The 72,089-nt window shown below is 35.2% G+C and overlaps 3 protein-coding genes and 2 long non-coding RNA genes across 6 annotated transcripts; 1 reads left to right on the top strand and 4 right to left on the bottom strand.

Annotated features, from left to right (window-relative positions):
* Nucleotides 1-3,032: 3,032 nt before the first annotated feature.
* On the top strand, nt 3,033-11,075 carry LOC117317916. The gene is made up of 2 exons (XR_004530273.1): nt 3,033-3,114; nt 10,664-11,075. It is a non-coding gene; the product is annotated as an uncharacterized LOC117317916 (long non-coding RNA).
* A 5,220-nt stretch (nt 11,076-16,295) lies between these two features.
* On the bottom strand, nt 16,296-18,538 carry LOC117317908. The gene is made up of 2 exons (XR_004530272.1): nt 18,433-18,538; nt 16,296-16,656 (listed from the first exon to the last, which is right to left on the bottom strand). It is a non-coding gene; the product is annotated as an uncharacterized LOC117317908 (long non-coding RNA).
* A 6,955-nt stretch (nt 18,539-25,493) lies between these two features.
* On the bottom strand, nt 25,494-29,343 carry LOC117317897 (glycine-rich protein DOT1-like). Its single transcript, XM_033872870.1, has 3 exons — nt 29,214-29,343; nt 26,489-28,346; nt 25,494-25,919 (listed from the first exon to the last, which is right to left on the bottom strand). Exon 2 carries the CDS (start codon nt 28,342-28,344, stop codon nt 27,769-27,771), a length of 576 nt encoding a protein of 191 aa, XP_033728761.1. The 5' UTR covers nt 28,345-28,346; nt 29,214-29,343; the 3' UTR covers nt 25,494-25,919; nt 26,489-27,768.
* A 7,301-nt stretch (nt 29,344-36,644) lies between these two features.
* Nucleotides 36,645-46,462, bottom strand: LOC117317880 (phospholipase A and acyltransferase 2-like). 2 transcript variants are annotated; one of them, XM_033872859.1, is made up of 5 exons: nt 46,347-46,462; nt 43,529-43,657; nt 42,732-42,915; nt 40,249-40,378; nt 36,645-40,045 (listed from the first exon to the last, which is right to left on the bottom strand). In XM_033872859.1, the coding sequence occupies exons 2-5, from the start codon at nt 43,644-43,646 to the stop codon at nt 39,935-39,937; spliced, it is 543 nt and encodes a 180-aa protein (XP_033728750.1). In that variant the 5' UTR covers nt 43,647-43,657; nt 46,347-46,462; the 3' UTR covers nt 36,645-39,934. The 2 variants fall into 2 exon arrangements, with proteins under 2 accessions (XP_033728750.1, XP_033728743.1); XM_033872852.1 differs by lacking the exon at nt 46,347-46,462 and adding an exon at nt 45,049-45,287.
* Nucleotides 46,463-50,535: 4,073 nt separating this feature from the next.
* LOC117317874 (phospholipase A and acyltransferase 2-like) lies at nt 50,536-67,427 on the bottom strand. The gene is made up of 5 exons (XM_033872840.1): nt 67,347-67,427; nt 59,582-59,710; nt 58,809-58,992; nt 51,682-51,811; nt 50,536-51,455 (listed from the first exon to the last, which is right to left on the bottom strand). The coding sequence occupies exons 2-5, from the start codon at nt 59,697-59,699 to the stop codon at nt 51,345-51,347; spliced, it is 543 nt and encodes a 180-aa protein (XP_033728731.1). The 5' UTR covers nt 59,700-59,710; nt 67,347-67,427; the 3' UTR covers nt 50,536-51,344.
* Between the last annotated feature and the right edge of the window lie 4,662 nt (nt 67,428-72,089).

Here is a 72,089-nt window from a genome sequence, read left to right as displayed (position 1 = left end):
TGACAGAGCCTTGAGGATGATCCCCATCCTGGAAGCCCTGTCAATGTTGCAACCCCAGAAATGGTCGATAAAGTTTATGAGATTGTTATGACTAACAGACGAGTCACAAAAAGATATATAGCCAGTAGAGTTGGTTTTTCACAGGAAAGAGTACATTCCATTCTGACCGAGGATCTTGCAATGAGAAAGCTTTCGGCCCGAAGGGCACCAAGGCCTCTGACAGTTGATCAGAAGCACACGAGACTCACATTATCACGTGCTAATCTTAACCTTTTTGAGGAAGACCCTGCCAACTTTCTTCAGAGATTTGTCACTATGGATGAAACATGGGTCCATCATTTTACCACAAAGGCCAAACAACAATCGAAGCAATGGAAACACCCTGACTGTCCCATCAGCTGGGAAGGTTATGGCCTCGGTTTTCTGGAATGCAGATGGTATTCTGCTGATAGATTATCTCCTAAAGGGACAAACAATAAATGACACATACTATGCTTCACTTCTGAGTCAGTTAAGGGAAATTATCAAACTTCAGCGCCGCGGAAAGCTCACTAAAGGTGTGTTATTCCATCAGGACAATGTTACCGTTCACAAGTGTGTCATAGTCATGGCTGCCATTCACGATGATGGCTTTAAATTGATTGAGCATCCACCTGATTCACCTGATCTCACTCCGTCGGACTTTCATCTATTTTCAAAACTGAAAACAGCTATTTCAGGCACTCACTTTCAGTCCAATGATGACGTCATACATAAAGTGGATGATTTTCTGAACAGCCAAGAAAAGGAGTTCTATAAAAGTGGCATTGAGGTCCTTTAACACCGCTGATAAAAGAGTCTTGATACTGAAGGGGATTATGATGATAAAAAGTATAATATGTCCGGCAAAACTCCAATCCTTCAATGTGAGTCTCACAACATACCAATCAGTCCTCGTATATCATATAGTGTTTGACATTATACATCATACAGTGACTGACAATATCCATCATTCAGTGATTGACATAATATGTTATACAGTGTTTGACATCATACACCATGCAGCGTTTGATATTATACAATATACAATGTTTAACATTATACATCATACAGTGTTTGATATAATAAATCATCCTACATTATAGTGTTTCACACCCTACATTTAAATAGGGATTGAACGGTATTTTCATCGCGTTTACGGTGGTATTAAAGCAATTGGCTACATATATAGTACATGTACTGTATATATAATGCGTTAACGCTATATATTGAATATGTCTGTATTGGTATCTACGGCAGAGGTGGTTGCTAAGATCATATAGTATCAGTGATTTTATGTAAAGACACCAGTATTGTTAACAAAATTAAAAGAAATAACCAAATATTTTTGTTTAATACATTTAACATTTTCAATCTGTTGATATATTCGCAATCCACAGCTTCCGTCTCGGATTAACTATGGTTGTCAAGCAAAGCGTGTATTGACACAGAGTTAGTATTCACGTACTCGAATGTTCTATACGAACTAACGCTTCAGTCATCTGTTGTTAGCTTACCTCGTGGAGAAGTTAAATATTCACTCATTTCCGCAATCTTCAGTTTAGCTTTTGACAAAATACTCACTTTATATTAGCTACAGAAATCATCGGGTAACAGGAGAAAACGCTCAATTTGCGTTGATTAGTCCTTTGAAAATGGCGTCACAAAGAGACGACGGCATGATTATGTTACCGATTCCCGGACTTATTACTCCGCTGAGCCTTTTTTCACTGCGTTTACGCTAATTTTAACACAGTCAGAGTTTACTAAGCTGAAGAAGGAAGATATGTTAATATAGGTATTTCACATCCAACATCATTAAGAATAACTACATCATTAAAAACAGTTCAGTAAGCAAGTGCAACATTGAGAATATTTCAGTAAATTATACAACATATTGAATAATCTAGAAAATAAAAACAACATTGAGAATATTTCATTATTTAAGTACTACAATGGAGATTAGAAATAGTGAATAAGTACAACATTGAGTATATATCAGTAAGTAAGTACAACATTGAAAATATGTATATCACTAGAATGCAGCAAACACGTATAACACTGGTAATCTGTCATTGTTTTTGTGTTTGTTTTTTGTTGTTTTTTGTTGTTTTTGGGTTGTTGTTTTTTTGTTGTTTTTTTAATTTACTTTTTATTCAGTTTTTTCATCATGAATACAATGTACAATACATAACTTTCTCACACATACACACACACACACACACACCAAGGCTTGCATAAACTCAAACAATTACTGAATTTGTATAAATTAAAGATATTCCAAATCACCGTAAGAAGATTATATACATCAACTATATTGTAGTTGCATATCATGTACAGAGGCTTTTACAATAGTTCATTAATTACAATTGTACATCGACATCATCATCATCTAAACATCATCAGCATCATCGACATCATCATCAATTAATCTACAACGATAAGTACATTGAAAACCATACTTACATACACCCTCACTCACACACGCATATTCAGATTTCTGGTAGCCTGATCAATCCTGTATTTTTTGTTTTTAATATACGTCGAATCAAAACAAACTTCCTGTGGCGTACAAATGGTTCATTAATGTTACGGAAATAAACTCTACCACAGAACAGTTTAAGTACAAAACCATCAGTTAAATCCAACTAAACATTGTTAGGTTAGAACATCCGGGTTATACATCTTGTTTATAAAAAAAAATACACAAATGCCCAGATCACCTCAGTGGTTGTTATGAAGCCAATTTGTTTTTGTTTTTTGTTGTATTTGTTGTTTGTTTGTTTGTTTGTTTTTGTTTTGTTTTTTGTTTTTTTTTTTGTTTTTTTTTTTTTTTTTAATTGAAATACTTGCTTCTTTAACAATAGTTTTACAACGATTCTCTTAACTACGGTTTATACAAATGTAAGATAACAGGACTTATATCCGCTTTAATGACCTCAATGCCCACATACATCATAATTAAGACAAGTGTATCCATGCATGTTAAGCAGAGATTGGTCACTGAAAATTTTCACAAAGTACATATACAAGACGCGTTATATTGTAAGTGCATTCCCACTGAAAATCAGGCAGTTAAACAAAACAGGCTGATAGGTAAGTTTGAAATATGCTTACGAGAAACGTATTTACCATTTTTTAATATAAAATATCAATATATCACAAGAAAACATTGAAACTGTCGGTATCAAAAATCGTATAAACATCAACGAAATGTGTGATGAATTGATAAACATGTTGACCTCAGTATAAGTAATTAACAAAGTATTGTTATAGATACCGTTACATCTGTACGTAATGTGGGATACAAGCAAACTTAACCAACATTAATTTCATTTGTGTGCATTTTTACTGTCCACCGAATGTTCAGTATCTCTGATAGTCATTAACAGTATCTTAATTTTCCTAATTTAAGAAATGTATTGTGGCTATTTCTATCACGTCTCAATCCGGAATAAGCTTTAAAATAAATAGGGGTTACACAATGAGTGGTTGTTGTATATGGTATTATTTTCACTCTCGTTAGTTATTTTTTAGAAGTTCCCAAAAACACGAGCTTTAGCAAGTTTCTTAGTATAACTTTGGAAATATAACTAACGAAAGTCACATTACCAGAATACATACACACATTTACGTATAACTCCTGAAAGCATGTAATCACATGTTGTACACGTGTATGATCTAGTCAGCCTTTATCACCAAGTGTTTTGCAGAAAAACTTAATTCATTATAGACACTTTTAACTTTAACGAAAATGAAAACATAGGGAGTAAAATGTAGACTTTTCTGAAAATTGCAACTCTGAATAATACGATTTAAACATTTACTATTAACATTTTAAAAATTTTGTTCACGAGATTTCCATATACTCATTAGAAAGGTCTTATTTTAATGAATAACTCAGAAGGCTGCAATTGTAAACAAAAAAACATTTTATATCATTTTGTCCGGTTATTATTACACAGTGATCGCCTTAGCCAGCCTCGATACTACACGAATAACGTTCGCTTTCGCTTTCTGCACCCATGGAATTTGATGGTATTAGTCAAAAGGATTAAATAACAGGCCAAGCTTTTAGAAATTCTCTCCTATGGTGGCAAGTGGATTGTATCAATATAAAATTAATATATAAATTTACTATGAAATGAAAAAATTACATGTATAACTAACATTTAAGGGAGATAACTAAAACATAAACATTCACACATCATTCATACATTTTGCCTATATATACATGTATACATAATATTTGATAATATTTAATATGAACTTTATCTATAAGAATAATTCATTGACAGGCATTGACCAAAAGTCCATGTGCATGTATGCACAGGTCGTGCCTGTCAATAATTAAGCGAAAATAATATATATAAATGTAAAATATTATATCATAAATTGTCAGAAGAATTACTATCACTCAAAATGTTTAGCAGACGCTATACTTCACATATATACAAGACTTAGCATACTCAACTGATGACACATGTGACCAATGAACATGAAGGGATCTTTCAGGACATGTATACTTATACATTTTAACAAAAAATGAATGTATAAATGACTATATTATACTTATATATATCATACATACTCCATATTCATTTAAATATAAGGTATAAATAATATAACACAGTACAATACAATATAATATAATAATATATAATATCATGGCTTATATGTTTAAAGCATATAGAGATTAAAGCGTCTCGATTTTCCAATGAACAATTTAACATCATTTAATATTTGTATATTTACAAACTTATCACAGTCAGGGCAACCTTGTAAGAAAGTGCTAATGTTAGAATGATTATGATTTGCATAATTATCTACTGAGGTAAACAGAGAATGTCTAATAGCATTATACCTAGGACAATCAAAGAAATAATGTGAAGCAGTTTCATTTTCAATATCACAGGCACAGGTGGGAGAGTTTAATAAATGATCATTAAATAAATCAAAATTTAAATTGCTACATGAATTTCTAAGCTGACAAATAATGATATTAGCCTTTCTATTTCCTTCAAATTTGAAAATTTGGAGTGAGTCACATTCAGCATTAATATTATTAAGTTTGCATTTAAAAGCTGCTAGAGAAGAAGAGTTTAAGAGGTCAGGATTAGCATCGTTAGTTGTGCGGCACATTTGGGGGAAGAAACTGTCAAAGTAATTGTTAGTTCTGCATAGAGGAGGATTGAATAGTCGTGATTGTCTTAGGGAATACGGGTTATCATTTTGGTTGTTAATAAAAGGAATAAGGATATCTTGCAAGTATTGTGGTGATAGTCCATGAATTATTTTGTACATCATTATGTGTTTGTGTTTATTTCTTCTATCTGATAGAGATTCCCAGCCAATTTCTTCATATAATTTATTTTGTGATGTTCCTGATCTGAGTCCTGTAATGATTCTGGCTGCTTCTAACTGAACATATTCTAATGATTGTTTTGATTGGTGAGTGCAGTTATCCCAGATTATGTCTGCATATTCTAAAATTGGTCTTATAAATGCTGTATATATTTTGATTAAAGACTTACGATTCACTTTAAATGTTATGTATCGAAGAATATTTAATCTACTTTATGCTTTTCTATATATATTAAGGATATGTTCTTTCCATGTTGCGTCTTCTTGTAGTGTAAGTCCAAGATGTTTGTGAACTGCTGTGTCTATAATTTGTCTATTTTGGAAAGTTATTGGAGGGTGATTTTTGTTGTGTTTCCTTGAAAAGATAACTGATTTAGTTTTGTTAGGGTTAAATTTAATGTCCCAAATACCTGCCCATTCACCAATATTAGAGAGATCATCTGCTAGAGCTTGTGCTGCTTGTGCTGGATTATCATCTATTATTACATACAAAGAAGTATCATCAGTAAAAAGTTTGATATTAGTTGAAACATTATCAGTGATGTCATTTATATAGAGGAGAAAGAGAAGAGGTCCAAGAACTGATCCTTGAGGTACCCCTGCATTTACAACTTTGAATTGTGAGGTATAGCCTTCGGTAGAGACTCTTTGCATTCTGTCTGAGAGATAATTTTAAAACCATAAAAGTAAATTTCCATCAATTCCATACATTTTAAGCTTCTGTATAAGACCTTATTGCCAGGCTCTGTCAAATGCTTTACTTACATCACAGAAAATAAACCTGAGCTCTTTTCCCTTGTCCATATTACTAGATATCTCATTATAAATAAACAACAATTGATTAACTGTGGAATCACCTGGTATAAAACCAGACTGATGCTTTGTTAAGATTGAATTTTCAATTACATAATTAAAAAGATATTTAAATATAATTTTTTCCATTATTTTACTGAAACATGAAGTTATAGATATTGGCCTATAGTTTAAAACATCATTAGATGACCCACTTCCTTTATATATAGCATTTATGTTTGATTGTTAACAACTATATGGCAGTACTCCTGATTCTAGGGTTTTGTTGAAAAGAATACTAAGAGGTAAAATAAGAGAGTTACTAAGCTTTTTTACAATTTTAGGAGCAATACCATCAGGGCCAGGTGGTTTGTTTACATTGAGAATACTAAGTTGGTCCATTACATCTTGCTCAGTGACATGAATATTAGTTAAGGAGTGGGGAGCATATGGTTGTGCTGTCTGGGGCAACTCAAGATCAGGTGATGATGTTGAAATATTAGTAAAGTGATTGTTGAGGAGCTCTGCTTTATCAATAGGATGACAGATAAGTTGTTCATTGGATTCAAGAGGAGGAATCGATGTAGATTTATTTGAGAAGTTAGTGATAGACTTTGCTATCTTCCACCACTTGTCTGAAGGGATTGTGTTTTCATTTAAAGAGTTTTCAAGAGTTTTAATATAATTCCCCTTTGCTTCACGAATTAAGTCAATCGTTTCATTCCTTAAAAATCTAAATCTCTCCCAAAAGTGGGGGTTATTTGTTAGTTTTGCTTTTTTATGGATTCTATTACGTTGTCTCATTTTCAGTCTGATAATGTTATTCATCCAAGGCTTATCATTTGGACGTATGGTTATAACTTTTGAAGGAATGAAAGTATTGACTTGCTCAGTAATTGAATCAAGTATAAATGAGTTGAATGTGTTAGAGTCTTGATTTGATGCAATGTTCAACCAATCAATATTGAGGAGAGCATTATTTATGCTGTCAAAGTCAGCCTCATCATATTTTAATAAAGGTTTTTTTATAGCTTACTTGTTTGAATAAAGTAAAAGAAATTAGAGCATGGACTGGAGAGTGGTCACTGCAGAATGGTGGAGATACATGAGTGTTTTTAATTAAGTTCAGATTATTAGTAAAGATTACATCAATGGATGTGGCACTATCAGGCGTTATTCTTGTAGGTTCACTAATAAGGCTAGATAAGTTATGTTTAATAAGTAATCTTGACAAGTGATCGTTTAATGGAATATTCAACATGTCTATATTAATATCACCTGTTAGTATAACATCCAATGAAGTATCAGTAGCTCTAGTTAATGAGTCATCTAATTTGACCCAGTAATCAACATTATTATCAGGTCTATAAATACAACCAAGAAGAAATTTATGATTATCTACACGAACCTCGAGCCAGAGTAATTCAATATAATCTCTCTCTAATTCCAATCTTCTGTTTATAACGACATTATCTTTATGATAAACTATAATTCCACCACCAGGACCTGTACTTCTATCTTTTCTAAAAAGTTTATTACTAAAAGTTTGTAATCGAATGTCGACATTAGATATCTGTTGATTTAGATGAGATTCAGTTATACATACGATATCAATATTTTCAAATTCAGCTTCAATAATTGATATTTTATTTCTGAGAGAACGCACATTTAAGTGAACCAGGTTTAAGTTATGTGGAGGTCCAGGATTTCTTTCGATATCATTACAACAGGATACAAATATAAAAAGTGATACAAGGAAATATGATAAATTGTTAAAATATGATAATAGAAATGTAATTGGATAGCCATGACAAGAATCCCTACAAAAATAATTAGGTATAGCAAAGCGCCAATAATCGACCGTAATTATTGCTGGTAACATAAAAATATCTAAAATATTACCCATTGTCAAATGAGAAAAAAATTGTTGGCAAGTAGGGTCGGGTCGGTCGATCATCCAAGGCGGGTTTACGTTGTTAAATGAGTCTTCTGGTAGGTGACATGAGCAGCAGTTGAGTATATACATATGACAAATACAACTTGCACACACACACACAAAACATTCTTAACATCATAAACTTCGAAGCACAAGTACAAACTTTGGGAAACGGAAGTCATCATGACTCATCAAGGTGCAGTGGACGCTTGAAAGCATAGGTCCTCGAAATATTCCACCATGAATTTTAATACAAAATAATTATAAATACACACAAATAATTATAGATAAATAAAAAATAAATTGGTTGAGTAGGGCAATTATATAATTATATATGTTAAATTGCTTTGAGTATGCGCCTAAGAGAGGGAAAAGTAGTGGAATCTTTAATAAAAACGAGACTGTTTAAACTAACACAACAGGCCCCTGTGATATGTTCGCCTTCCTTTAGCTAAACGGAGCGAATAAGTTTATAACGTTGTAATACGGAACGTTTCCACGACTCAATATCAAACATTGATTCATTCGCATTTACACAGAAAATGCATTCAAACACTTGCATAATGTTCAACATACAGCGTAGCGAATAAATACGTGACATTGGAAGTAACATCAATATATAGACTATAGTATTATACAGAAGGATTGTCAAAAAGGATTAATTGTACACAATAGAGTGATTTGATTTAAAAATTCTTATCCACGGTAAGTCCGCATATAATATTTGGCAATTTCAACCTAGCAATATACTAGAATATAGCTATATTTTTGTTTGTTTGAATACCTATACAATTTTGTACAGTATAATACAGCAGAGCAAGCCAGCGCGTGCGCGTGCGCGTGCGCGTGCTAATACTTTACCAGATTTTGAACATTGAGTGCATTTTATATTGCACATGACAACAACAACAACGATACAGTGATAAAAAATAGTTAATAAAGATTCAATCTAAAACAGTGGCAAAGTTTCCTTATTTTTCACTACACCTAGTATAAGTACATTTTACACACGCATGCATGGCATATAATACCAATATTATCATTACTGTGTACATATCGGAGTAATGTGACAGAACAAGTGAATAATAAATAAGAAAGTTACTACTACCTGTTATATATATACATGTAACAAGCAGTTGATGTGTATGTGTACCAAAATGGGTGCTACCGTGTATTAATACATGTACAGCTATTGTACATACCGAAATAGGTGCTATAGACATACGTGTATATAAATATAGTTATTCACATTATCTTCATAGACGACATAAAACAGACTTGTATATGACAAATAGGTACATATTGCTAACATATACACTGATGCTTAGAACATAATACATATATTCATTATTTACATATTGGACAAAGAAACAATGTTATTTATCATTGGAAAGAGTGGCAAATCGGTTGGTTGAGGAGGATGGGGCTGAAGTACCAGGCCTAGATAGGTGTTTGGGTTTACGCTGGTTCTGTTGAGAGGCTAGAGTTCTGACACGGGATGGCGGAGCGCGACGCTGATCCTGCTGAGGGGGGTCAGGGTAGGAACCCAGTTCACTGAGGTGGGTAATTTGGGCCTTGGCCCCACTAGTATGCCTGATGACTATGGAATATGATTTGACAATATTGAAGGCCCAGGCACCGCTCTGCGGCGGATAAGAACAAAATAGTTTAATCATCCAACAGGGCCCAGATGCTCAAAAGGTGATTAGCTTAATCACTTTATTAGTGAAAATATGATTTCCCCTTTACTTCAAAACCTTAGTGTGTGGTTTCCTTATGATAGGCAGGTAGAAAGAGACTGATGAGTGTTAAAGTTCCTTAAAATTTTGTCACGTTCGTTTTGCCAGAAATTATTTTATCTCGATTTTAAAATCGTTATTAAACTGTGATTAGCCTAATCATCTTTTGAACAACTTGGCCAAGACGGTTTTTAATCAACTGGCATTGAATTTGCTTGCCCTCGTTTGTAATCTTCAAAAGAAATATCTCAGCTTCGCTGATCAAATATCTAGTTTTATTCCGTCGATTTCGTCATGTTATAATCAGAGTGCAATACCCAAAGACAATGTGCCTAAGGTTACGGTGAATATACTAAAGGGAGGTTAATTTCCTCTAATAATCTAAATTTTAATAATCAAAGGTATCAGTGCAAACACTTTGCATTTGATTCTGCAGTTATTCTAAATCTATAGTGCAGTTCCTCCTACCTTTACAGTAACGGCATGGCCAATTACAAGCTATCACTTTTTTATCATCATTTTATCACTAATAGTGATTGTTCCTGCATGTCAGGCCAATATCACAACATGAGGATCCGATAAGTGACAGTTTATGCCCGATTACTTCTGCAGATTGACCAGCTATAAAAATAGACTTGGTATTTGGATAACTTATATACCTGGTAAACTTAACATTAAACTTGTTTATCAGCATACTTAAATGTAGATCTTACAAATGGTTTTAAACGGTGCAAAATAAAAGATTACACACATATGTTTCGCTTGTTCTAAATACCTTTTGTCAGAAGCTAAACCTCTGCCTCTTTGTTTTTAGTCTCATCAACATGAAGACCGCCAGCGTGGTATTCATAGCAATAGTAACCACCATGTTTCTGATAGCTCTGGCTCCCATTGAAACAGAAGCTTGGATGTATCGACCTACCAGTTCAAGCTCTCGCTGCATTAGACGGTGTAGACAAAGTTTGAGGACTTGTCGCTTTTCAAGAAGTTGTTCCGTCCCGGTACCGATCTTGTCTTAATAGATGTAGACGAAGACGGGGCTGAGGATTCGTTTCGAAATAGGACTCGTAACCCGGAAAAAGACCTACTGAATAAAAACAATTAAAATTAAATGTTCTACAAAAGATAATCATATTTATCATACTACGAAAACGTTCAATAGTTACAGATCAATTCAACAAATGGCTAAATTGTGGCTTCATAATAAAATGTTTACAATCTGTTGACTATCAAATCCATTGCTTTATTATAAAATGAGTTTTAAATTGTTTGGGATGTTGTATTATATAATACTGCCATTTACATATGATACGAAGACCTACATTATAATTATGTATATATATTATTACTTCGTCATTTATGGTTCTATGTTATATATCTAATAATTAGCACAATGTATCATATACACTATGTGTTGTTGATCCGAAGATAAATATTTGAATTCCCTGTCGTAGTTTTACTGTGATGAATATTTATAATATGTGTACGATTCGCATCAATCAATGTAGGTATATACACTACGACCAGGTATTCATATCATCTAATAGAAAATTTGCTACAATGATCATGTCAGGGTATCGGACCGATCATCACTCCGCCATTGAAACGTTCTGTTTTTAAGAACGCCGATGTGGCGTAGCGGTATAAGTTTTGGGTATTCCTGGTAGGCGATTGGGTGTCGTAGATCGTGTGTTCGAGGCCCGGGCAAGGCACACGACATAACTTTTCTGCTTTCTTCATTTGTGTAACTATGTTATGCAAATATATACATGTATGCTAATAAAAAATCTGCATACCAATCGGACGTTTGCCGTCAGTCTCACTATCTGGAACTTATAACTTCGTACATTTAGGATGACATTGTGCATTGCTATCATACAGTTGTTACCTGGCGTATTTTCTGGATCATTATATGTAAATAAATAGAACCATTTAGGTTAGACGTTCATCCGACAAGTAGTATAATTAATCAAAGTATATACAATTCTGCTACGATTTAGCTCACATTTTGAAGAGAGGGAGAGCTTATGGCATCGGCGATGCTTTCGCAATGTTAAGTTTTCGGTGCTAGTGTTAAAAAGCATCAACGCACCCATTTGGAATTGTGAAGTAAGAATTTTTTTTGGGGGGGGGGGGGGAACCTGTATTTCTAAATATTTTGGACTTACACATTTTATGTAAAATGTAATGTTTAGGCTAAGTGCAAGTGTTTAAAGGCATAATTAAACCTCTTTTTTTTTTATTGTACTAGGGTATTAACATTTGTTTCATAGTTACTGTGCAGGTCAAATAATTTGAAAATAATTTAGGCAAATGTAATGTTAAGGTTTTGGTGCAATGGTTCATAAGTATCAACGCTCCCGTCATGAGATATATCTCACAAAGGATATGACACATTTTTGTAAGCTTCGATGCGATTGGTCGGTTCGATGAGCAGCATGTAGAAATGACGTCACATGGTATCTTTTATTACGATTACCATTGTTTTATGACTCGACTCCCAATGTAGATATAAATGTTCTACCAACCATGATAAGACTGGTGTAATCGTTTATTGAGGGTATAGCTGTTGTCTATCGTGCTGAGTTTCCTTTTGCCCTGACACCATTTTATTTTATCTGCACCAAAATCTCAGCGATAACAAACGGTGTGGTTTGCTCTGGCCTTAACCCAGCCTTAGTGTCAGGACCAGATGAAACGCGGGATACCGCCGCCGTTATGGGTAACGCAAAATCCATTTTTAAACATTTTCTCTTTCTGACCCTTTTTAAGGTTATTCTTTATGGTTAATTATTAGCTCTTATGAGGGTTTTTTTTCGGATTATACAAATGTAAATTATGTAATGATAAATTAAATGCTCTAGTGTACAGTCATTTTTATTGGTTTAGTTCCGAATAAATTCAAACACTCCTTTAAGAGTAAACAATAGCTTTAATGCTATACTTAAAAGATAAGTCAGTGTGTAATATTACTGTGCCAGAGTAAGACGTTCAGTGTGTAAGTCGTTCACTGTGAAGGCGTTCAGTGTGTAAGTCGCCCGGTGTGAAAGGCGTTCAGTGTGTAAGTCGTTCAGTGTGTAAGTCGCTCAGTGTGTAAGTCGCTCAGTGTGCAAGTCGTTCAGTGTGTAAGTCGTTTAGTGTGTAAGTCGTTCAGTGTGTAAGTCGCTCAGTGTGTAAGTCGCTCTGTGTGTAAGACGTTCAGTATGTAAGTCGCTCGGTGTGTAAGTTGGTCAATGTGTAAGTCGGTCAATGTGTAAGTCGTTCAGTGTGTAAGTCGTTCAGCGTGTAAGTCGTTCAATCTGTAAATCGTTCAGCGTGTAAGTCGTTCAGTGTGTAAGTCGCCCAGTGTGCAAGTCGTTTAGTGTGTAGGTCTTTTAGTGTGTAAGTCGTTCAGTGTGTAAGTCGTTCAGTGTGTAAATCGCTCTGTGTGTAAGTCGTTCAGTGTGTAAGTCGTTCAATGCGAAAGTCGGTCAGTGTGTAAGTCGTTCAATATGTAAGTCGGTCAGTGTGAAAGTCGGTCAGTGTGTAAGTCGGTCAGTGTGTAAGTCGGTCAGTGTGTAAGTCGTTCAATGTGTAAGTCGTTCAGTGTGCAAGTCGTTCAGTGTGTAAGTCGTTCAGTGTGTTAGTCGTTCAGTGTGTAAGTCGTTCAATGCGTAAGTCGGTCAGTGTGTAAGTCGTTCAATATGTAAGTCGGTCAGTGTGTAAGTCGGTCAGTGTGCAAGTATTTTAGTGTGTAAGTCGGTCAGTGTGTAAGTCGTTCAGTGTGCAAGTATTTTAGTGTGTAATTCGTTCAGTATGTAAGTCGGTCAGTGTGTAAGTCGTTCAGTGTGTAAGTCGGTCAGTGTGTAAGTCGGTCAGTGTGTAAGTCGGTCAGTGTGCAAGTATTTCAGTGTGTAAGTCGTTCTGTGTGTAAGTTGTTCAGTGTGTTAGTCGTTCAGTATGTAAGTCGATCAGTGTGTAAGTCGCTCAGTGTGTAAACTAAATAACAATAAACGACATTTCATGTTCAAACATGAGTGCCAATCCGTCAAGGTCACTGATCGTGTTACTATGGAAACGAAGTCCAATCTATCTTGGAAAGCTGTATATAAACACGCCGCTCATATCAATAAAACGTGTAAATATGTGTCGGTCAATGTGTAAGTCGTTCAGTGTGTAAGTCGTTCAGTGTGTAAGTTGTTCAATCTGTAAATCGATCAGTGTTTAAGTCGTTCAGTGTGTAAGTCGCTCAGTGTGTAAGTCGTTTAGTGTGTAAGTCATTCAATCTGTAAATCGATCAGTGTGTAATTCGTTCAGTGTGTAAGTCGCTCAGTGTGTAAATCGTTTAGTGTGTAAGTCATTCAATCTGTAAATCGTTCAGTGTGTAAGTCGTTCAGTGTGTCAGTCGTTCAATGTGTAAGTCGTTCAGTGTGTAAGTCGTTCAATGCGTACGTCGGTCAGTGTGTAAGTCGTTCAATATGTAAGTCGGCCAGTGTGTAAGTCTTTCAGTGTGTAAGTCGTTCTGTGTGTAAGTCGTTCAGTGTGTTAGTCGTTCAGTGTGTAAGTCGTTCAATGCGAAAGTCGGTCAGTGTGTAAGTCGTTCAATATGTAAGTCGGTCAGTGTGAAGTCGGTCAGTGTGTAAGTCGGTCAGTGTGTAAGTCGGTCAGTGTGTAAGTCGTTCAATGTGTAAGTCGTTCAGTGTGCAAGTCGTTCAGTGTGTAAGTCGTTCAGTGTGTTAGTCGTTCAGTGTGTAAGTCGTTCAATGCGTAAGTCGGTCAGTGTGTAAGTCGTTCAATATGTAAGTCGGTCAGTGTGTAAGTCGGTCAGTGTGCAAGTATTTTAGTGTGTAAGTCGGTCAGTGTGTAAGTCGTTCAGTGTGCAAGTATTTTAGTGTGTAAGTCGTTCAGTATGTAAGTCGGTCAGTGTGTAAGTCGTTCAGTGTGTAAGTCGGTCAGTGTGTAAGTCGTTCAGTGTGCAAGTATTTCAGTGTGTAAGTCGTTCTGTGTGTAAGTCGTTCAGTGTGTTAGTCGTTCAGTGTGTAAGTCGATCAGTGTGTAAGTCGCTCAGTGTGTAAACTAAATAACAATAAACGACATTTCATGTTCAAACATGAGTGCCAATCCGTCAAGGTCACTGATCGTATTACTATGGAAACGTAGTTCAATCTATCTTGGAAAGCTGTATATAAACACGCCGCTCATATCAATAAAACGTGTAAATATGTGTTTTATATACCACCAACTTAATCACTGTCTACCGTAAAGATTGTTAACCTTCAGTCAGACTGGACATCTCCTACTTCTGGGTTTATGGCGAGAACAGTAACAGGACGTATGGCTGTACATCAAAATATAAAGTGTAGATCTCACAAATGATCAATGGAATACATTTATTGTGTACCTGTTGAATACATACATGTATCATGTGTGTGGATTGTGAATGCATATCATGTCTGTGTATTTTGAATAATGTCATGTGTGTGGATTTTGAATACAGATCATGTGTGTGGATTGATGCGAATTCCTTAAACATGTTTAATTGGTTTAGAAATTTGCGGTTGAAGTTCTGCAGATCCCGAGGTTTGACTTGACGTTTATGTTACGTTTTAGTTGATTTTGAATAGTAGCATAGTTTAAAATATACAATTGTACTGGACATTAGTTTGAATGCATAACTGACGAGTCAAAGGAGGACGAAACAGCTGTATGATGTCCCTTACATCACTGACAAGTCATATGAGGATGAAACAGCTGTATGATGTCCCTTACATCACTGACAAGTCATATGAGGATGAAACAGCTGTATGGTGTCCCTTACATCACTGACAAGTCATATGAGGATGTAACAGCTGTATGATGTCCCTTACATCACTGACAAGTCATATGAGGATGAAACAGCTGTATGATGTCCCTTACATCACTGACAAGTCATATGAGGATGAAACAGCTGTATTATGTCCCTTACATCACTGATAAATCATACGAGGACGAATTAGCTGTACGATACAGTTCAATTCATTTTCGGTCCTAATTTATCTGACTGTCAATGTGCTAATGTATTGTGTATCTGTTTTGATATGACTTTCTTTGTTGAGCTCATTCCCGTCTCATTAATGGTCCTCAACTTTTCCTTTTGCACAACATTAACCGACTATCATAGCTACGTGCACATGCCAGGGATATTGTTCAGTTTGACAAATCTTGTGTCAACATTATCCTGAATGTCGTGTACGATGGGAGATGTACATAGCGAAATATCTCTAAAACAATATCCTGACTGTCGAGTCTATTAATTCGTCATTTCTATGATTTATATTATTAATGGTATATCAAAATCTGATACCAAAGTAGATATGCAATATACACCATGACGTCATCACACAAATATGAAACTGTAATTGAATCACGGTAAAGGATAACAAGAGAGACGAAAGACACCTGGCGTAAATACATCAAGCAAAATTATAGAAATGCAATTATATTTTTATTATTGCAAAAGCTGTCATATCTGATTTCGTCATTACAATAACGAACAGAGTAGGTCAGAACCTACGGCACCTCCGTATGCAGCGTCTGATTTGGGATCTACACCTAAAGCTAAACCATCTTCGACGTCTGCAAAATCTGTATCTCCATAAGCACCTTCGACGACATCCTCTTCCACCCCATCTCAAGCCACCGAATGTTCCATGTATCCCCAAACTCGGGCTAAAAATCTCAGTACCAAGATCTGAGCCACCAATTAACTGTCCATAGGTCTTCGTCGTTATAATGGAAATACACACCAAGGCGACCAGCAGGCATACATAGGGCTTCATCGTTTGATCTCTGTAGGGAAGAAATATGTACTGATTTTGAAATCATCAAATTATTGGCTAATAAATGGGATGTTAAATTTAACCGAAATAAAACAAAATCTGCTATTTTCACGCAAAAAAAACCCACTAATTATCCCTCAGTTGTATTTCTCAGACACTCTTCCCAATGGTTCCCAAACTCATAAACAACCGTTGTTGACGTCATTTATTAGTCTTCGACTATTCTTGACGCATCTACTGTAAAATTTCAACAGTTTTTTTTCCAAAAATGCTGCGTGAACTTAATTTCTTGGACTCAAAAATCAGCTTCTTGGGGATTATTATTATTAAAACCCGTATTTCTCCTTCTACTTAGAACAGGGTATTATTCAAATTACAATTACCGATGGAAATAATGAGCTATCCGATGATTTTGATATTAACATTCTGAAATTAGTTCAAGAATATATAAGATACAAAACGTGTTGAATAATAGTATTAGGATAAATGGTCGGGCCTTTTAATGTTCTAATGTTTTAAATACCACTTTTGTAATGTATAGACATTGTACCAACAACTTGATTCATAGATTAGTTCTTAGATTAATTTATAAATTAATTGATTTATGTATATCTACATCTAATTAATTCACTTTTGTGTTATTTATAAATGATCTTATTCACTTATTAATTTACATTTTGTTAATGAACAATATAAGATTCATTAAAGCTTTGGTGGGGTGTTGGGGAAACCGGACTGAATCTAACACACCTGGGTGGCAGGCTAGAGGAGGAGGAGTTAATGGACATTTAAGCCAGAAACCCTTGTATTGATAGATTCAAGACTTGATGCCATTCAAACACTTCAACAACGGCTACATGTAATATTTCTTTGAAATATTAATGATAAAAGTAATTATATCTACTTTTGGATAAACATACTGCAAATCTAAATGAAGTTATTACCTCCCTTTAACCAGTAACAGCAAATCAGTACAAATATTACATCTCTATATTGACCAAACTATATCATATGCACATGCATATTAGTCTGCTCAATTTGTTATATTTATTAAATTCTGAATTATCTCTTTATACCGGGAGAAATTTTATATAGACTTAGCATGTAATCTGATCATATTGTATATTTTTGAGTATTTTTTTAAATGAAAGAAATATATTTCATATGATAACTCAGATGAATATAGAAATGCATCCAATTAAAGTTTCACAGCAAAATAACCATGCAACTCAATCAAAACTATTAGGCGCACTGAAATTAATTGTCTTATTAACAACATTCCCTAGTGGCCTCATTGATGATTAATCATTGGGTGTATATGGTATGAATTCTATATGATCTCTACTCTATTTTATGCATAAAATTCGTGAAATTATCCGTTACTATTTTCTATTAAGATTCTGTTTTTCTTTTATCCATACCAGAATATTTTAACTGTTCTATAATCAAGAGTTCTGTGAACGAATCCCCGTAGCACAAATGGTTTATGTAACTTCAAACAAAAGGGACAATACAAGCGGAGGGGCAATTGACCGTTCGTAAGCGGCGTCTATATCGCTTAATAAAATAAACTTTAAAAAAAAAACGGTAATTTTCACAGAGGTCAGTTTTGTTAATCTACCAAACATAGTCACTGTACTTAACCACTCTAATAGGAAACTGAAATGTAAGAACGAGATTAACCTAAGTCAGCGTGTCAGGTCTATCTAGTAAAGTATACAGACAAATGTAATAATATCTAAACGGTACAGTCACTAATTAATCGTTAACAAAAGAAACTACTTACCTTTTTCTGAGTGTTTACCTGGGTAGATTATCGAATAAAGCAATACAATTTGCTTAAATACTACATTTTATCTATCAATACTGTTATCAATAACTCGTGATGATCCATCGTTAATTAGACATGTTCGTCAAGTGTTTATAAAGCTTTTTTTATAGAGCTGCCTCTTGTTCCGTCAGACTTAGTATAGATTACAAAGTCATCACCTAAGGCATATCAAAACATGTACCTGTATTTATCTTTGATGACATGTAAAAAGTACGTGTTGTACACAAATCGCCTCCAGTGATAAAAAAAATCGTCTATAAAACATATTTACAAATATTCAGGAATTCGTTGTCGTTCATCTCACGTATCAATTTCATGTGCTGTTAAAGTATGCGTAGAAGTTGAAAATACATGTACACCATGTGATTGTTTGGGGAAAATATAATCATTTAAACTTTTTACTTTTTGAGTAAAATTATCACATTCTTAAGGTATTCAGCAAAATTTGTAGTAGTCCGGACAGTTTGAATTAAAATGGAACGGACAGTTTGACAAAAACATTACCATACCGTTGTCATGTATATTCATAATGTAAACAAAAGGCCCAGAGGGCCTCTATCACTCACCTCGTTGGATTTTACCAAACGTCAAAATAATGTTCATGTTCAATTTGTTTACAGTTTTACTTGCTGGCATTCGAACAATGCTGTATATGGTTTTTGGGTGTGATATCACCTGCTTCAAGAAGTTAATCCAGAATCAAAGTCGAGACTCCCTTGGGATGTGAAAAGACCACATGGAACGTTTTTACAACCTAACTGTGGTTGGGAATGATCCCTGGGCCTATTTTCACATCAAGATTGTGTTTATCTTCTGTATAAGATATAACTAAGAAACTAAGTCCCTAGGGGTGGAAAAAGACCCAATGGCTTATTTGTACAACATAATTGTTTTGCCTATCAATGCTATATACGGTTATTAGATTGGGATCTCAACAGTTTCAACAATATAACCAAGAAACTAAGAGTCCATGCGGGTGGGGAAAGACCACAGGACTTATATTTACATCATGATCGTGTTTATCTGTTGATGCCCAGCAATGCTAAATTATTGTAATTGGGTCAGGACCTTAACTCATTTTTAGCAGTGTATAGCCAGATTGCTTCCTTTTAGCCCCGCCCCTCGGTCCCATAGGAGTCAGCACTACGACATTTTTGCAATATCCACCACCTGGGATGCGACCAGTTAAATATGAACGTAATCCATCGCTTCGATCTAGAGAGGAAATCGTTTATAGAATATAGCCAAATTAATTCCTATTGACACCTTTTATGACTTTTTGAATCTTCACAACTTAACGCTGCAACCAGTCAAATATGAGTAATGACATAATAGACAGAAGGACGGGCCGACTAAGAGTAAACCGGTATATCCCCAACCAAGTCATACGGAAGCATACAAATTCCCATCATGAAGAGGTTTTCAGGTTGCTGTAGGTTCGGCTTGAAGAGTTCTACATTACGATAGTAAAAATAATTGCCATACAAAATTTTGTTTTTTATTTAGGAGAACGGATTGTGGCCGGAAGCAATTTATTGACCACGTTTAACAGAACCATTCTTGCGGCTCGATAATTGATCGCACTAAGAAGCAACTTAGCATAAGAACACAAATCCAGTCTACAGAGGGCTTCTAGTTACATCCCTTAAAATGCTTAACTTGATACCTTATGACTTAAGAGAGTTTCCAGCAACCCATTTTGTTAGGGTCGCCTTGAGATAGGATTATATTTGCGATATGGATACCGTTATTCGTAAATATTAACCATAATTTCCGTAACGGTTCACCGAAGTGGCTTCAGTTACACTAAGATAACCTTACGGTAACCTGAAGAGGACTTTATATAAACGGTCTTGGTGAAAGTGTTCATAGGCATCAATGCATCACTCATAAAAGACATTAGGCAAATATTTGTATAAAAGATATCTTATGAAAGATTATTAAATGTTAAATAATTTATCAATTACTGGATCAACATTGTTCCTGAATGACAACTTAGTTTGTCATATGGGGTTTCCAGCAGACAGAAATGATATCCCGAGAGTGGAAAAATCCATTACACCCAAAATACGTCAAATACTGCAATGTGTGAACCTAGTTAAACAAATGGACTTGCATCAACCGCAACTTTCAGCATAAACTTACAGCAAATCACTTTGTTGTTAAATGACGCACAACACATTGCATGTATAATAACAATCTAATTAAAATATAGATGGTCATTATCACTACGTTACATGGACAACTAACAACATCCCATAAGGGGTCACGTTCTAATGACCTTTGAGATGTATTTCACTTTCAGGGCTAATTGTCAATTTGTCGATGTCCTCGAAGCTAACCATTTCGTCACAATATGCATCTGAAGCAAACCACACAACATGTACATATAGCTATATGCTTTGCAGGACGAAATGACTTGAAACAAATTGAGAGATTATGCAAGCTATGCACTCTAGTCATGCTTATTCGGACATAAAAACTTCACTTCCAAGATTTTGGAAGTAGTCATTTGATTGGCTAATCCAAAAGGTCATCCCGACGTGACCCCTTATGGGATGTTGTTAGATGTTCATGTAACGTAGTGAGAATGACCATTTAGATATAAAGGGTCGCAGTGGCCGAGTGGTTAGGTGTCCCGACACTTTATCACTAGCCCTCCACCTCTGGGTTGCGAGTTCGAAACCTATGTGGAGCAGTTGCCAGGTACTGACTGTACTCCGGCTTTCCTTCAACTCCAAAACCTGGTACGTCCTTAAATGACCCTGGCTGTTAATAGGACGAAAAACAAACCAAACCAAACCATTTAGATATCAATTAGATTGGTATAATATGGAGAAATCACTTCATTGTTTCATGACGTTTTCAACTATGATTTATCACGTAATTGTAGAAGTTATAGATAAGCCGTTTTATGAAACATCTCGACCCCCAATGTAGAATATATTACAAATGCCCTGCCAATCATAAAAGGAGAAAACAGTATGATCATTTATTGAGGGTATATTAGTTGTCTGACGCTCTGATATTCTACGTGGCCTTGGTATACATGTATATGAGTAACAGCTGTCGTATTGGGTAACACAAAAAGCATTTTTAAAACATATTCTGACTCATTTTAATTCGTTTTGCTTCTCACTACGCTACATGTTAGCTCTCGATTGGTATCGGATTATGCAAATATCAGTTGTGTAAGGATCAACTTACCATGTTTTAGACTGAAACATTTATGATGTATTTGATGAGATCTTCAGTGAAGACACAATTAAGTGTATAATGAGGTAGTGATAATTTAAAATGCTCTATTTTCAAAATCATTTTATTTGTTTTATTGCTATGGTATCGGACAGATTAAAATTCGTTAAATTTAAAAATAGTTTTAACGTTAACTTTATAGAAGACGACGAGTCAGTGTATAATACTGTTTACGGTGTCAGTGTGTGAACCATTCAGTATGTGAGTAGTTCAATCTGTAAGTCGTTCAATGTGTAAGTCGTTCAGTGTGTAAGTCGTTCAGTGTGTAGGTCGTTCAGTGTGTAAGTCGCTCAGTGTGTAAGTCGTTCAATGTGTAAGTCGTTCAATGTGTAAGTCGTTCAATGTGTAAGTCGTTCAATGTGTAAGTCGTTCAATGTGTAAGTCGCTCAGTGTGTAAGTCGTTCAGTGTGTAAGTCGCTCAGTGTGTAAGTCGTTCAGTGTGTAAGTCGTTCAATGTGTAAGTCGTTCAATGTGTAAGTCGTTCAATGTGTAAGTCGTTCAGTGTGTAAGTCGTTCAGTGTGTAGGTCGTTCAGTGTGTAAGTCGCTCAGTGTGTAAGTCGTTCAGTGTGTAAGTCGCTCAGTGTGTAAGTCGTTCAGTGTGTAAGTCGTTCAGTGTGTAAGTCGTTCAGAGTGTAAACTAAATAACAATAAACGAAAATTCATGTTCAAACATGAGTGCCAATCCGTCGAGGTCATTGATCGTGTTGCTATGGAAACGTAGTCCAATCTATCTTGGAAAGCTGTATATAAACACGCCGCTCATATCAATAAAACGTGTAAATATGTGTTTTATATACCACCAACTTAATCACTGTCTACCGTAAAGATTGTTAACCTTCAGTCACACCGGACATATTCTTCCTCTGGCTTAGCTTCGAGGACAGTAACAGGACGTATGGTTGTTCATCAAATATAAATGTACTGATCACAAATGATCAATGGAATACTTTTATTGTATACCTGTTAATACATATCATGTCTGTGGATTGATACGAAGTCCTTAAATTATTGGTATAGAAAATGTCTTCCGATTGATTGCAGTTCCTGTGTTTAGTCTAGTTGCAATTTATTGCAGTTTTGGCCTAATACACCTCCCTACCAGATTAAAACATTTTTCTTTTTAGCTCTAATGTATATAACTCTCAATTTGTATTGAAATGTGCTAATGTATTGTATATCGTTTGTAATATCAGGACATAGGATTTTTCCTTTCTTTTTTTATAATTTTAAGTTATGACTTTCTGAATGCATTTACAAAACACATTTCATATTCATATATATATAATATGGCAATACTGAAATAAGTTTAGAAACCATTACTATAGGATGTTTAAAAACAACTGTTTAAGAGAATTATCTGGAATTGTTATTAACACATTATCACTTTGTAACACCTTGTGGTTTCCATATATCTTTGTTTAGCTCATTCCGTCTCATTTGTGGCAGAGACCTATATTAATATTTAGTATTTAAGTCTCTGTATGTGGCCCCCGACTCTTCCTTTAGTGCCCGACTATCACAGCCACGTGCACGCGTCATTGACATTAATAAGTTTGACACGTCTTGAGGTATAGAATAGCTCTACAGTGATCAATGGACGTTTCATGTTCGTCTACATGTCCATCCCAATTCTTATTTGATTGAAGGGACTAAAAACGTTTACAGAATTTGTGTTGGCAGTGCTATTCCTTGGATCACCAAGTGCTGAATAGAAGGTGACCCTGTATCTCCAGGTAAGTCAATACCTTCTATACAGAACTTTTTACTATTGTGTTATGTTTCCATCGATACTTTATCGTCTATAGGATAATACTATCGGTTGTTCTATATGATGGGGCTCCTCGACATAATTGCATGGTAAAAGGTGTAAATAGGTAATATCTCTAAAACATTATCCTGACTGTCGTGTACGATGGGAGGTGTAAATAGGTAATATCTCTATCCTGACTGTCGTGTACAATAGGAGGTGTAAATAGGTAATATCTCTATCCTGACTGTCGTGTACAATGGGAGGTGTAAATAGGTAATACCTCTATCCTGACTGTCGTGTACAATGGGAGGTATAAATAGGTAATATCTCTATCCTGACTGTCGTGTACGATGGGAGGTATAAATAGGTAATATCTCTAAAACATTATCCTGACTGTCGTGTACGATGGGAGGTGTACATAGGTAATATTATTTAAATAACAACTTGATTGGCATGCACGATGGCAGGTGTAAATAGGTAATATATCTAAAACATTATCCTGACTGCGTGTACAATGGGAGGTATAAATAGGTAATATCTCTAAAACAGTACCCTGACTGTCGTGTACGATGGGAGGTATACATAGGTAATACCTCTGAAACAGTACCCTGACTGTCGTGTACAATGGGAGGTGTACATAGGTAATATCTCTAAAACATTACCCTGACTGTCGTGTACAATGGGAGGTATAAAAAGGTAATATCTCTATCCTGACTGTCGTGTACGATGGGGGGTATAAATAGGTAATATCTCTAAAACATTATCCTGACTGTCGTGTACGATGGGAGGTGTACATAGGTAATATTATTTAAATAACAACTTGATTGGCATGCACGATGGCAGGTGTAAATAGGTAATATATCTAAAACATTATCCTGACTGCGTGTACAATGGGAGGTATAAATAGGTAATATCTCTAAAACAGTACCCTGACTGTCGTGTACGATGGGAGGTATACATAGGTAATACCTCTGAAACAGTACCCTGACTGTCGTGTACAATGGGAGGTGTACATAGGTAATATCTCTAAAACATTACCCTGACTGTCGTGTACAATGGGAGGTATAAATAGGTAATATCTCTAAAACAGTACCCTGACTGTCGTGTACGCTGGGAGGTGTACATAGGTAATATCTCTAAAACATTACCCTGACTGTCGTGTACGATGGGAGGTATAAATAGGTAATACCTCTATCCTGACTGTCGTGTACAATGGGAGGTGTACATAGGTAATATCTCTAAAACATTATCCTGACTGTCGTGTACGATGGGAGGTGTAAATAGGTAATATCTCTATCCTGACTGTCGTGTACGATGGGAGGTATAAATAGGTAATATCTCTAAAACATTATCCTGACTGTCGTGTACAATGGGAGGTATAAATAGGTAATATCTCTATCCTGACTGTCGTGTACAATGGGAGGTATAAATAGGTAATATCTCTATCCTGACTGTCGTGTACAATGGGAGGTGTACATAGTTAATACCTCTATCCTGACTGTCGTGTACAATGGGAGGTATAAATAGGTTATATCTCTAAAACATTATCCTGACTGTCGTGTACAATGGGAGGTGTAAATAGGTAATATCTCTATCCTGACTGTCGTGTACAATGGGAGGTATAAATATGTAATATCTCTAAAACATTATCCTGACTGTCGTGTACGATGGGAGGTGTACATAGGTAATATCTCTAAAACATTATCCTGACTGTCGTGTACGATGGGAGGTGTACATAGGTAATATCTCTATCCTGACTGTCGTGTACGATGGGAGGTATAAATAGGTAATATCTCTATCCTGACTGTCGTGTACGATGGGAGGTATAAATAGGTAATATCTCTAAAACATTATCCTGTCTGTCAGTTATAGTCATTTCTTTGATCGTTGTTATAAATGATGTATATCAAATACAGGTCATACTATTCACCATGACGTATGTCATTGCTCAAATGCGAAATTGTCGTTGAAAACCTGTACTGGACAACAAGAGGAATGAAAAAGAAGATATCTGGCTTGGATGCACCCAACATGTAAAACTGCAAGGATACTTTATTATTGGAAAAGCTGACATATCCGATCTTGTCATAATGATATCCAACAGAGTAGGTCTAGAACCTGCGGCACCTCCGTATGCAGCGTCTTACTCGGGATCGACATCTAAAGCTTAATAGTCTTCGGCGTCTACAAAATCTGTTTGTCCGTAAGCACCTTCGACGACATCCTCTTCCACCCCATCTCAAGCCATCGAAGTCTCCATGTATCCCCAAATCTGGGTCAAACATCTCAGTGCCAAGCAGGTCTCTTCCTCTCCCTAAAAGTGACAACCCCGAAAGGCCATGCTCATGAATGTACTGTCCATATGTCTTCGTCGATAAAATGGAAATACACACCAAGGCGATCAGCAGGCATACACGGGGCTTCATAGTTTGATCTCTGTGGGTAAAAAATATATTTCATATAACTCAGATGAAAATTGAAATGCATCCATCTAAAAACTCACATCAAAATAAGGTGTAAAACTTAAGTTTTGGTGCAAATTACATTTGTAGGATCGATCAGATATTTATAACAATTCTGTCTAAAATGAGCAATCAATTCTGATAGACGCATTGAAATTTGTCTTATTGAAAACATTAACCCTAATTGTTTTATTGATAGTTGAATATTGAGGAATAGTTGATATGAGTTCTTTCTAAACTTACCGCTTGTAAGCGGCGTCTGTTTCGCTTAATACCAGAAACTTGCAAATAAATAATTTAAGTAATAAGTGATATTTTCATAGAGGTAAGTTTTTTCATCTATGAAACTTGGTCACTGTAATTGATCACAATAACAGAAAACTGGAGGAAACTGGAAAGACGCAAGAACGAGATTTTAAAAAAAAAAGAACGAGATTAACCAAAGTCAGCATGTCTGGTCTATGTAGTAAAGTATACAGACAAATGTAATTATGTATAAAGGATACAGTCACTGATGAATTGTTGACAAAAGAAAATGCTTACCTTTTTCTGAGTGTTTACCTGGGTAGATTATCGAATAAAGCAATAAAATTTGCTTAAATACTACTTTTTTTCTATCTTTCCAATGTAATCAATAACTCGTGGTGATCTATCGTTAATTACACATGTTCGTCAACTGTTTATAGAGCTGCCTCTTGTTCCGTCAGACTTAGTATCGATTACAAAGTCATCACCTAAGGCATAGCAAAACATGTACCTGTATTTATCTTTGATGACGTACAAAAAGTACATATGTACTTCGCAAATCACTTCACCTGATGCATTGTGTATAAATTCCCCGTGCTGTGAAAGTCTGTTTGGGATTTAAAAACACCGATTTGCGTGTTTTGATCAAATTAGCGCCATTTAAATTATTTGCTTTATTAGTTAAAACATAACAAAAGCATCATAACTGTATTCAGCAAAATGTGTAGTAGACTAGCTAAAACAGCAATAAAACCTACGATAACATGGAATAGCTTGACGAAATCATTACCGTGCCATTGTCATCTATATTTCTATGATGATAAAAATCGTAATTCATCATATCTATACAAAGTAATAGAGTCAAGCTCTCTCAAAATAGGCAACTTAATCAAAAGTTTGTGCAATACCTTTCTTGGTTTAAAATCAAAAGAATGAGATATAAAATAATGCATTTCTAGAGGTAAGCTTTTAGATCGGGTCGATTGTTGTAAACCTTAGAACATACATATACATTGACATGTTCTTTCAGATTTTATACGCCTGAATAGCAGTCCTATTTTCTTGATGTTATTGAGAAAAGATCACTTACAAATATTACCCTGAGTTCACCTAATATGCGGTACTATGTGAACTAGAGCATATTAACGCTGGCATTGCTTGAGTAAAGAATTAATACTAAGCTTCTTACAGTTTTGACACATTAACTTTTAAGTAGAATGTATCAGTTTTGCTGTGCAAAATTCTTTGTAAAGTTATACTACATAAAATAATGTACGATTCGTTAACCTTGTAGAGACGTATTACGGTGGGAATGAACAACAACAATTTTTGGATAGTTCAGATTTTATATAAAATATCTAAAACAAAAAAAATCACAAACAAATAAAAAATATCAACACACAACATTTGAACATAACTGGTAAAATGTTTATCTATATATAAAGTCTCATTGATGCTTCGCTCTGTGTTCCTTTTGTTATATGATATCACCTTAATTCTGGATTTAGAGACGGAACGTCTAATATAAGTCTACAATCAAACGCATCCCGTCATCACAACAATAGTTAGTGTTTATTCTAACAAAGGAACAGACACTGACGAGCTGTCCTCAGACACAGAAAGGACGCAGTACTAACACAAGATCTGTATCTATACACACAATTTTGTTGGCAAATTCTTCTCCTTAATCTTCTTCGCCGTCTTCGTTCTCGTCTGAGTCCTCTCATGTCTGTGCTTCCTAGACCCCCTAAACCTCCAATATGAACACCTCCGAATCCTCCCAAGCTTCCCATGCCCCCTATACCCCCAAAGCCTCCTAGACCTAGAACGCTTCCCGGGTCTCCTATACCTCCGAGGCCTCCTAGACCAGATCCTAATCCTCCGATGCCTCCTAGACCAGATCCTAATCCTCCGATGCCTCCTAGACCAGATCCTAATCCTCCGATGCCTCCTAGACCAGATCCTAATCCTCCGATGCCTCCCAATCCAGTTCCTAAGCCCCGCATACCTCCAATGCCCACTGTCTGAGCTAGAGACAGAATTGATTGTACATCATTGTCCAGTACTCCGGTCAGCCGCGCTCGTCTCTGGCCACTTACTGACACTGACAACAACGTGACACACAGCACGGTAACAAACAGGAACGTATCCATATCTGTAAGGAACAAAAAAAAACGTAAATAAATAGTCACATACAATAATCTTCTCCGATAGTATTGATTATTTAACAAGTTGGCTCACTAATCAAATTAGGAAGCTGGTTGATATTGAGGTATGTTGTTGTAATACACAGTGAATGACTTTTAAAAAGGATACAAACTCCAAACCTTTGTGTTGACGCAATTCTCCAGTCAAATTTACATTTAATCTTTATTAAAACAATACTTATACGATATCAATATTGTATTAATATGATCATATCTACGTTTAAGGTTCAGATACGAGTAACACTAAACTGTAGAGTTACAAGAATTAACAAGGACATAACAGTAAACTCGGGCCAATTGTAATCGGGTAGAAGAAATCCATGTAGTAATCCATATCCTTATTTATTGAATATTGAGTGATAATTACTTATTAGCAATATATAAAATAGAGAAAAACAAGAGACAGATTTTAAAAGGATAGATATATTTGCAAACTTTTATGTTACTCATAATTATCCCTTAACGTACATATGTACCTTCTAATCAAGTAGAGGCGATTTAGATGAATCTCTTACAAATAATCAGTACAAAGCATTAAGAGCTATAAGGTTTTGGAATGGATACAGACGTAAATGCTAAAAAAAAGATATATATATACCGATAGGAATACCATCCCTATGCTATGCGTAATGGACATTTACCCAATGTTTATGAGACATGATATATTCACACGTTTTAAAACCAATTGAAATTAAGAAAATCATTTTTTAACTGCATCATTTAGCTCGTTTAAAACTAGACACATCTCAATTTTGACATATGATTATTGTTTTATCCATTCATAAGTATAAACACGATATATATATAAAATGTACCTGTGTCGATATCTATAGACCTTCTCTTTCTCAGCAGACTTGTAATCGTAGAGTAATGATGTCCACTATTCTCCTATATTTATATAAAGTGTTTTGTATTGTATTGGTCAGTTGGTGAATTATACTGGCGTTTTATGACCTGACAGTGTCCGAATATGTCAATGTCCGTTTATTACCATGACGTAGGAGCTGAGACAACGGGCGGAAACATGCCTGAAGCCTAGTCAACTTGACCAACGACTTTATCTATAACTGCTGCATACAGTTTCAGGAATATTTTATCTAAATTATTTTTGCTTCTACAATGAATACGCATATTTTAGCATCTAGTATAAAGTTAGATAGTGATGGTTTATTTGTTGTATGTCACACAGCAATATCTAGGTCAGTTTGGGCAGCATTAGTACATTTGATACTTGTGTGACATTCCTATGGTCCTTGTCTCTGATGTACATCAGGTATATACGTCACGGCAATTATTCGTCCTTAATATAGCGACCCTACCGTGATTGGTGAAAGGCCTCAAAACGTCAAGAACGTCGACGTCCTACCAATCCATCTTACCGCATGCAACAATCAATTTATCACCAGCCAGTCAATTTCACGGGGCTTTTCTGCAACAAACACTGTGATTAACTATTAGAATACATCATCGTTTATCAAACCGTCCCAAAACAAACAAATGTACAGGTTTCTTTTCATTGTCTTGCAATTAGGCTAGTCAATTATTATTTTCCCTATTGTCCCCTACTGGTTTGTGTGTAACGTCTTTATTTTTTAAATTTCATTTTTGTCCATTGTCCATTAGACTTGCTATTGATGTTTTATATCAACATCTCTCTTTTTGCCACGATACTGGTTTTTTATGTATTTTTTTTTTAAATTATAATCAGTTTAAATGGTTTTCCCTTCGGGCTGGTTATTTATTATTTTAATTAATTCTGTTTATCCAATGTGGCTGTTTTAAAAATATACCTCTAATTTAGTCTTTTGGGATCATTTCTGTTTTAGTCACCTGGCTGTATTTATACATTATCTTTATTTATTCTATTGGGCTTTATCTTGTCTATGTTTCAAGTAAGGTTATTTGGGCCACACATTTTTTTGTAATTTCAGATTACAACTTTACGATTACGTTTTTTCAATAGGTTGGCAATAAAAATACTGCAGTAATAAAAAGTAATTTAAAAGCCATCGTTTCACTTTTAATATTTAAGAAAATTTGCTCCTTTGTATTGCTAGAATATGGAATAACACTATGTAAATTTTAATCCATTGATATCTATATTATTTGTTACAGTGCTAGAGGGGTACAATATACGCTACATAAATGAGTTTCATATTTCAATTTAGATAGGTGCTATAATTTTTTTTATGTGTGTGTTGGGGGGGGGGGGGGGGGGGGGATTGTTACATACCACATCTTCCAGTTTCATGAATGTACTGCGTTACAGATTTTAATATGTTTATATTGACATTAGTGCTACATAAATCACGACCTTTTAGAAGAGCTATGGTATGTTAATGTGGTTATGGTCATCTGGTGTGTGTATTAGCATTTAATGCTCCACTATCTAGTTGGTAGTATTCATTGAGTGTTGATGGGGGAAAGCAGTTGGAGTACAAAGTGGGGGATGGAAAGGTCAACAATTTCTGAATAGATATCTAATGTGTGTATTGTTGTTTATGTGTTGGTCACCAATATCAGCAAAGAATTTTGACGTTTCACTGTAAAACATTTCGTACGTTAATATAAGGTTATTGTTCTATCGTCTATATTCAAAGTTTCAATTCCAGATTCAGTTTATAATTTATCATGGGATGTCCCCCTTCTTAATCCTGTAATTATTCTTAGGGGTTCTAATTGAATTGATTCTAAGCAATTTTTATTGTGGTTTGTACAAATATCCCAGATTACCCATATTCCAAAATTGGTATTAAGTAGACTTATAAATAATCAAGAAACTTTTTGCCTATCAACTTTGTGTTTTAGTAATCTTTTTTGTTCATCCTTTTATATGCTCTGTCACAAGTATTGTTTGTATGGAGGTTCCACTTACTGTCACTTCTAAAATTTAGCCCTTAATGTTCCAAGACACAACTGACTGAATCATTAGCAAAAAGAATATTACGATTGAAATATCTCCCCCTAAAGTTGCCAAGGGGATCCGCGGCTCCGTATTACAATATATCGACACGTTACAATTTAAGACATAGAGAAATCGGGGTTACAGTGTTAAAGTTAAACAGTTGGGTCGGATGAAGCAACCGAAACATAATATACTCTTTGCTGTAAAAGCATTCTCAGAATCATTTGTATCACTTTAGGACGGGATACCTCCCTTTTGACATCAATTTAGGACTGGCTACCTTCTTTTTTATATCAATTTAGGACTGTAAACCTTTTTGATATCAATTTAGGACAGTATACCTTCTTTTTGATATAATTTTAGGACGGGCTACCTCCCTTTCGACATTAACTTAGGACGGGCTACCTCCCTTTCGATATAATTTTAGGACGGGCTACCTCCCTTTCGACATTAACTTAGGAATGGCTACCTCCCTTTCGATATCATTTTAGGACGGGCTACCTCCCTTTCGACATTAACTTAGGACGGGCTACCTCCCTTTCGATATTAACTTAGGACGAGCTACCTCCCTTTCGATATCAATATAGGACGGGTTATCTCCCTTTCGATATCACTTTAGGACGGGCTACCTCCCTTTCGACATTAATTTAGGACGGGCTACCTCCCTTTCGACATTAACTTAGGACGGGCTACCTCCCTTTCGATATCATTTTAGGACGGGCTACCTCCCTTTCGACATTAACTTAGGACGGGCTACCTCCCTTTCGATATCATTTTAGGACGGGCTACCTCCCTTTCGACATTAACTTAGGACGGGCTACCTCCCTTTTTATATCAATTTAGGACGGGCTAACTCCCTTTCGACATTAACTTAGGACGGGCTACCTCCCTTTCGATATTAACTTAGGAATGGCTATCTCCCTTTCGATATTAACTTAGGACGGGCTACCTCCCTTTCGACATTAACTTAGGACGGGCTACCTCCCTTTTTATATCAATTTAGGACGGGCTATCTCCCTTTCGACATTAACTTACGACGGGCTACCTCCCTTTCGACATTAACTTAGGACGGGCTACCTCCCTTTCGATATTAACTTAGGACGGGCTACCTCCCTTTTTATATCAATTTAGGACGGGCTACCTCCCTTTCGACATTAACTTAGGACGGGCTACCTCCCTTTCGATATTAACTTAGGACGGGCTACCTCCCTTTTTATATCAATTTAGGACGGGTTATCTCCCTTTCGATATCACTTTCGACATTAACTTAGGACGGGCTACCTCCCTTTCGACATTAACTTAGGACGGGCTACCTCCCTTTCGATATTAACTTAGGACGGGCTATCTCCCTTTCGATATCACTTTAGGACGGGCTACCTCCCTTTCGATATCAATTTAATTTCTCTATATTTTTGGTATAGCCTTAGTTTATACAATACTTTTATGTTATTGTTAAAAGTTCAACAAAGTGTTATCTTAACCTGAATGTTCAGAGAGAGGGGGTCTAAGATTGAAGGGAAGCAAAACGCAACGTGAGTACTCTCCCATACACTCATATTTTACTTCCTCCACGTTAGTAGAAGTAGAAATCAATATGGCGGATAATGCAACTCAGACCGATGAACTAGAAATTCAAATTCAGTCAGATTTGAGAAAGCTGATAAAAGCTATAGATAACTAATGTCGTAAAAAAACGTAGACGAATTCAGATACGACATGGACAGAAACGATAATGTTAAAAAAAAAGTAGAAGAAAAATTAGAAACGTTAGTGAGGAAGTCAGGCAAATGTGGGGGGGGGGGGGGAGCCGTTACGAATAAGGTTGGATAAAGTTGATAACGATAAACAGAAGGTGGACGTTAGTACTCTAGCTGAATGAGTTCCTGGGAAGACAAGAAAAAACAATATCACAAGGGAAGAAGCAGGAAGTATAACATTTTGATGTATGATCTCAAGGATGATGAAAGGCCTTTTGAACAGTAAATTCTTGAATGTATATACGCCATGGCCTTGTAATTGATTCAAAGGCAGTTGATATTATTAACATTCAGAACAATGATTGGATATCGATGGAAGGGAGACAACTGCTAAACTCATCCCAGACCATGTGGTTGTGAAATTAACCTGTATCAAGCCTAAAGACTATGTCCTCGGACAAGCTGTACATGACGACAGGGCTAAGAAGATAAGTGTTAGCTCTGAACTGACTCCGGACGTGAGGTGAAACAGAAGTGACCTAGTCCAGAGAGCTACAAAATTCTTTTAAAAAACTGCCCGTGCAAATACCCATGTAGTGTGGCTGGCCACGGGAAAGACCGGTGGGCGAAATACGATGGAGAATAACACACAAACATTTCAATTATCAAATACTACAATCCAAGTGTTATAATTAAAATATTATTTATTATATACAACCAGTATAAATGCCTTCATCGTTGTGGTGCTGACAATTTTGGACTAGATCTGATGTGTTTTACGAGACTTCCAAAACCTTTGGATGATAACCGACCAAGACGATATTTACATATTTCAGTGATGGAACTCGTGTAGTTTGTAGGATAGAAAGAGGAATAAATAAAATACTTAATTGAATTTTTTTGAAATATGTAGATAGACACATATTTTAATAGTGTACTGCAAAAGACATTTCCTGTTAAATATCGGAAGTAATGGGGTCAAGGATCCAGTAGTTACGAAAGGTCTCCTCTGTACATTCCTTGTAAAACATATACAGTCTATCCCGTACCCTCAACATGCTATCCCAATACTTCCTAATGGGTATTTGGAAAATTCAGTACATTGAAAAACAATTTATAAAGAAGATAGGCACTCTATAAAACATTTAAAGGAAAAATACCTAACATGTATATACCGGTAGTGGTATATGCTGGATGTATGGAATCTATGACATCACTCACGAGTCTTAGAAGGAGTAAAAGCTGTATGCTGTCCCTAACGTCACTGACGAGTCTTAGAAGGAGTAAATACCTGTATGAAGCAGTCGTTGTTTTTTATTTCATTTTGGCTCTACCGTAAAAAAAAACTCTCAAGTTGCATTAAAAGGTATTGATATCTTGTTTGAAAACTTTAAAGTGCTGTTCAATTTCTGGAGCCTCTCTTTATTTTTGTTTAAAGATATAAAACGTTACCAAGTTAAACTGTGGGTTCATTTAATTTCCTTCAAAACTGCTCAGTTATATCAACAGTTCATAACTAATATGTAATAAACATTAAACAAGAGATCCCAGAGGGATCTTGGCGCCCACCATTGAATGATCTTTATAGGTTCCATGTCAGATTGATCTTTTCTCTACTTTTCCCTTCCTCTAAGTCTTACTAATCTGTGTAAATTCAGAAACAGCCCTCTAGTACTTTTCAAACAAGGGGAACCTATATATAAAATTTAAGATTTAGCGATAATGGCTGTCTGTCGGCCATGTTGTTTTTGGATTGGTCCCAAAATGCAACACCAGGGACCATGAAATTTGAGAAAGATCCCTTCAGTACCTTCTGACAAATAGCGATAACAAACTTCAATTGTCAACATCCAAGATGGCTGCCTGTCGGCCATGTTGTTTTCCGATTGGTGTCAAAATGCAATATGCATAACTAGGCACCAAGGGCAACCTACATATGAAATTTGAGAAAGATCCCTTCAGTACTTTCTGAGAAATAGCGATAACAAACTTCAGTTGTCAAAATCCAAGATGGCTGCCTGTCGGCCATGTTGTTTTTCGATTGGTCTCAAAATGCAATATGCATAACTAAGCACCGAGGGGAGCCTACATATGAAATTTCAGAAAGATCCCTTCATTAGTTTTTGAGAAATAGCGATAACAAACTTCAATTGTCAAAATCCAAGATGGCTGCCTGTCGGCCATGTTGTTTTCCGATTGGTCTCAAAATGCAATATGCATAACTAGGCACCAAGGGGAACCTATGTATGAAATTGGAGAAAGATCCCTTCAGTACTTTCTGAGAAATAGCGATAACAAACTTCAATTGTCAAAATCCAAGATGGCTGCCTGTCGGCCATGTTGTTTTTCGATTTGTCTCAAAATGCAATATGCATAACTAGGCACCAAGGGGAACCTACATATGAAATTGGAGAAAGATCCCTTCAGTACCTTCTGAGAAATAGCGATAACAATCTTCAATTGTCAAAATCCAAGATGGCTGCCTGTCGGCCATGTTGTTTTCCGATTGGTCTCAAAATGCAATATGCATAACAAGGCACCAAGGGGAACCTATGTATGAAATTGGAGAAAGATCCCTTCAGTACTTTCTGAGAAATAGCGATAACAAACTTCAATTGTCAAAATCCAAGATGGCTGCCTGTCGGCCATGTTGTTTTCCAATAGGTCTCAAAATGCAATATGCATAACTAGGCACCAAGGGAAACCTATATATGAAATTTGAGAAATATCCCTTCTGTACTTTCTGAGAAATAGCGATAACAAGAATTGTTTACGGACGGACGGACGGACGGACGGAGGGAGGGACGGACGGACCACGGACCACGGACGCAGGGCGATTTGAATAGCCCACCATCTGATGATGGTGGGCTAAAGATAGAACGTGAATAAACCCAGCGTGCGCCGAGTCACGTCCCGGGTGATAAATAGAAAAGAATGTGTTTATCAATTCATGGTGACTTTCCACGTTTAGCCAATCTTTCATTTTGTCTAACGGATCCACGATGACCCAGTAAGTGATCATTTTGCCAATCCTTTTATTTGCCCTTGCAGCATCAACCAGCATGTCTGGTCGACTTTACGCTTCTGGGTCCAGTTGTTCAAAAGTGATAGAGGCTAATCACAGTCTAACATCAATTTTAAAATCCTTTCTGGTAAAACTAACTTGACAAAATTTTAGGAAACGATAGCACGCATAGGTCTCTTCCCACCTGTATATTTTGAAGAATGCACAGATACAGGTTTTGAAGTAAAGGAGAAATGAGATTTTCAAGTGATTAAGCTAACCACTTTTTGAACAACTGGAGCCGGATACGTGGATTTGGTCGCCAGTCCGCCATTCTTTAAAGTAAACCAGTTTGCGCATGCCTGCATGACATATTTTTCGCGGCTCTGTGTACTGTATAGAGTTGAGCACCGCATTAGAGATTCACCGTAATCAGTGGATAGTTTCCCGATTTTAACTGCAATTATTAAGAACAATGTTTATGGTATTGATTCTCACATTATATCAGCATTATGGTATATCCTCTATCATCCGACATATTTTTGTAATTTTGTCATAATCTATATGTTACGAAAACATTAGAGGTTTTAAGACGCTGTTTTAAACGTGTTTTATCATAATAAATACTATAAAAAACAAACACGTCACACCAACGTTTATTAACACTCCAATCGTGTACCAATCAAGCAAGTTACGTATTTGGAACAAGTGATTATCACAGTAAAACATACAAATACATATCTCCTAAATAATGTAACAAAAATGTGTTCTCACATGAATGTATTATGACAAAATAAGATTTTGAAATTACACATGTATGTTAATAAGTAACTAAAAAAGGCGAAATCTTCATAACATGATATGTATATAGATATATATATAGCCATTAATATATATATAGGCATTATAAATGATGTCTCCGATCGACATTGCCAGTAAAATTGATGTTAACCTAAGTTCAAATAACATCAGAGGCATATCACAGTCCATATTACAGTTGATGATTTGTTAAGAAATTTTACAAGAATATTTTGTTAGAAATGAGACTCTGTCGAGGTTCTGAGCATAATTTCTACATCCCTATATTTGTCTTTAGAAAAATCCAATATCCCCACATCTTTTATACGTGCATACTGACAGATTCTTAAACATTCCACTGTAACTTTAAAAAAATGACAAAAACAGCAAATGTTCTAGATATCATAAAGCCGCTACTGATTAAAAAAAAAAACACACTTGAAATACAGTTTACATCTACATAATATAGAATAAATACAGAATTAATCCCCTTTGGTAAAGTCCTCTGCCAATTAATTTGATAACTGTTCATTTTGATGAGAATTTAACAGAAGCTGACTATGTGTTAGATATTCTGTAAATATAACCGAAGATTTAATAATGTCATATTTCAGAATGTCAGCCAGTTGAATACATATATAAATATTCAGTTAATTTAAAGATTTTTTTGCATATTCTTTTTTTAATACTTATTAATATAATTTTAATTCATTTATTGATAAAAGATTTCTTAATGTCAATAAACAGGTATATTAAACTGATGGAAGCCAATGATTTACAGTGTATAACAGTAAACAAATCATTATTATCAACAAATAAAAATCTGACATTAACAAACAAATTAATATCACTAAATAAATACACTTGTACATCACCAAATAAATATACTTGTACATCACCAAATAAATACACTTGTACATCACCAAATAAATATACTTGTACATCACCAAATAAATACACTTGTACATCACCAAATAAATATACTTGTACATCACCAAATAAATATACATGTATATCAATAAATACAAATAGAAACAAGTCTACACTTCAAACCAATTGATGATTTTATATTGGCATGTTACTGCAACCTTCAAATAATTTTAGCTGATATGGCCGGTTGTCACAATGCAAAATTGTCATTAATTCCTTATTGATGAATAAGAACTTGATTTCACAAATGAGATTGTTTGGTTTTTAAATCTTATTGTGTTACTTCCGATTGAAATATATTTTTTCACATATTTTCAGTTGAGAATTGGAAATTATGCAATATACAAAATTCCGTTTGTTATGTTGCCTGCAAAGCATGGCGGACACTTCTGGGTGACTTTGTCATCATCAGTTTAGAGGACATCAGGCACACTCTAATTTTCTGGACATTTTTTTTGCTCCACTTGCTACATAATTCATTACTTGGTATGGGGCTTTATCATGTAAGACTTCAGATCAAGTTTGAACCCTGTGTCAAAATTCTAGTTTTTGCTAGAGTTACTTTACATGTCACATAATTAATTATTTACCCGAATTTGTTCCATACCACTAACTAGATCAATTTGTAGCTAAGTATGTGGCTTTGTCATAAAGAATTGCAGTTTGAGATGGAATCCTGCGTCGATAATGCATTTTTTGCTGGGGTTATGGACCTTTGCGTATACCAAATTCTCACATTTCCCTGATTTCCAGACTTTTTTTGCTACTGCTTGCAACATCAATTTGTTACTTCATACAAGTATGTGGTTTTATCATATAAGAATACAGCTCAAGTTTTATTCTGTTGTCAAAATTCCATTATTTTGCTGGTGTTATGACCTGTTGTACATCGAAAATTCACATAATTAAGAAGAGATTTGGCATTTTGCACATAATGTCATAATGAATTGCAGTTTGTGCTTGAGCCTAAAATGCATGTCAATATTCGATTTTGTTTTAGCTGGAGTTATGGTCCTTGGGTTACAGGTACACTTGTGTAATTATCACAATTAGTAGTTTTTCAGCCTTTTTTGTTACCACTTGCCACGATCAAATTGAGACTTGGTATGTATCATATTCATAATGTACATTGTATGATGGTTTTTGTATGGTGACCATGAAATTTTCAAAATTACACCTTTTCAATTAAGTTAGTGCAAGCAATACATCCACTTCCGTGGAATTCTAGTGTTTTGGAAATGTTACAGTATTTGGTTAGATATTGTAAAGCATATTGTGCTCTCATGTTAATTAATATATATGTGTTGTAAATGTTTTAATATAACATTTCAAAATCATAAACTGATTTTTGTATATTGTATGATTTCCATATTGAATTAACCAGTAACTCAATTAACAAACATTTTTTGAGTAATTTTCCAATTCATCCTGTAGAAATTTCACCAACAATGTTTCAGGACATTTTTGTTACCATTTCTTCATTAATATGAAAATATGGAGAAAAATCAATCAAAAAAGAACACGACTCATCCTAAATAGTTTCCAAAACTGTAAAAGGTAGGCTTCATCCATTTCTGTAATTATCATTACTGATAGGGGAACTTTCTCACTTTCTCAAATAAAGCTAATTTACCCAATGTGTCACTATCCCTGACCATTTGCATATCTAACAGTTTGTCAACTGTGAGAATATTAAAAGAGTAAATTATTCAAATTCGAATGACCATTTTAAAATCAAAGCTTAATACTTTACAAAACTTAATAAATATGGATCAGCCTGGGATGATTCTGTCAATAATACCGAACAATGCCAATCATGTCAGATATGAGAATGTAAATTTAAATATCCTCAATTATATCAAACAATGCCAGTCATGTCAGATATGAGAATGTAAATTTAAATATCCTCAATTATATCAAACAATGCCAGTCATGTCAGATATGAGAATGTAAATTTAAAATCCTCAATTATATCAAACAATGCCAATCATGTCAGATATGAGAATGTAAATTTAAATATCCTCAATTATATCAAACAATGCTAGTCATGTCAAATATGAGAATGTAAAATCAAATATCCTCCATTTGATATACATGTACATGTACTTTTAAATTTTAACAGATTTCCTAGTTGGTACAGAATCTATCTCGAAATCTCTGACAATGTTTTCGTTAATTTGTACATCAATGTTGCTATATACACTATTTATTTGCTTCTTTCTTTTCCTCTGAACCACTGAAAACACTCTGCAACAAAAGTCCACCGACTGCTACAGCACCAGCTGCCACAGTCCACACTAGAGCAGTATCAGCCTGCAATATAGAATATACATATGATGTAGCATGTGTAGCAATGAAGGGAAATGTTGTAAGATTGTACTTAATTACTAATCATTTATGTACCTATCTCATAATCAGGTACTAAACTCTGTGATTACATACCTGTGTTGTAAGCAGGCACTAAAGTCATTAGTTATTTGTGTTGTAAAATGAAACCGATGCATTTTATTATTTACCTGCTCAGACCACTTTCGTCCGTATCTAATGAAGGCTGCGAAATGTTCACAGTTATTCCACAGAACATTATAGCCTATCTCTCCAACCATGTCCAGAGCAATCTGCAATATCTCATGTGCTTGGCGGGGCCTGAAAATTAAAATAATGTAATATTACAAGTACTATTACAAACTGATGCTTACAACCCATGGTTTACAAAAGTCTTCTGACACTTATACAACTCACGGGTATAGCAACCAACATCTTCAGATGGACGCTTACAACCCCTGGTTTACTAAAATCTACTGACACTTACAACTTGTGTTCCAAACCTCTACAGACGATTACAACCCCTGGGTTACCAACCTCTACAGATGATTACAACCCCTTGGTTACCAACCTCTACAGCCGCATACAACCCCTTGGTTACCAACCTCTACAGATGTTTACTACCCCTGGGTTACAAACCTTTACAGATGTTTACTACCCCTGGGTTACCAACCTCTGCAGATGTTTACTACCCCTGGGTTACAAACCTCTGCAGATGTTTACTACCCCTGGGTTACAAACCTCTGCAGATGTTTACTACCCCTGGGTTATCAACCTCTGCAGATGTTTACTACCCCTGGGTTACAAACCTCTGCAGATGTTTACTACCCCTGGGTTACCAACCTCTGCAGATGTTTACTACCCCTGGGTTACAAACCTCTGCAGATGTTTACTACCCCTGGGTTACAAACCTCTGCAGATGTTTACTACCCCTAGGTTACCAACCTCTACAGATGTTTACTACCCCTGGGTTATCAACCTCTGCAGATGTTTACTACCCCTCGAACCAACCCAACCCCTATAGATGCTTACAATCATTGGTTACCAGCATATTCAGATGCTTTCAACCCCTGAGTATGTTATACAACACAAACAATATGATATTTAAGACGTTTCGATGACTACACTGTCATTTTTATCAGATTAATGACGAATGTGAAGTGTACTAGCACTGACATAAATAGTGTCCGAGATAGTAAAACACTGGATCGAGACTGTTTAGAATGTTTCATCTCTATCATGATCATATTGACACCAAGTTCGAAAATAGTATGATAAGATGGTAACAAGAGGCCCAAAGGTCATATATTGCTCACCTCAGGTTGGATTTTACCAAAACATCAAAATAATGTTCATGTTCAATTTGATAATAGATTTATTTGTTGATGTAAAATAATGCTATATACGGTTATGGCATGGGGATCTAAACTGCTTTAAAGATATAACCCAAAAACAAAGTGCAGACTCTCTAGGGGTAAGAAAAGAACCCTGAGGTATTGTTTTAACGACATGGTTGTGTTTAAAAGGAACTTGGGGTAGGGAAAGACCCTGTGCCTATTTTTACATCAGGATTGTGTTTATCTCTGATTATAGGGTGGGGATCTCAATGGTTTCAAAACTATAACCAAGAAACTAATTCCCTAGGGCTGGGGGGGAAACTCTGGCTCCTTGAGGGTAAGAGTCACTGTTTAAACAAAATCTGTTCTCCTTTCCCTAAGGATGCTTCTGGCTGAATAGGGTTAAAATCCATTCCTAACTTTATGACTAGTAGCGACTTAAAGAAATTACCACTATTTCTCTATTGGGCCCTGCCCCTCTGGCCCTTGGAGGTCAGAATCGTCATTAATGCAAAATCTGTTCCCCTTCGAATTCCCCAAGGATCTTTCTGTCAACCAAATTTGGTTAAAATCAATTCAGAATTTTTTTATTAATAGCAATTTACAACAAATGTTGACGGACGACAGACAGACATCAGATGCTCGATCGTCATGGCATAAGCTCACTGGACCTTTGGTCCAGGTGGGCTAAAAATAAAAGAGATCCCAGAAGAATCTTGGCATCCACCATTGAATGACCCATATCAGTCAAATGAAAGACTGATCTTCAATCAGACTTGCATGCACAACTGGAGACCAAGGGACACCTCTATATTAGAATTTGAGAAAGATCTGGTAATAGCCTTTTAGTAATTAAATCTGAGAACTAGCAGTAACAAGCTTCAATTGTCAAACACAATAATGCTGTTAGCCATATGTTGATCTCTGATAGGTCCTGAAATGCAATATGCACAACTAGGAACCAAGGGAAAGCCACATACGAAATTTAAGAAAACTCCATTTTGTACTTTTGGACATCTAGCGGTAACTAACTTCAATTGTCAAAATCCAAGATGGCTGTCTATTGGCCATGTTGTTCTCTGATCAATCCAAAACTGTTATTTTCACAACTAGGGACCAAGGGAAACCTGCATATGAAATATGAGAAAAAACCCAGTTGTACTTTCTGAGAAATAACAATCTTCAATTGTCAAAATCCAATCAGTGATGCATTTGTGAAAATATTGAGATTTTTCTGCCAAACTTACTAATTATGAATTATACCACATGTAAGCATGTGTTGCTATTTGACAAGAGATTTAGCTATTCTGCGAACACATGTTATGATATGTACTCACGTGCACTTCCTGTCCTTTCCATTGTTTTTCTTTGCCTTACAGCCAAGGACAACTCTACAAAAGTCATCAACCCTCACAAATGCTTTGTTGAAACTCTTCCCACAGATCGTAAAAACACTTCCGGAGTTAAAAGCATTGATGCCGTCATTGTCCCCTCCTGAAAGGTGCACTATCTTTCCTTCACCTTATCAAAAAAATATAAACACAATTGTGAACAATATTTCTTTTTAGTAATTCATAGTATTTCAACAGAGTAAACAAAAGCACTTCATAAGTTATTCATTCTTAGGCCTACAACTTACAAAATGATGGTATAACTATCTTATCATAATAAGGTAAACTGGAGCTTAACTCCCAGTTTACTTAACAATTTGAATTAAATATAAAAGCAAAAACACAACTTAATTAATTTTGAATATTATATCTTTTGTAGCTTCATGATATTCAATCAATTTTTCTATACAATTCTCAAGGAAATCGATCAGTAGCTTATTTGGTTCCCATACACACATGAAAATATAAAACACAAGTTATCATAATATAATGGTATAGCATACGGCTATTAAGGATTTAATAAACATGTATATGATTTTGATAACGATAAGATAATTTACATTTTATTCAGCTTGTTCAACAGAATCAAAATCCCATTCAATGATTTTTGGAACAACCTGATAGCACACCACTTCATATTTTAACTATAGAGGTTTTCCCCAATAATATAACTGTGTATATTTCTTTCTTGTCCACCATTGTCATGTCTGTATTTTAGTGAAATTCCACAAACTATTATCTACCTATATATACACCCCAGTGTGAATACAAGCCTCTTGGAAATTCCACCATATCCCCGATCTCAAGTTCATTGAGGAGAGTAGCATTATGGGTGTCTAATGGTACAGTGCTTGCAGCCATTATAACAAATTCTGAAAGAAAGAAAAAGTTATCATATAAACCATACAATCAATAGGGCAAGAAATCATTCTGAACATCTAAGTATGAGGACTTAATCACAATGTGAAACATTTTGTAAAAGACAATCCCAAATGTTTTGAGAAATTTATGAAACATTTTGTAAAAGACAATCCCAAATGTTTTGAGAAATTTATGAAAGACAAGCAGAAGAATGGGATTGTTCATCATTATCTTCCAACAATGTTGAATCTACAAAAATATCTAGCATTTTCTTCAAAAGTGTGTTTGCATAGATGACGATTGTAACCTTCATCAAACATATGTAAAATTTAATTAATCTTATGGCCCACTAAGCACAATCGTTTGAAAATGTACTGATGTTCAGATGACACATACACAAATTATCTGAAGGTTTCAATGTTTTATCGACCTTTTAAAAACATGATAGTCAGTCCATATCAGACTTTTAAAAGGCTGATAACACTATTCGCTTGGTGCTGTTGCCTGTTGGCCACTCTGGTCTTTAAGTGTAATTTATAGGCGAGACTTCGGTGGAGATAGAACCTGGGTTTATACATGTTCGAGAGTCAACATATTTGAAAAGGAGGCCTAGGGAAAAATACACTGAACATAGTAATACCGTCGTCTTCATGCTAGGGGAATTTCCCTTTAACTCAGTTGGTAGTCAGAACAGCGAATCAGTAATCCAAGGGTTAATTTGTGGGTTTGATCCCGAGTGGAGACACACTACTCACTTCCCTGTATAATGAATGTAGTGTTTAACAACTGAGTGGAGGTTGACAGTTGTTACCGTATCCTGAGTGTTAATTACATTGTTACTTACATGTATGTTGTTACCATATCCAGAGTGTTGATTATGTTGTTACTTATGTCACAATATCCACTGACAACAAGATTCCTTATATCACAATATTCACTGATAACAAGATACTAACTGACTGAGGCAAGTTACCATGCAAATGACTGATTTTAATCAATCTGACATTTTAGACAATTTGTTTCACCAGATAGAAATTGGTCAATCATCACCTCAAGATATTTTACAGCTGAATGAGAAATAATAATTTGACCTTTGCAAGAAACCTGAAATTTGTCTTTGGGTGTTTGAATTATATTAAATTCCTGTTGGGTTTTTTTTCCACTTCGACCAACATGTACATGTACATCTATTTATATTATAATTGAGGGTTTGTGGGTTTACAGATAGGGGTTTATATGGGAAATTGTGCTTAGTTTACATCATTGTAGTTTTATACTGTTGTGAATGTTTGAATACAGACCCACGGACACTGCGCTTATCTTTCATGTTAATTACGTGTATAATAATGAAGAAAATATGAGTACACACTGTATTGTTACATGTACTTTCATTTTACCTTACCTTATCGTTGACGATGTCCTTCAAATACCATTATCAGCTCACACACATATACAACGTTGGTATACTGAGACTAACATATACATTATAGAGTCCATACGAAATGCATATTACATAGCTGTTGTGCAGTACAGGAAAAGAAAATACTAGAAAATCACTTCTGGTCTTCCAAATGCAGAGCCTACGGTATTTCTGTCGATGACAAAACTACAAGACATCAATCGGAACTCCTCGGTTGTGTTGATGCATCATTGGATGTTCCGTAGTTACATTCGAGAAGTTCCGAGTGACAAGACATGCATAATCACGATCTCGTGTATGTTTGCAGAAATTGCGGAAATGGAAAAAGGACCCAGCAATAGTTCCGGAACTTAATGGTAAATGCCTACTGTACATGACTCCATTTGCTAGTTTTCGTCTCACCGACTGTAAAGTCAGTGTTCTGTCGGCGTTCGGACTATTTAATTATTATATATGTGACCAAGGCCTTTCACCGCGGCCCCACCTCTTTTACAATGTATATGAATAAAGTATAATATGTTGTAAGATATCAATATAAAAATGTAATAAATATATCCATGCAGGGACGTATAGATATCAATATAAATCCATGATATAGAGTATGAAGAAAATCAAACATTCAATCTTCTATTTGATATCTAAGATACATGTTAAATGTATATATGACATCAGATATATTATTCATTACTCCCTGGATTAATATATCCTCTTGTCTTGGCATTTACGTCTTGACAATAACAGTGTCAATAATATTGACGAAACTCGCAAGTTAGCCAGATGTCTATCTACAGCCAACAAACGTCAGAGTGTAATTAGCATATTATTATTATTATTTTTTTTTTTTTTTTGTTTCGCTAAATAATAGTATGTTGGAATCCTAAATGCTATGTTGCATTTGAAGATAGATTGCATTGAATTGACACCATAATTACGGTCTGGGAGCGTTAAAACTTTTTTTTAAAGTTCAATTCACCTACCACACGTTACCCGGACTTGTAGATAAAACACTCGGTTCTGATATGTTTTAGTGACGGCTAATAAATTCAAGTACTAACAATGTATCTTATTATCTCAAATCTCTGGTCTCTGTCCTGTATATTAGATGTATTAGTCTAATTATGCATTTCATATGACTTCGAATTTACCAGATATTTGATGTTTTTATTACATGTACATGTAACTGCTGAATACTCACTGGATTAAAACAATGGTCTTAATGGTTGTTTGACATATGTGCATGTATGCCTATAATAATGTACATGTATGCCTATATAACTTACCAGAAAAAACACCAACACTGTCTTCGAGGATCAATTCCAGTATAAATCAGGCTTTGGTCGTTTGTAATCATTACACGCCTACAACACCTGGGCTTTCCCAAATAATCAATAGACAACGTAACCTAGTACTTTCGTTTTGCGTTACGTTATCCTACTGCACCAAACTTGCATGATAATACACATGCTGAAGGCGTACATATAATTTAAATGCAAATATAGAAAGAAGGAAAGAAAGACGAGCGAAAATCGACAATTTGACATGTGATTATTCAGTTATTGTCAAAGACAACAGTGTAATGTTGTATTAAATTATCAAATATGTAGCGTGGAAATATATTTCACGCTTATGTTTATTAAATTAGAAATGTAGTTTAATTGTATTATTGTTTAGGGTAATATAGTAGTGGGCTATGTATATGTATTACATAGGGTGTGTGTAGGGTCTATATATGTTTGTGTGTATATACGGGGCAGCAGGGAGCTAGTTTTCCTTATAAGGAGTTGTTTACGTTCTATAGCATCGTGGAGCTGTGTATTAGGGCCCAACCCGATTGACAGGTTGCATAAGGCCCGTGTAAATTTAGTAACAGGTCCTATTTATAACTAGTGTTTAACCAATCAGAGAGAGTGAGGAGCGAGCTGTAAGTAGGTCGGAGGAGCGAGAGGAGCAGGTCTTAACCAATCAGCGTGAGTGAGGAGCGACAGAGGAGCCAAATATAGGTCGGAGGAGCAGATGTTAGCCAATGAAAATGCAGTATGAAAATGGTATATAAGGGGTGAAAGTGACGAAAACAAGGAGATAAAGTTTTACTTTGGGAAAAACTCCACGCAACTTGTGATAAGATATTGATACTTGGATTTATCTTACACTTTTATGGGATTTACTAAGTGTGTTAGTCTCACTATGGAATACATAATACTACTGGAAGTTATCACCCGTGGATATTATGTGAAACAGTGTATATTCGATGCGAAGTGTGTACATGTGTACGTCTGAATGGGATTTATGTGAACCTAATGTATGATATGTTGAACTTCATAGATGTGTAAATAAAATTATGTGAACTTTAGTCTGGTGTCATAGTTGTCCCTGCCGTAGTCAGCTTCCATCTCGAACTTTTATTAATAGCGTCTCGTGTATACCCGAGTGGAACGCTACAAATATATGTGTAAATGCTTTACAAGTAAATAGTTCGGTGGAAGCAAGTCTTGTCGATCTATAATTCACACAATTATTAAATCAAGATTTTATCTTTAAAATGAAGACAGAATGTTATGTCATGACGGATTGTATTTTCTACCACAATACCCTGTGTTATTCAACTCTCAGACAATCAGTTAATCATTACAGCTGTTGATTAACAATCTGTTTATACCACACGTTAAAGCTGGTGTCTTTTGTAACTTTTAAAAAAAAACTTAGTCGTGTGAAATAAATTCCATATCCAACAACCACTCCTTGTGTAACCTCTATATATCTCATCGGGTAGTGTGTTCCATAAATAAACTGAAGAGGATAGGAAGGAATCTTTATGAGTTCGACAGTTCACTGTTTTTTCGTTCGTACGACTTTATTTTCTCGTTCATACGACTTTTTAACTCGTTCGTACGACTTATCTCGTTCGTATGGATTGGTTTGTTTTGTTTAACGTCCTATTACATGTAACAGCCAGGGTCATTTAAGGACGTGCCAGGTTTTGGAGGTGGAGGAAAGCCGGAGTACCCGGAGAAAAATCACCAGCCAACGGTCAGTACCTGGCAACTGTCCAAGTAGGTTTCGAACTCGCAACCCAGAGGTGGAGGGCTAGTGATAAAGTGTCGGGACACCTTAGCCACTCGGCCACCGCGGCCCCTCTCGTTCGTATTATCTCGTTCATACGCCTTATTATCTCGTTCGTACGACTTTTCAACTCGTTCATACGACTAATTATCTCGTTCGTACGACTTATTTTTTTTTCCTCTAAAAATGGCACGAATAAGCTTTCGTAGTTTTTGCATGTGACTTCTGTTAATGTAATGTTGTTCATATAAAGAGAGGGGTGAATCGGTTTGTCAAATTTCTTGCTTACGGTCGTTGTTACAGTTTTGTTAGGGTTAAAATCAACAAGCCATGTTTTAGACCACTCGTGATTTTTTGTTAGATTATCATTTAGAGGGTTGGCGGCCAGATCCGCAGTCTCCACTTCGACATATACAAACGTATCGTCGGCAAATAGTTTATAGTGCAACTATGTCTTGAACATTGTCATTCATGAAGAATCAAAAATAGTGATGGACTTAGGATTGATCCCTGGGAAACTCTTGCTGTGATACAAATAGGATTGTTAACCATTTATAACGACACTTTAGCAGTAATAAAATATTTCCTGTGATAGGCCTCGAAACCGAACTCGGCCAAAAGCTTTGCTGATATCACAGAAAAACATTCTGATTTCTTTACCTTTATCAAGAGCAGAGAAAATGTCGTTTGAAAAAGATATGAGTTGACAGGGGGTGTACATAAAGATATGTTAATTAGACAGTTTTAGACATATAATTTATGTATCCATCATTTTCCCAACAATTGATAGTTGAGATATAGGATGATAGTTACTTAAAATAGATGGTTCTTCTTTTTAATTCTAATGTGACATCATCACTTTCCCAAGATGACGGCGTAATGCATGCGGTGGGGGAATGATTAAATAGGATTTGTAATGGATAGCATAGAAAAACGACAGCTTCTTTAAGTAAACGAATACCTTCACCATGTAGACCTTAATCTGATAAAGGTGTGGGTATGTGTTTCTGCATCCCGAAGAGGAAAGTGGGACTTAGCACAGATTGGAACGAATATCCAAACCCTACATACACTACTGTTATGGGTGCAAACGGGACAATAATTGGTATCCAGGGAGAGGTAGATTGGAATTCACAATAATTAAGGATAAACAGCTTCACCAAGGTTCGTGGTTGCTGACATCAGAGGCATTGCAGTGTCGTTAATGGAATCTTGAGCATTACATTGGTAAAATACTATGTAGCAAACAAACGTGCAGACGTACAAACGTGGTCTTGTCTTGGACTCCTTTTGTGTGTGTGTGTGTGTGTGTGTGTGAGCGTGTGTGTGTGTGTGTGTGGGTTGGGGGGGGGGGGGGTATTATGCTACCCTCTTTCATGGCATGTTTGCTTTTCTGATCAGGGTGTTTAGTATGCGAGGTGTTGGTTCTTTGGTATCGCAGGAAGCGTGTTTGACGTACTCTGCTGTTATGCTTTCGACATCTGCAGCTTTTCCGGAGTTGCAGTGTTTTTAAAAGCTGATTTCACTTCTTCCTTAGATATTGTCTTGGTGTGTTCTCCTTTTTTTGGTGAGTGTAGTTTTCAGTTCCTTTTTGAATCCCTACAGCTCCTTATTAATTTTTCTTTCAGTTTCACATTCTTCAGTGCTGACCCTATTTCCATATGACTTTGCTGACCGTCTTAAAAGCAGCTGACGTTTAGTATTTTTGTATTGCTTTTCCTATCACCTCATGTAGGGCTGCTATCAAGGCATTGATGTATTCATCTGGGTTCCACTTGGTGGCTGTCAAGATTGTTAAAACGAGACTTGATATTACTTAGTACTTCTTTTTTCATCTTGGTATGTCATATTTGCTATATTTCGTCCTTATCTTTATGTGAAGTGGAGCGTATTTGCATGTGAGAATGGTGGGGATCCTGGCAAAGATGGGGACGTGGTCTCAGGCATTTGTTTGGCCCATGTAGTATATATGGCCTCAATTCTGACTTTGGGGTTGATGATTTCCCATATAAGGTTACAGGAAACTTATTCAATTCATGGGTGAATCAACAATTAAAAATGATATACTTGAGTTACAAACTTATATATTACTCCTACTTCGAGAATGCTGCATCTTACATAACAAGTTTGTACGACAAGCTACAAAATAGTTGTATGTTTTAAAAGAAAATAGCAGAGGAGAAATGACAGAGCACTTTGGATAGATAAAGATTTCTGTTTGTTTTCAAAAAAGAGTTAATAGTCTGGGTGTAAAATTTAAACAATCGAAATATGTTTCTCAAATAAGATCATTTATTTTTTTTAAACATCGTAAAACTACGAAAAAAGAAAAGAGAAAATATTGATATAAACAAAAGTAACTTGGTAAAATTAATGCAATCCCTAACAGTGATTCAATGCAGTTGTAGCACCTAATTAAGATTCAACGTGATAAGCGATACATTTTCACAGTAGAGAGATGAAAATGATATAATATACAAAAATCAGTTTGTTGTGTTGCCTGCTAAGCGTGGCGAACATTAATGGGTGACTTTGTCGTCAGTGTCGTTATCAGCGTGGGCCGTGTTAGTCACATTTCAGTTTTCCGTTCAGTCATCTATTTTTTGCTGGATTTATGGCCCTTTGTACATAGGAAATTCCCGTAATGACATGATCTCCAGGCTTTTTACGCTACCGCTTGCTACATCAATTTGTTTCCTCTAATAAGGCTTTCTTATATGAAACAACAGACTGAGTTTGAACCATGTGTCAAAATACCATTTTATGCTAGAGTTATGGAACTTTGCACACAGAAAGTTTACATAATTAACCGTTTACCTGACTTTTTTCCTTACTGCTGACCTTTGAGAATAAAGGCCTTTACACATAAGAAATTCTCATATATCAACCTCGATTTTATTTATTCATTCATTTTTTAACGTTATTGCCTTTTGTACACTGCAAAATATCATAATCAAATATTTTCTTTACTTTTTTTTCTACTGCATGCCAACATACATGTGAAACTTAGTATTTGGCTTTGTCATAATGAATTACAGTTTTATTTTCAAACTCCGTGTCAATGTTCCATTTTTCAAATTTCCAAAATTATATATTACATTATATATTCAATTTGATTACCTTCGAGTTTTAAGAGATTTCATACTTGACACGAATCTATCTCGAATCTCTCTGATAACATTTCCCTTAAATTTTGCATCATCAGTTGCAACTTTTCACTATTTCTTTGATTCTTTTTCTTCCTCTGAACCCTTGAAAAGGTTGTATAACAAAAGTCCACCGACTGCTACAGCACCAGCTGCCACAGTCCACGTTAGAGCAGTATCAACCTGCAATATAGAATATACATATTTTATTATATAATATAGCATGCGTATAAAATTGTAGGGCAAATGTTGTAATAATTTACTTCAATGATTACTTTACTGAATCATTTATGTACCTTTCTCCTAATCAGATACTAAACTCAATGATTACAGCATGTCTTATACTCAGACACTAAAGTCAATAGTTATTTATTTGTGTTGTACAATGACAGACTCATTAATAATTTACCTGCTCAGACCACTTTTCTCCATATCTAATGAAGGCTGCGAAATGTTCACAATTATTCCACAGAACATTATAGCCTATCTCTCCAACCTTGTCCAGAGCAATCTCCAATATCTCATGTGCTTGGCGGGGCCTGAAAATAAAATAAGTACTATAAAAACTGACGCTTATAACCTCTTGTTTACAAACCCCTACAATACTTACAACCCCAGTGTTACCAACCCCTACAGACTCTTACATTCCCTGGGTTACCAACCTTTACACACGCTTACAACCCCTGGTTTACTAACATCCACAGACGCTTACGGTTGTAGGGCTACCAACATCTACAGACGTTTGCAACATCTGGGTGACCAACATCTACTGATGCTTACAACCCCTGGGTTACCAACCTTTACAGCTACTTACAACCCCTTGGTTACAAACCACTACATATACCAATATGGAAGTTTTAGGCAATTACATGTTTGTTTACATAAATTATGCCCATCATATAATGCCTCTCAGTATTAGCCAACACTACCCCATTTGAGATGCATATTTGTACAAAGCATGGTCAAGAACCGATCAAGTTGTGGCTAGAAGCTAATAAACTCCACGGAGGGGAATCACGTGATCTGAAGATACGAATTCAAAATGGTGGCCCCCAGTGAAGAAAGCATAAAATGAGGTAAGACACTGAAAATATTCATTACATAGGCTTTTCCTTGTAGCGAGCATATGATATACTATAATTTAGACATATCAATACCTCATGTATGCTGGAACAGTTTTCCGTAACATTCTGACCAAAATTTTGAATCGAATTCGTCAGTGGAATCCTTTCGATTCGAAATTCTGGTCAGAATGTTACGGATAACTACAAACTGTCCCAACACACATGAGATATGGATATGTCGAGATTATAGTATGACATATGCTCGTTACAGTAAGAAAACCTATGTAATTAGTATTTTCAATATCTTACCTCATTTTATGTTTTCTGCACTAGCGGCCGCCATTTTGAATTTGTATCTTCTGACCACGTGATTCCCCACCGTGAACTCGGAAACGTAAACACAGGTAGGCACTGTGACAGAATAAATTTTACTGGGGGTTTTTTTTTGGGGGGGGGGGGGGGGGGGTTGTGTTTTTTTTATTAATTTTTTTATTAAACGAACATTAATGTTCGGTTATTGAACATTAATGTTCGGTTATTGCCATCAAGAACTGGACTGAGAAATATGACCATATTTGGTAGCCACATTCACCAATACGCCATCTACTGTCTGTTTCAATGAAATATGGCTGCCCCCATTGCCTTACGCTTCAAATAATTTACTTGCAAAAACATCTTCGTTTTATGTAGTAGTTTTACCGAAAATGTTGAAATGTATTCAGTAGATGTTTTCAAGATGCATACGATTTGAGAAATGCATAACGCTAGCGAAATGTGAAGACTAAATGAACCTGAACTTTACGAATAACTCCAGGTCAATATATTTATGTAAACAAATATTGCGCAGGCGCATTCGTCTCCGGATGTTTAGAAAGTTTTGCTCTTCCGTGTTCATTCCAAAACGGCTGACATTATAGCATCGGTCTGCAAATATGTCCGCGATTTACTTAAATGTGTATTATATATATTCTAGAATGTTACATCATTATCAACTAGATGAATATTTCTATAATTTAGAGAAAGAAATATATCAATAACGGCATACGAGACGATACATTGTATCATACTATAGGTTACTGTACTGCGTACAGTACATGTTTGCGAGAAAGGTAGATACTAGGTGGCATTTGTGGTCAGGGTGACTGGTCATAGCGTTAACATTGTCATCGATTTCCATATTCCATTTTCCTTTGACGAAAACGACCAATAAATCAAATGCAAATGATAATATCTTGTTTGCCATGTGCACGGGATTGGTTGTTGTAGGCGATACTTGGAACGTATTTACTGTTGTAAGGGAGGTAACTGCAAGATTACGGAAATCAAACGTTAAACCAATTTGATTGGTCGATTCTTCCATGACTTTGGCAGGGGGTTTACAATCGAAGTGACAGATAACTACGGCAATATATTAAGATGATATTAACAATAACACTTTTAGATACGTGTGGTCGGCAGTTGTCATGTTTAAAATGAACAATTATATAGCTTGTTTTTATTTCGGCAAAGTCGAGAATATTTACTGAAACGGACCACAGGTGAAGCAGACTTGGAAATACCGAAACGAAGAAAAATGGGGCTCGATTATAATATAAATTGGCATTATTTTCAGAGAATTGACCCACATATATGTTTTTCAATGCCTAATTGTATCATATGTAAAATATTAGAGGTTTACGAATTTTAAATTAATTTTTCATTTGCGAATCGCGGCCCGATTGTCGTTAGAGTTGAATTACCGAAATGGCCGATAGTGGACCCGAATCGATATTTTTACGAGAGAATGGACCCAATATAGGATCTATTAATCTTTGGTGTGTGTATATCTAGAGACCATATGCATTTTTTTCCTTTACCTGGAAGTATTTTGAAAGAATTTGCAAAATACCGAATTCACGATCAAATTTTCGATTGTGACGAACTACTGAGACGGTGTTAAGTTCATGTTAAGTCAATCTGATTGAAATCAGCTGTTACATATGTACACATGGCTACGTTTACTATGCAATACGCCTACGTATTTTTTTTCAAAGACGGAAAACGGAAATCCGGATTATCTAAAAACAAATGCAAAAAGACTTGTGATATTCACTTAATTTAACATTCAGCCATTAATTGTTATTTGTAGTTTTATAACTTCTGAAATAGTGTGATCGATTCTCTATATAATATTGCTGTGGAACTTGTGTTATTTTTCAAACAAATTCATTTTGATAATTTTTTAATTTAGAACGTTCATCAAGTCATGTTCAAGACTTGAAATTCTCGCTACACCATACTTCAAACACAGTAATCAATGAATTGATGAATTGAAAATTGAAGTCAAGCAAATGAGTTAATATTTACCTAAATAATTTTTCAATATACAACACATGTTCAGATGACTATTTGTGCCATGCTGTTACAAGATTTCAGTTATAATTCTAAAATTGAATTAGTATGTAAATATATGTTATACTGTCAATATCCACAAAGCGAGTGTAGTTTACTGTACTCAAAGTCATGCCAGTAGATAGCGGTACATATACTTACTGCTTACATCTAGTGCTTACTTGTGTGAATAAATCAATAACAAAATGGTTCATATATTTCTATATATGACTTCACAAATTATGTGGTGTCTGAAGATCTGAATGAAGTGAATAAACGATGTATTACATTATTTTTATGAAATATTCAAGTCATAGATCATTCTCTTAAAAATATTGATTTCAAGTCCATTTTGGTAATTTTACTATGACGGCAATCAGGCCTAGAATGGCGAATAAGCCCCTAATATTTTACATATGATTAATTTTGACATTGGAGAACATAAAATTGTGTCCATTCTCTAAGCACTGGTAGAATGTACAGAATAGAGCTTCATAAATATATTCTCAAAATTACTAATTACCCCGGTAAATATAACATTTTACATAAACCTCCCATGACTGATGGTGAACTTAAACTTGCAAATCTCATGTGTCATTCCAATTTTGATATGTGTAAATATATACACGTACTGTATATATATATATATAGTTATAGATATGGAATGCTTCACAATTTGCATACAGTTATGGAATCTTATAACACCCCCAAAAATGTTCTCACCACATAAAGGTGTGATCTGTGCAATTACATTGCTGAATTGTGTGGTTCAGTATGATTGGATGATCAACATTGGAAAAGGACAATAAATAGGGAATGTGTCGTCCCATCGAATGGACTGTAATCTTTGTGATCAGGTTTGAAGTTGAAAATGAATCTTGAAGTTTTCTTTTCCTTTTTGCTGAATTATTCGATGAAGATGGTCTTTATCTGGTTGTTATTCTTTATCACATTGTTTACCATCCTGTAATTATACCAGAAGTTTATCTTCTCATATACAGATTTATTAACATCAAATGATTCCTGAACAAAAGGAGTCAAGTTTTTTGTTTTGAAGTACCATCAATGCTTGAGTACAGTTTCAATAGGATACATTCCTAATTCGGGCCTTGATTAGCAGCTCTGGTTTTGGTTTTCAGTAATTCTTTATGTGTGTTTCATCATATTAAGTTGAAATACAACTATGTATGCCAAACTAACGATGGAACTAGCCTAAATTTAGTTCATATTAGAAGTTGGCATCAATAAGGTCACAGAGTCCTGGCTGTATTATAACTGATGATGCCTTCCCGAAAGAAAGAAGACATATTTTATTTTCATCGATCCAAGATAGATCAACAAACTTCCAATTTCAATTAGGACCTTACAGAAACATGCATGTGTACAATCAAATCAGAACAGCTGCAAACATTTCAAATTATTTGCAATTAATTCCTAAACCGATATCAGTAAATTTATCAACTTAAAACTAAGAAGATTACTGATTTTGCATTAAACAATAATGTTCGTTTACAGTACTTCCAGTACTTTGATTATTATTATTATTACAAGCCAACCGGTCATAAGTATTTATATATTAAAGTATTTAAAATGCTGAAGTATCCATCCACGTAAATATGGTATATCATATACACGTCTCTTCCAGAAGGTAGAAGTTTGTAGTAATCCAAACGAATCAGTGGTGGATACATTTATTATGACGTGTTTACAAAGGGATACGACATATGAAGTAATTCGACTATGGTTGAGAAGATGAATTATTTATATGACCATATCCGTAAACTGTAAAACGAAAGTAGGTCTTGCCCAACTACATATAGATTACGATACGATAGCTATAAATTAAATCATTGTTACTTTCCATTGTAATTTAGCACAATGGTGTCTCAAAAAGTGCGAAAATAATCCGGTAATGTTCAATGGTCTTCTGGTTTTTTTACCGTCGTGTTTTCTGGGTCACGTTCTAATAACCGACGCAACGAAATGTCATACAGCTAATGGACCAAAGTGTTATCCACTCCAAACCTCCACTTATCGACTATAGATGCCTGATTCTATAGCATGTGGGCTTCCTACGTCATCAAATTCATTTCCCGCGAAATTACTGGGAAATCTAAAACAATTCTTTAAATGAAATGAAGCGAAAGAAATAGAAAACGTCTAAATAAAAGTATCGTGATCAGTATTGAGTACAACGTTAAAGTTCATTGTAAATAATTGCTACTATTTGCTAACCTAAAGCATAAGTAATTTAAATCAAATTATTTTAAAATCCATATTTCGTTTCTATTATAATCTTAAAATTTGTATCACAAGATCATTTAGAAGCTTTGCAGTACTTACTCTTCCAAACGCACAGATGCTTTGATTTTAACAAAGATGGCGACCTGAAGCTGCGAGGCGGTTTGGATTGGAATTAAATTGCGTATATTTCGGCAAGTAAACATCGTACAATGTTCCCGTATGGTCAGATCATCTAATTTTGTCATTATGTATTCAGAACAGTTGTTGTTTAGTCGCTATGATCATTAACATAAAAATTCGGATTATTATATAAATACTTATTTAATTATTTTGGAATGGGGCCCATGGGTTTGGACTTAGAAATCAAAATACAAAAGGAGCGGCCCATGAGGGATCGAAATAAAAGAGAAAAGCAAGTAGTGTATACATATAATATGGCAAAAAATAAGAAGACAGTTTTGGTTTTATTTTAGTTTAGTGTATTCCTGGATATTTTACCGATGAGTATTCTATGTCATTTTAAGGCATTTTATTTACTTTAAAAATGCTATTGGTGTGTTAAAGCTCTGTTGGATACTATAGCTATACTACAGAATTACTGTTTTATAGCTTAGGAATTGGCATACTATTAGTGGGTTTAATTCTTCGATCCGTGGATCTTGGATTTTTAAGGTTCGTCATATTTTCTGATAAACAATATCGAGATTCTCTGCAAGAATCCTGTAAATTATTGTTCTTCAAATGTATTTTCCTACGTTTTCAAGGTCGTTTATTAAATTTTATCTCCGTGTTTCCCTTATATATTGATTCATCTAGAACATGATTAGATATTTGATTTTTGATAACTTTCATTAGAAGAAACTCGTCTCTGAAATCAATTGCTTGTTACCTATGAATAGGCCTACCTTATCCATTTCGGTGATTTATTGAATCGCACATTCATGTTACATATACAATCATTTGCTATTTGAATGTCCGGAAACAAGCTAGATTTCACCTCGTATCACTTCGTCAAGCTCAACCAACAGGGCCATTTTTGTATTTTTTTTCTTTAATGATTTCAGAACCAATCAGTAGTATTCTTTCTTTTTTTCATTTTAAGTATCAAATAGAGACTTATTAATTGCCAATTAAATGCGCGTCTAGAATAGTACTCGACAGGTCATTGTTATTTTTATTAACCCCCTAGGTGACTTTCCCATGTGGCGATAAATGTATCGACGAAAGAATGTACGAGTTACTTCCCCTCACCAGGCAGCAAGCATGTGCAGAAAAAGCAAAAAAAAGCATAAATCATATCACCAGAAGATTTTTTTAAGGGGATTATTTGGTCCCATGAGTCCCATTGGGTATTTATCCTAGTAATAAGTAATAACATGTATGATTTTTTTCCCAGGAGTTCCAAATGATTTGTTACTCGCCGAGGTCGGCGATGACTGCTAGAGGTGGCTGTGCAAAGAACATTACCTAAAAATGGGACAAAAATGAAAATGGGGAAAATAAGAAAACACATAGATATTTGAAATTTACCACAGCTGAAGGGAACATGGAACTATCTTAACCCAGGCCCGACTTATAACAAGCTATACGTGGGACAGCACCATTCAGATGTTTTTGCCGAATTGTTTCACTACTGTTATTTGGGAAACTGCAATGCTGAATTGGGGAAAATAAAGCTTTGCCACTGAGAATGCGACTCATATGCAGAAAAGAAAACTTTTGTAGTGACAAACATTTATATAAGTATTAAGGCTTTCTGCCAAACTTCGATTATGAATTGCACCACGTGTAAGCATGTGTTGCTATTCAATGAGTAACTTTAGTTAGTCTGCTTACAGTTGTTATGATATGAACTCACGTGCACTTCCTGTCCTTTCCGTTGTTTTTCTTTGCCTTACAGCCAAGGACAACTCTACAAAAGTCATCAACCCTCACAAATGCTTTGTTGAAACTCTTCCCACAGATCGTAAAAACACTTCCGGAGTTAAAAGCATTGATGCCGTCATTGTCCCCTCCTGAAAGGTGCACAATCTTTCCTTTGCCTTTTAAAAATATAAACACAATTGTGAACAACATTTCTTTGTAGTAATATATAGTTATTCAACAGAGTAAACAGGAGCTCTTCATTATTCATTCTTAGTTCTACAACTTACAAAATGATGGCTTAACTATCGTATTTTAATGTGCTTTAAGGTAAACTGGAACTTTACCCAGTTCACTTAACAATATGAATTAATGATAAAAACAGAACTTGATTCATTTTGAATAATATAAGTTTCTTTCATGATATTCAATCAATTTTTCTATACAATTAATTTTCAAGGAAATCAGTAGCTTATTTGGTTCCCATAGACACATGAAAGTATAAAACAGGAGTTATCATAATACAATGTTATATTAAGTATTCAATTAACGTGTATTTGATTTTGATAACGATAAGATAATTTACATTTTCTTCAACAGAATCAAAATCCCATTCAATGATTTTTGTAACAACCTGATAGCACACCACTTCATAATTTAACTACATTGTATAGACGGATTTCCCTAATAATATAACTGTATATATTTCTTTCTTGTCCACCATTGTCATGTCTACATTTTAGTGAAATTCCACAAACTATTATCTACCTATATATACACCCCAGTGTGAATACAAGCCTCTTGGAAATTCCACCATATCCCCGATCTCAAGTTCATTGAGAAGAGTACCATTATGGGTGTCTAATGGTACAGTGCTTGCAGCCATTATAACAAATTCTGAAAGAAAGAAAAAGTTATTATATGAACCAGACAATCATTAGGACAAGAAATCATACTGAAAATCTATATATAATGACTAAATCACCCATGTGAACATTTTGTAAATCCCAAATGAATTGGGGAATTCATAAAAGGACTATTCATCATCATCTTCAAGCAATGTTGTATCTTCAGAAATGTTTAACACTTTCTTCAAAAATGTGTTTGTATAGATGACAAATGAGATCTTCCTCATCTTCCTCAACGTTTAAAAACATAATATGACTGTAAAATAAGCACAATTATTTCGAAATGTACTGATGTGCAGATGGCACTTACACAAATTATCTGAAGGTTTCTTATCTTATATCAACCTTTTAAAAACATGATAGTCAGTCCATATGAGACTTTTAAAAGACTGATAACACTAGTAGCGTGGTGCTGTTGCCTGTTGACCACTCCAGTCTTTAAATGATTTATAAGTGAGGCTTCGTTGAAGATAGAACCTGGGTTGATACGTGTTCGGGAGTCAACATAATTCAAAAGAAGGGAAAAGTACACTGAGAGCTAAGCGTGACACTAAGAACACAGTAAAACCGTCGCCTTCATGCTAGGGGGGGGGAGGGATTTCCCTTTAGCTGATCAGTTGGTAGTCAGAACAGCGAATCAGTAATCCAAGGGTTGTGGGTTTGATCCCGAGTGGAGACACACTACTCACTTCCCTGTATAATGAACGTTGTGTTTAACAACTGAGTGGAGACACACTACTCACTTCCCTGTATAATGATTTCAGATTTCAGATTTATTTATTTACACTCAGACACATGACAATGTGTTACATGAGGTACATTTATAACGAAATTCTTTGACATGACAGGATGGACAGATATAATATATAAATTATTACACTTTTATAGTTACAAATAGCAGTGAAATGCTGCAGAAACTTATATTGCAATACACATGAGGTACATTTATAACGAAATTCTTTGACATGACAGGATGGACAGATATAATATATAAATTATTACGCTTTTATAGTTACAAATAGCAGTGAAATGCTGCAGAAACTTATATTGCAATACACATGATGTATATGTTTCCTTAATTACCAGTAACAACTTATTAATATGATAGAGAGGACACATATATAGTATACATGTTGTATAAATCTTTCATAGTCCAAGTCAACACTTTACGATAGTTACATATATTACAGCAAAATAATACAATCATTTATACACATACGGTTTGTTAAAGCTTCATAATAAAAGAGATATTTTTTTAAGAAAAATGGACAATCCGTTTAGAGCTCGTTTGTTACATACTGACAATAGGCCTTTCATTTTCATCTCATTTGGATTTGTACGAAAATAATTTGGAATATATTTATTTTGCAAATTTTTAACTAGCTCATTTTTACAAGAAAACAGATAGTGATATTCATCTCCAATACTTTCTAAACATAGGTTACATATTCTTTCTTCTTTCGGGATTCTTTGCCATCTACCCGTTTCAATAGGGAATTTAAAATTGCATGTACGTATTTTAGTTATATATAGTCTATTATTTTCTGACAATGCTGTCAAATATTTTTCAAGACCAAATTGAGATTTACATATTGAGTAAAAATTGCCTCTTGAAGAGTTATCTATTTCTGAGAACCACTTTTGGATAAATTGATCTTGGAGTCTCTGTTTCAGTTGATTTTTAAAGAACAATTTATTCATGCTATATCTATTTTCAAAAATAAATGAAAAACCAGATTCATCATATATGTTTTTAACTTTGTTGATCCATTTAAAAGAAAGAGTTCCGGCGTCATGCAGTTTAATTGCTAATTTAAGTAGAATACTACTAAGTTTATTTTCATTACAAAGAAGACTGTTCCCAAAACGAGCCATTCTAAGTTTAATATTCAGTTCTAGTGGGAAACGACCCAGTTCACCATATACCATAAATGATGGAGTACTTGATCTCACTTTTAGCACTCTTTTGCAAAATTTGAGATGGATTTGTTCCAATGCACGCAAGTTTTCAAATCCCCATACTTCGGATCCGTATAACAAGATTGGTTCAATTACAGTGTCAAAAATATGGAGTTGTATATCAATAGGAATAGCATGATTACGAATTTTTTTATACAATGCATACAATGACTTTTGTGCTTGTTCAAGTAATTTATCCCTTGCTTTTGCAAAATTTCCATTATAATTAACTACTACACCAAGATATGAAAAACTATCTACAATTTCAAGTGTTGCATCCTTCAGACGAAATTCAAGGTTTTGGTTACATTTGCGTTTACTGAAAATCATGACTTTTGTTTTGTCAACATTTGCTTTCAGTTTCCAAATTTCACAATATCTCTGGAAAATATCCAGTGCTTTTTGTAGCCCTTCTGGAGTTTCTGCAAAGATTATGGTATCATCAGCGTATAGGAGTACAAAAATTTCAACAAAAAGATGTAATTCATTTGAAATTTCATCTGCGATTTTGTGTAACGGATCACTTTTCATAGATTTAAAAAACATTTCTAAATCATTTATAAACATAGAAAATAATATGGGGGAAAGATTTTCCCCTTGTCGTACCCCAATTAAACAAGGGAAATATTCTGATATTTTTCCATTGTATTTAACACAAGACTTGATATTTTGATGCATATTTTTTATAACTTTAAGGCATTTACCTTTAATATGACATTTTTGCAATTTCGTCCATAGCCCAGCTCTCCAAATTGTGTCAAACGCTTTTCTGAGATCAATAAAAGCACAGTAGAGTTTCTTACCACTATTCAGGTATAATGTAATCAACATATGTAAAATAAAAATATTGTCAATTGTTGAATGATTTTTCCGGAATCCAGCTTGGCTAATTGAGAGTACATGATTATGCTTAACAAAATTATTTAACCGATTATTTATAATAGATGTAAATAGTTTCCCTAAAGAACTTATAAGGGTAATTGCTCTATAGTTATCGGGATCTTTTGGATTCCCCTTTTTTTGTAAATTGGTTTGATTATACCAATTGTCCAGTTGTCTGGGATAATTCCCGTATCCATGACAATATTAAAAAGTTTACAATATATAGAAATCAACTCTGGGGATGAGTGTTTCAAGTATTCATTTAATATATTATCTATTCCTGGCGCTTTACCATTTTTCAGTTGTTTAATTGTTTTTCTAACTTCATCTTCTGTAATTACGCTATTTAATAAATCATCATCATCATCATCATCATCGTTTAAATCATCATCATCATCATCATCATCATCATCATCATCATCATTCAGAGCCTTGAAATACTGGTACAGTGAATCTAATGGTATATCAACCGTCTTATTCTTCACTGATGAGAATTTGTTAATAGTTTTCCAAAATTCTTTCGAGTTGTTTTTTGACAAAGAACGAAGTTTCTTACAACACTTTAACATTTTTAACTGTGTAATACATATCAGTATCATTTACTATCGCATTGGCTAAGCACGACATATTCAGAATACAATGGATTTGGTTATGTACATCTGAAAATAAAGGATTAAAGTCACATATTTCAAATTCAGAGACTAGTCTGAAGGCCTGACTACTTAATAGGAGATAATCAACTACACTTATGTCCTTACATGTCACTCGGCCTACGTGTTTATCTTTACCTATTCGACCATTGGCAATATAAAGAGACGATCTTTTACAGAGTTCAATTAAGAGATTACCATATCTATTTGGTCTGGCCTTGTCTTCACTATATCTTTGTAAGGAAATATTTTGCTCAATCAATTCGTGTGCAGAGTACAAATTATCTACATCATCGTTTCTCTCCATTACATTTAAAATATCAAATAATCCTTCATCAGGTAATATATAATCAGGTATTGTAGAAGTTCTACCATTAAAATCTCCAAACAACATCACATTGTTTTTACCATTCCCATAATTAAGAAGCTCTTCTTCTATTTCTGTAAAGGCAGTTTCTGATGAATAAACAGTATTTTCCGGTGGAATATACGTACAACCGATTAAAATATTTGAGCTAGCATTTGCTATCTGTTGAGTTATTTCACACCATTGAACAAATTCAGAATCAGATTGATAAAATTGTAAAATATTTGACAAGCTGGATTTATATATTATAACAATACCACCGGACTTTTTCTTACATTTCTGTCTGTGTTTAGCATGGAACATATAACCATGTGGTAAGTTAATATCATCAAATACATCAGTTTTGGATTCAACACATAATATTAAATCATATTCAGAAATTAAGTTGTGAAAATCTGGATTAAGTTATTTAGATTTTAAACCACACACATTTAAGAAGCATAAACTTAATTGTTTATCATTAACTGGTTCCTTAAGAACAGTGCCTGAGTGACTGTCCTATTCACGATTTACTGGCGGTCGAGGGTCGTGGTATGGTCGAGGCGCGTAGTGGGGGACATTGTTTATATATAGCGTATCGTAGATCAGTTTTGCTTTTTCACCCCTACGTTTAGCTTCCCTTAGCTGTGGAGTCAACGCAGATCTTCTCTCGACGATCTCAGGAGGAAATTGTTGAAACACCGTGAAATGTCGTTTATCGCGGAGTTTCTCGGGTACGGCCCTCAGCACGCGCTCGCGATCTGAGTACTTGGAAAACCTGGCGATTATCCCCGGGGGTTTACCGTCGTTTCTCCTCCTCAACCTATGGACATTTTGAAGTGGAATGGTCCCCGCGTCATCTATCCCCAGTTCCTGATTTATAAAAGTTTTTAAGACCTGCTCGGTGTCTTCAGGTTCATTGCACACGATCCCATTAAAAATCAAATTATACTTCATCGAGTGCGTTTTTAATTTAAGGAAATCTTCCTTCAAATGGTCGTTCTCTTCCATTAGTTCCCTGTTTCTATGTTCAAGGGCAGTGACTCTATTTTCGATGTCATAATGGTGGCTTTCCTCCTTTTCCAGTATACAATCATGTTTTTTGACAGTTTCTTTTAACGAGTCAACTTGCGACATAATGGTTTCAATTTTCCTTTCCAAATTCACAAATTTGCCATTTATAGACTCCAAAAGATCAAGTTTGGGTAATTTTTCCCCTATAAATGAGTCCATTTTACAAATTTTGTCACTCAGAATGTTAATATGTGTAGTCATCATCTGGAAAGCTAGGTTTGGAATTTGAACAGGGGCGGGAGCTGGAGGCACCGCCGCTGAAGCAGACTGTGGAGGGGGTGGGGACGGGAAAGGTGGGGGAGCAGGACACCCCGGTATCATGTTCCCCGGTACTGGTGGCGGGCCACCCATTCCATTTGGAGTACTGTGTTGTAACACACGTGCTGTCTCGTGCGCGCTTACCTGTGTGACAGGTTGACCAGGTACACCTGTGATTGATGGCGTATTTTGATAACCATACATATTGGAAAAGTTCTGGTCCAAAGTCGAGTACCCAGGGGAGATAGGCATATTTCCAAAGTTATCCCCGAACAGCAAGCATTTGAAATTACCTGTGAGGTTTGCATTTGCGTACCTGTGCTTGTACAAGTAGTATTCACCTGTGTTATGAATGTAGTGTTTAACAACTGAGTGGAGACACACTACTCACTTCCCTGTATAATGAATGTAGTGTTTAACAACTGAGTGGAGACACACTACTCACTTCCCTGTATAATGAATGTAGTGTTTAACAACTGAGTGGAGACACACTACACACTTCCCTGTATAATGAATGTAGTGTTTAATAACTGAGTGGAGACACACTACACACTTCCCTGTATAATGAATGTAGTGTTTAACAACTGAGTGGAGACACACTACTCACTTCCCTGTATAATGAATGTAGTGTTTAACAACTGAGTGAAGGTTGACAGTTGTTACCGTATCCTGAGTGTTGATTATGTTGATCCTTATGTTCGTTACCATATCCTGAGTGTTAATTACGTTGTTCCTTATGTTTGTTACCATATCCTGGTGTTGGTTGTTGTTCCTTATGTTCGTTACCATATCCTGAGTATTGGTTGTTGTTCCTTATGTTCGTTACCATATCCTGGTGTTGGTTGTTGTTCCTTATGTTCGTTACCATATCCTGAGTATTGGTTGTTGTTCCTTATGTTCGTTACCATATCCTGAGTGTTGATTATGTTGTTCCTTATGTTCGTTACCATATCCTGAGTATTGGTTGTTGTTCCTTATGTTCGTTACCGTATCCTGAGTATTGGTTGTTGTTCCTTATGTTCGTAACAATATCCTGAGTGTTTGTTGTTGTTCCTTATGTTCGTTACCATATCCTGAGTATTGGTTGTTGTTCCTTATGTTCGTTACCATATCCTGAGTGTTTGTTGTTGTTCCTTATGTTCGTTACCATATCCTGAGTGTTTGTTGTTGTTCCTTATGTCCGTTACCATATCCTGAGTGTTTGTTGTTGTTCCTTATGTTCGTTACCATATCCTGAGTATTGGTTGTTGTTCCTTATGTTCGTTACCATATCCTGAGTATTGGTTGTTGTTCCTTATGTTCGTTACCGTATCCTGAGTGTTGGTTGTTGTTCCTTATGTTCGTTACCATATCCTGAGTATTGGTTGTCGTTCCTTATGTTCGTTACCATATCCTGAGTGTTTATTATGTTGTTCCTTATGTTCGTTACCATATCCTGAGTGTTTATTACGTTGTTCCTTATGTTCGTTACCATATCCTGAGTGTTGATAATGTTGTTCCTTATGTTTTTACCATATCCTGAGTGTTGATAATGTTGTTCCTTATGTTTTTACCATATCACCAGTGTTGATGATGTAGTTCCTCATGTCACAATATTCATTGATAACAAGATATTAACTGGCTGAGGCAGATAGAAATCAGTCAATCATCTCCGAAGGTGAATGAGAAATTATGATTTACAAGAAATCTAATAGGTATCTTAGGGCGAATGATGCGTTTCAATGTTATTGATTTAAACCAAAATAAAAAAGGTCCCAATAAACTTCCTTTCACGGTAGAGGACTAATAAAAAAAATATGATCAAAGAAAAAATGCATAATTAAGCCCCTCAGTACATGGATTTGACATGTAGCTACATCTATATATAATGAGGTTATTAAACGTGAAAGTTTAGCGACCTGTCTCTCAGCACTGTAATGTTGCTTGTACTGCAAGATATATACAAGTTCATGGATTCCATATATGTGTGTTTAGAAGCGAAATTGTGCTTAATTGCCGTCATTTAAGTTTCATACTGTTGTGAATGTTTGAATACAGACCCACGGACAGGTCGCTAAACTTCGATGCTTACTAAATGTTTAATATAATAAAGAAGAACGTAAGATAATGTTACTTTCATTTTAGGTTAACTTATTGTAATTGTAACGATGTCCTGCAATTACCTAATTCGAAAGCTTCCGATGATTATATTAAAGTTGATTTAACATCACTATTCGACCCATATAGAAAACTAGTAATTTTTCCGAACAACCCTCAGGTCGATGTTAGAACAACATTTAACACCGGTACCATTCCCTTCAACCTGACACATAAATGGTATAGATAGATTAAAAGGTAAGATGATGTTTTATTAGCTTACATATACCTTTTGCTCATAGATAAAAACAAAAAATAAAAACTAAATATATCCATATGGACTCCACAATAGTTCCGGGTATAATGCCTACTGTACATACATGCTAGGGTTCCTCTCCCCGGCTATATAGTCAGTGTTCTGTCAGCGTTCTGACTATTCACCGCTGACCCGCCTCCTTTTTATTTATCAGAGTTATTTCCCTTCGTTTCATTTTGTGCCCTTGATAAAAGGCCTGTCGAGATTAAGTACGGACTAAAATATGTATGACTGAGTCACAGTTATTTGCGTTGGGAAACCTTTTTGTCAAGACGTTTGCCGTTCTTTATAAAAATGTGTCTAAATTCTATCAAAATTTTTCGTAATTATGTTATAAATATTGCCCAACTAACATGCAAAACTATTGTGAGAAAGTACATATCTTAATTAGATATTTAATAAAATTCATCAAGTATCATATGTTGTAATTTATCAATGTAAAAACAATGTAACTAATATATCCAGGGACGTATATAGAGATCAATATAAATTTCTGATATAGAGTATGAAGAAAATTTATATATTCAATCTTTTATTTGATATTTTGTATTGTACATACTAGATATAAAATGTATCATCGGATATATTACTATTGCTCCCTGGATCTATGTCCTCTTGTCTTGTCATTTACATCCTGACATTTAATCTCAGTCTTGAAAGGATATTTCAACCACTATTTTAAACTGATTTGGGGTTAATTAATTTCACCATAATGACAGCCTGTGTAAAACGTTTTTGTTTTCAGTTCACCTACCACACCTGACCCGAACTTGTGAAATCACATGCATTGTTGTTCACGATGATGAAACATTCGGTTCTGATATGGTTTAATAACAGCTTATAATGTAATTGTTTACAGATTCGGGGATAAAATAGGAGATGATATGTATTTTCTTATCCCAAATCTCTGCCTCTGTCCTATATATCAGATGCATTTGTCTTATAATACATTTCATATGACGTTTATTACCAGATATATTATATTTTTATTATGTACATGTATGACTATAACTTACCAGAAAACACCAACACTGTCGTCGAGGATCAATTCGAGTATAAATCTGGCTGGGGTATATACTTCACAACAAGTGACACTGGGTTTCCCAGATTATCGATATGGCAACTACAAGTACTTTTGTTTTGCCCACCGTTATATCCTACTACACCAAACTTGCATGATAATACACATGCTGAGACGTACGTAAGATTTTCAGTCACCTTTCAAAAGTAAGAAAGAAAGAAATCGACCTATAAATATACTCCCGGAAAACATGTATTTTTGATGAGTGTAAGAGAGATCATATGTATCGATAAAAAAAAACCTGATATAACTTTTATCGTTGTAAATTACAATAGTAAGTATGCAAAGAAAATAAATGGAGAAAGAAGTACAAACGCTGATTGCATGGCAACATACAGCGTGTGACGATAGAGCCTTTAGAGCTGCTGGAAACTAGTTCTTTTACAAACACTACTGCAGGTACTATTCTTAATCAATAGAGCGAAGATAAAGGGCTGGTTACAAGGCCACATTAGAGTTTCAATTAAATTACGTGTATACAAGTAAATATTTAAGGAACTTCAGTTTATCCTTAGTCTACAGGGATCTGGCTGTGTCTGCTTCTGCAATAATAGTTGTGTGAAGGAACAATGTGAGGACATTAAGGGATTCTTTAAGGTTTGTAATTGAAGTGTGTTCCATAAATCAACAGAAGAAGGTCGGAAAGAATCATTATAGAGATTAGTTCGACAGTCTACTTAACGAAAATAGTTGACTCTTCTGGTAGGATGGGTTTGTATATTAGAATGACGAGCAAATAGAGTGTTGGTTTGGTAAGGACACTGATCATGGACAATGGAACTGGATAGATTTATGTTTTGTTCCTTCGTACAAAAAGGAGGTATCAACCGGTTTCTCCATAATTGAAATTGTCTGTCCTGACTTCTGACCTTGGTAGCTCTTGTCACAAATAAGGCTACTTCGAGTTGTATATTTCAAGTATCTGACTTTTTGGATTAAGTTATGTCCCATACAATGTCACCGTACTCTGGCAAAGGTCTGATAAAATTGAAAATATATTGTTTGAAGACACTTCTTGTCTATACTGAATTTAAATTTCTTTAGTAAGTAGACCAAGTGTTTTAGGGGCTTTACTAATACTGTATTGTATAGTCAGTCCAATTCCATTTACCTGATACAGAGATGCCAAGGTGTTTGTGGTACATGACTTCTGTTAATGAAATGTCGGTTTATCAAGTATTCTGCTTAAAGTTATTGCTACCATTTTGTAAAGATTAAAATCAACAAGCCATATATTAGACCAATCGTTTATTCTCGTTTGATTATTATTCAAAGGGTTGACGGTCAGATCCGCCGACTCCACTTCGATATATATAGACGTATCGTCTGCAAATAGTTTTTAGTGCAATTGATGTCTTGAACAATGCGTTTATGAAAATCAAATATAGTGATGGGCCGAAGAGTGATGCGTTGGAAACTCCTGCTGTGAGACATGCTAAGTAGGATTGGTTACCATTTATAACGGCACAGTGACTGCGATTATGTAAGCACTCAGAGAACTAAGTAAAAAAAATTCCTGTGATGCCAAGCGATCTTGTTTAAGAAAGAAGGCCTCGATGCCAAACTCAGTCAAACGCATTGCTGATATCATAGAAGACCATTCCGATTACTTAACATTTATCTAGAGTAGAGGAAATATCATTTGGGAAAAAAAATATTTGATTTATATTTATTTACGGACCATGTTCTTATCTGCGATAGAACCATGATCTATCCTGTTAAGCCACGCCCCTTTTCTAATCAAAACAGTATGGCGTCAAGTTCGACTCATAGCGAAATTCAACACTCTGCACCATTTATGATTGATGACCCATGAAATTGGAATCGAAAGTGAAGAAATCGAAAAGAATGAATTAACTGAATAAATTAAACAAAAATCGTTAACATCATTCTAACCGTCATTTATTGATTGAAACGTTCATTTCGTCCGTGTGTAGCCATCTAGGCCTAGCCAAGTAAAATCGGAAATGAAATGGAACAAGTGCACACAACTTCGCATAACGGTTGAGTCTGTAGAAACACATCAACACTGACTTTTTCAAAATGCACATGTCGTTATGCATACTGCAGAGTAAATCCAAATATGTCGTTTAATCTTCGGTAGCAGGACTTTTACAACAATCCAAATACACCGCTTCGTCAACATACAGATCGAACTCTCGCCAGTATGGGCGTGGACAATTGGCCGACTTTGAAAGCTTCTTTCTGATTGGTCAATCCGCCACAGTATGACACGTCACTAGCGGAGGTCACAGAGTACTTTACAGCGTACTTGTAGCTATGTAAAACAATGTTTCAAAATATATGCGATAGTAAACGTGTTAGAATGGGGATAGTATGGGGGTTTTTTTTGTGGTTATAATGGCGATTAGAACATGAAATTTGGTTTAAACTCTCGACCCATCGGTCTCGAGTTCAAACCAAATTTCATGTTCTGATCGCCAGTATAGCCACTAAAACAACGTACTATCCCCTAAATCGAAGGATCAGAGGTCAGACAGATAGGATGTTATTAGAGATTTAATTTGCTAGTTGAAGACGTATTTATAAACATATCGTTCCATCATTGTTTTAAATAATTGTTAGTTAAGTAACTGGACGATATTCACTTCAAATAGATAGATCTTCTTTTAAATGGATCTTCTTTTCCGCATTCTATTAGCCGTTGACAATTTTCCAAATTGACGGAACAAAGCATGCAGTGATCGAAAGACTAAAACAGATTTGCATTAGATAGCATAGAATATCGGCAGTTTCCTTAATCAAACAAGGAAAGTAAAGTCAGGACTAGAGGTTCTATTGACGTCATAGGCATGCACTGCATCAAGAACGTCTTGTCGATATTACAATGTCCGAAAGTATGAACATAGGACCTGTTAGCACGAGGAGAGGGGGCGTCAATATTGTCATCAATCGTAGACTGATAAATATGAAGAAATAGCATTTGCTTTATGAGATCGCTATAGCTATTGTCATTGTTTAAGAGTTAGACATAAAGGTATTAATAATTCTCCTGCATTTCTTAGCACTAGTATAATTGCTGTACTTCAGTTTATCACAAAATTGGCACAAATAATCTCGGTTTGATTTACGAAGGATGTTTATACAAGTAATTCTATATTAAAATGAATCGTGACCGGTCATCTACTTTACCAGATAGCTTAGCATTTCGATGAGAGTATTTTCTATTTCAGTTTCCGTATAGTAATGTTCAACAATGCGTTACTTCTAAATCTTTAGCCGATAGAAAATGTCAGTAAGTAGGTCGATACTTTTGTCTATGTCATTACTACCTAAAGTGCACTCCATGTTGATTTTAAAAGTTTGACTCTGTATTCGTCGTGGTTAACAAAGTCATAAAACATGATGCTACGTTTCAAACATAATAAATGTGTGTGTAGAGAGACTACCAGTAGTACCTAATAGGCTGATCAAGGAAGTCTTCAATGACATGACAGACGTTGAAAAATGATTGCACAAATCAGTAAAAAAGGCAGGACCAACGACGCTCTGGGAAAGACAGTTAGTAAACTGTGAAGGTGAATGTAAGACAGTTAGTAAACTGTGAAGGTGAATGTAAGACAGTTAGTAAACTGTGAAGGTGAATGTAAGACAGTTAGTAAACTGTGAAGGTGAATGTAAGACAGTTAGTAAACTGTGGAGGTGAATGTAAGACAGTTAGTAAACTGTGGAGGTGAATGTAAGACAGTAAGTAAACTGTGAAGG

Source organism: Pecten maximus, chromosome 2 (genome assembly GCF_902652985.1).
Source record: "Pecten maximus chromosome 2, xPecMax1.1, whole genome shotgun sequence".
NCBI classification, from domain to species: domain Eukaryota; kingdom Metazoa; phylum Mollusca; class Bivalvia; order Pectinida; family Pectinidae; genus Pecten; species Pecten maximus.
The sequence above is the reverse complement of the archived record's forward strand: the minus strand, read 5'-3'. Positions and strand labels throughout refer to the sequence as shown.

Excerpts from the sequence above, each read along its gene's own strand:
- LOC117317897 (XM_033872870.1), bottom strand. The coding sequence starts at position 28,344 with ATGGATACGTTCCTGTTTGTTACCGTGCTGTGTGTCACGTTGTTGTCA.
- LOC117317880 (XM_033872859.1), bottom strand. The coding sequence starts at position 43,646 with ATGGCTGCAAGCACTGTACCATTAGACACCCATAATGCTACTCTCCTC. Across the intron at positions 42,916-43,528 it reads ACACTGGGGTGTATATATAG|GTGAAGGAAAGATAGTGCAC; the intron begins GTAGATAATAGT and ends TTTTTTGATAAG. Across the intron at positions 40,379-42,731 it reads GGAAAGGACAGGAAGTGCAC|GCCCCGCCAAGCACATGAGA; the intron begins GTGAGTACATAT and ends TTTAATTTTCAG.
- LOC117317874 (XM_033872840.1), bottom strand. The coding sequence starts at position 59,699 with ATGGCTGCAAGCACTGTACCATTAGACACCCATAATGGTACTCTTCTC. Across the intron at positions 58,993-59,581 it reads ACACTGGGGTGTATATATAG|GCAAAGGAAAGATTGTGCAC; the intron begins GTAGATAATAGT and ends TATTTTTAAAAG. Across the intron at positions 51,812-58,808 it reads GGAAAGGACAGGAAGTGCAC|GCCCCGCCAAGCACATGAGA; the intron begins GTGAGTTCATAT and ends TTTTATTTTCAG.